This window comes from Equus asinus, chromosome X (genome assembly GCF_041296235.1).
Source record: "Equus asinus isolate D_3611 breed Donkey chromosome X, EquAss-T2T_v2, whole genome shotgun sequence".
NCBI classification, from domain to species: Eukaryota; Metazoa; Chordata; class Mammalia; order Perissodactyla; family Equidae; genus Equus; species Equus asinus.
The window spans coordinates 41,382,640-41,454,728 of record NC_091820.1 but is presented as its reverse complement, the minus strand read 5'-3'; the positions used below and the strand labels follow the sequence as shown (position 1 = coordinate 41,454,728).

At 38.4% G+C, this 72,089-nt stretch overlaps 1 long non-coding RNA gene across 1 annotated transcript; it reads right to left on the bottom strand.

Annotated features, from left to right (window-relative positions):
- Positions 1-40,536: 40,536 nt before the first annotated feature.
- On the bottom strand, positions 40,537-65,071 carry LOC139042710 (uncharacterized). The gene is made up of 2 exons (XR_011499769.1): positions 64,936-65,071; positions 40,537-64,805 (listed from the first exon to the last, which is right to left on the bottom strand). It is a non-coding gene; the product is annotated as an uncharacterized lncRNA (long non-coding RNA).
- Between the last annotated feature and the right edge of the window lie 7,018 nt (positions 65,072-72,089).

Sequence of the window (72,089 nt, the reverse complement as noted above, 5' to 3'; positions counted from 1 at the left end):
AGTTCCCTACGGCCAAAGCCGGAACAATTTGAGCAATATATAATATAGTATTGGAATATAAACCAGATTATGAAACAAATATACATTAGTCCATACTGATATAAGTAAATGACTGAATAAATCAATGGAGAAGATACAAATCTCCTGCACAGAAGAACTCCCAGTAATTTAGGTAGATATACCCTTGTCAAGGAGGTAGAATTTAACTCCCCATCTCTTGAATACGGGCTGTGCCTAGTGACATTTCCAAACCTTGACAGACACTATCTCAGATGATTAAAGTCAACATCAACAGTGATAAATCTTGTTAGTATGTACCCTTGATATGATGTGATGAGAAGGGCACTTCACGTCTATGTCCTTCCTCCCCCAAACCCATAATCCCAATTGAATCATGGGAAAAATTTCAGGCAAACTGAAATTGAGGGGCATTCTACAAAACACCTAACCAGCACTCCTCAAAACTGTCAAGGTCGTCAAAAACAAAGAAAGTCTGAGAAACTCTACAGATTAGAAGAAGCTAAGGAGACATGACCGAATGCCATGTGGTACCCTGGATGAGATCCTGGAACAGAAAAGGGACATTAGGCAAAAGTTAAGGAAATGTGCATAAAGTATGGCATTTAGTTAACAGTAGTATATCAATGTGGTTCCTCAGTTGTGACAAATCTACCAAAGCAACGTAAGATCTAAAAGCAAGGGAAACTGGGTAAGGGAAGTATAGAAATTCTCTGTACTATTTTTGCAACTTTTCTGTAAATCTAAGAGTATTCTAAAATAAAAAGTTTATTTACATAAAAATAACCAAATAATTATAGAAGTTTATTATAAGTCCTGTGGAAAAAATAAAACAGGGTAAGGGAGATGAGGTATGAGGTAGGGCTGGGTGCTATTTTACACAGGGTGGTAGAGGAAGGCCTTTCTGAGGAGCTGACATTTGAACAGCCATAGAGGAGCAGCAAGCCATGTGGGCATCCAGGGGAAGAGCATGCCAGGAAGTGGAAACAGCAAGAGCAAAGGATTGAGGTGGGAGCTGTCAGGGAGGAGCCTACTGAAAACAGTTCAAGTGCAACAAGAGGAAGGTCTGAACCACAGCAGTGGTGGAAAGGAAGGAGGGCAGGGGACAGACTTAAGAAATACTTATTTTATGGGCCAGGAAGAAGAAAAGAAGAATGGTCTAGAAGGAGAAGGGCCCCCTCACCGTGTACAGTTACCACACCATTGTATGGCAATGCTCAAGGTGCTATGGCTTTACCACTACCACTACCAGTACTTACTGCATTGAGTCCTCACTGCAACCCTGGTGTGCCAATTACCACTTCCAAAAATCAGGACACTGAAGTCCGGACTGAGAGTTTCCCAGCTCACAGACTTGCAAGGACAAACTGGAAAATTGGAAATAGGCCTTCTGACCATACATCCTACAATTTTCCATTTTGCCTCTGTCCACCATACTTCCTGTGACAGTACCAAGGCATCTTGACGGAGGCAACGATCATGTAATGTGCTGAATTCTAGGAAGTTTGATGGAACAAAAAGCCACCTCCAAAACCCTAGGGGCAGGTCCTGGCTCAGTTTAAGCCTGACTCAGAGAGAAATGGTATAAAGGTCTTATAAGTCACGATATTAATAACATCTCTTTACAACCTATATATAGAAAGTTGAACATCAGGAGGACAGGTTTTTTGCTACTATCAAGTCTAGAGTTCTTGCCATCCTTTGATATCCCAAATGGATCTCGGGGCCTCATTCCTCATATTGTCTCTGTGTGTGTATCCTAAATTTCTAGATTGCACAGCATATGTCCCTCAAGCAAATTTTCCCAGGCCTTCCAGCAGCTGGCTCCCCCTAAGTGGTTAGCTGAGAGTGAAACTAGCCACAGGAAACTATCATGCTAAAGTAATGCCCTTCACAGCTCTCAGGCCTTGAGGAGATAATGGTGGAGATTAGGAGCAGGGCAGAATCCGAAGTCATCTATCAGAATTCACTCCCAATCTATTTGATTATCACACTGTGTTATAATTCATATTATTCAGCCTCTGAATCATCAGGCCCCCGAAACTGTAACATATCAAGATTTTTCTGTGCTCTTTGCCTCTAATTTAAAAACATCCTCAACCTTTTTTACTCCAAACCTCTTAGTAACGGCACCAAACCAATCTTGGAAAGGCATTCTATCTTGCTATCCCTGCACTTCTTCCCCTGCTTGCTGCCACCCCAACCCAGTGCCACCCCTCTCCCAGTCCCAAAGAGCAGCATTCCTTCTCATCCCCTGAACCCCAATCATGATCATCTTCCCCTGAATGGTTATATGGAGTGTTCCTTAGAATTCTGGAACTTTTCTGGGTATTGAGCCTTTAAAAAAGAGGACAGAATCTTGTACCAAGAAGAAATTTGAGTGCGTGGAAAGATATTTTTCTCAAGTGCATTTTGGCCTTCCAGAGGAAAAGGATGTTTGTTGAAATGTTTAGCTGTCCATAATAAATTAATTTTCTAACAATATAATTTAACTTGACCATTCTTCATTTATTAATAGATTTTAGAGCAGTGTCCTCCCTCCCTTTCTTGCCCACTCTCTCTTTGCCTTTCTAAAAGATATATATTAATTATAATCTCCGGGCCTGGTTGCCTCAGAAGTGGATGAGGGGACTTCTTCAACTGTTAAATTACTCTCTGTTCCTGAAGGGAAATAATTGGAACATCTATGTCTGCAGCCATCTTGGAGAAAGATAAGGTATTGAAGGCGTTAAATTAAATTACATTGTGGTTCTAAGTTAAACTGTCTGAGAACTGACTTCCTCGACAGCTCTGATTCAGGCCTCCCAAAATGTCACACACTATGACTCATGCTTCCTTCTGGAAATGACAAAACTTCCTCACCACCCTGATCTGAGCCGCCTGCTTTGAGTCCCCCGTGCTCTCAGGAAGGGATTGAGTCGTATGTTACATTTTTTCCATGGTGGGCAAGGAAACCCATCTTTTGTTTTTCCAAAGGGAGAAACACACACATACACACACGCGCACACACACATACACACACAAAGAATGACACACTAAAAATTCTGAAAATTAATACCAGGCAGAGAATCAACACCATCATCCTCACACTCTGCAACCCTGAAAGATAAATAAATGATTTAAGAATTGTAAAAACAAGAGGGAGCTGACTTTTTAACCATTTATGTCCCAAAGCTTTTTTCTACGGAAAGAAATGTATAGTAACTTTGCAAAGCTAATGTTTTTATTATTCAAAGTGGTATTAAAGAGTTTGGATTTTGTAGGTGCTGAAAATCAGAGCTGAGCAGTGCTGATATATTTTCCAGGGAGACTGTGTTCCCTGTGTCTCTGAAGAGATGTTTTGGGGAAGAGCAAATTTGGGGCATAGAAGAGAGAACAGGAGAAGGAGGAAAGAGGAGAGTGAGGGGTACAATTGCCAACAATATTTTACCCTTCTGAAGTCTGCTCTAGACTGTCCCATAGCAGCCCCAAGTATAAATGTGTGCCAATCTGTATATTATAATGTATAACCCAGGACTCATTAAAAAATACTGTTTATTGGAGTGAAAAAGCATCTAGAAGATTAAATCAGCACAAACATTTGCCATATGGTGAATAAGGATTTATTTTGAGGGTAAGAATTTTCAGACCAGAAACTTTATATTATTTACAACTTTATATAACTGTATTATTTATACAACTTTATATTAAGTTGAAATTTTGAAGAATAATTTAGAGACAGATATATATATGTGTAATGTATATGAAATAAAGAAAAGCATGCATTTCTATTTACATAGCCTTACATTTGTTCTCTGAGAGTCTTCATACAAGGAAAAAATTGCCTTACATACTCTCTTTCTTCACAACAAGGCAATGGGTGTCAGTCCTGAGTTCTGTTCTCAGCTCACCACTGGGTTGTTGTGGGCTGGCAATTTAATCAAAATGGGAGGATGAATCAGATGACTCCCAAAAACCATTCCAATTTTGAAATTCTATGGTCCTGAGATTTTTGTCTATAGCCATGGGATTTGTTTTCCTCTTTTCAAAGTAGACGCTAAGATGTATTGCCTCTTCTTGATGACAGCTCTTGACTGTGACCTGGGGATTCCAATGGCTCTGTCAAGCCCCAAGTCCTAGGAGATAGGGCCTAGGAACAGGGCACTCTTCCACCCCATCCCTTCTGGACCCCTTCTCCACTGGCAGGTCAACTGGCCCCTGGTCTAATTCTGAGAGAGGTGAGGAGGTCTGCCAGGACCTAAGGCAGGATTCTTATGTTCTTCCATGATCACTACTGATTTGCATTTCTTGTAAATGATTTTATGAGTAGGTAGGAGAAGCCCCCACTCATGTCACACACATTTATGAGTGCTTGTTGTATGCTTAAATCGCTGTGCCAAGTGCTGGGAATTAGACAGAGTTGAGCAAGTCCTTGACCTTCATGAGCCTATGAGCAATTGTGCAACTGTGCTTTAGATCAGGGAGGCAAAGGGACCAAATATAGTTCCCTATCAACCAACAATGGCCTACGAAGTTTCACCAGTAATGATTCATTCTTTGAGTCTTGTAAGTTTCCTGGACTTTGAGAGTGCTCTATTATAATTTTTTTTTTAATTTCTTGGAAGGTGGGAGGAGTACACCTTATGGCCCTGAAGGAATGGGATGAAGAGCTAGGGGGGCGTGAAGAGACTTCAGAGAGAGAATGGTATAATTAATGAGGGTATGGGGAATGGGTCCCAAGAGGCCAATGCTTATGGAAAACAAAAATTTCAAATTAATACATTAAACTAAGATCTGTGTTCTGATGGTAGTCTATTATCGGTTGGTCAGCCGGCTGGCAAACATTGAGCTCCTGTCGTGTTCCAGGCACTATTCTGGATGCTGGAGATACATCAATGAACATGATAATACTGCTGAATGAAAGGAGCTTCAAGTCTATATAGAAAAGGAGAAAGATAGAGAGGGAGAGAGGGAAGAAGGTAATTTCAGAGCTTAATAGAGACCAACCACTAAGGGAATAAAAGAAAAAGATAGTACAGGACGTGACAGGGGAGGGTGGGAGTGACTACTCTAGTTGGGGTGGTCAGAGAAGGATTTTCTAGGGGATAATATTTGAGCTAAGACCTAAGTAATGAGATACAGGTAGCCTCATAAATATTTGGGGGAAGAATTCCAAGTTAAAAGAACAGCAAACGCAAAGACTCTCACAGCCTACTTGAGGGTCAGAAAGAAGGCTGGTGTGATTGGAGCACAGTGGACAAGGGGAGAGAATGGTAGGCAATAAGGCCAGAGAGATGGGCAGGGGCCAGATCATGCCGGGCCAGCTGATGTCCTAATAATAATAACAAGAATAGTAGTAGTAGCAGTCAGCATTTATTGTACCCTTGCACCATGCTAACCACTTTCTGTGGATTATCTTCTTTACTTACCACACCTAGTCCACAAGGTGGGTGCTATTTCCACTGGTCACCAGCCAACAGTACATGCTAGAGCTGGGGCAAGAGCTCCCCAGGGTCTAACCCCCAAACTGATCTAGTTCTCAAATATTTTATTCTATTGCTATACCAAGGAAATAGGTGGCCTCAAATACCTTGTTGTGCACACATAAAATGAAGCATGCCCAGTATCATCCAACTTAAAGTCTAGAAGGCCCTACGGAAGGAACCCTCTTTAAAAGTCTGTGTGAGAGAAAAGAGCAGTGCCTGGGAGCACAGCCACTGTGTGGCTGCTTTGCCTACTTCCTATGGGTAGAATGTTGTTTCCTTTCCTTTATCTACCCTCAACCCAAACCCTGTCCAACGCTACCCAATATGGTGCTGTACTCACTCTGACATCTCTTTAGAACACACTTCCTGGAGAGGAGGCACTGGAGAAAGGTGAGAAACATGCTGGCAGCCTATCAAGGGTCCATGTTCCAGACTTACACCTGCCTTCATCACACTGGAGGGTTGCTGGAGATGATCATTTAGCTCTTTGGGCTTCTGTTTCCTCATCTGTAAAACAAGATTGGCCCTATGTGGGGAAAAGTAACAGTAGGCAAAAGTAACTCAGGAGCCCCCAGGAGGTGCCATAAACTTGATACTTTAAAAGAAATCATAACGTTTACTTGCTAAACTGCCATCCCTACAGTCCATTGAAACTCGCAGTGTGGCTGGTGTGGTAGGCAGAATAATGGCTCCCAAAGATGTCCATGTCCCAATGCCAGGAACCTACGAATGAATATGTTACCTTACATGGCAAAAGAGGCTTTGCAGATGTGATTCAATTAAAGATCTTAAGATGGGGAGATTATCCTGGATTATCCAGGTGGGTCCAATGTAATCATAACAGGCTTTATAAGAGAAAGGCAGGGGAGTTAGTGTCAGCGTAATTTGATGTGAGAAGAACTCAATCCGTCATTGCTGGCTTTGAAGATGGAGGAAGAGGCCATGAGCCAAGGAATGCAGGCAGCCTCTAGAATCACTCAAAAAGGGAAGGGAATGGATTCTGTCCTCAGAGCCTCCAAAAGGAACCATCCCTGCTGACACCTCGACTTTAGTCCAGTTAGACTGATTTTGGACTTCTGACCTCCAGAACTGTAACATAATAAATTAGTATTGTTTTGGGTCACTAAATTTGTGGTAATTTCTTACGGCAGCAACAGGAAACTCATACAGTTGGCCTAATCTTTGGCAATGCATGCTAGTGTTAACTCTCCACCATAAAGTCTCATAACAAAAACTCTAAGGAGAATTTCCAGTTTGTGCCTCATGACCTGGTTCCTTAAATTTGTGAGCAGTGTTCTGCATTAATTCATTCAGACATTGTAGAAAATCTTTCTCCTCACACACGCATCCCTCTTATCTTGATTTCTTCTGCACCACCAGGTTGGTATTTGTCACTTCCTATCTCACAGGACACTGTTCTGCAAAGAAAAAAAATAATAAAACAAAAACCAAATCCATCTGTACACAAAGATATTGGAGTTCTGTTTTAGAGAAATGTGCCATATACCAGTACCATATCTGTATGGTATGACACAAGATGGCCACTTTTCTCTTTACCCCATGAATGAAAGTCTGTGAAGGTACAAAATATTCTTTGGATTCCAGAGCTACATGCCATGTATACCAACGTTATCTCACAACACTCACTTATTGATTAAACACAATGGGAGATGTGAGGATTTTAAAGGTGGAATTGTAGCCTTCTAGCTTTGGGGGGGATCTTAAAGATCATGTAATTCTACCTGTCATCAGAGCAAACAACTCAGAAACAAGATACGGTGGGGATAAGTCCTTTGATAGTTAAACTGGATCCTCTCTGGTCCCTGTAAATTCTCAGAGGTCCCTAAAATAAAAATAGAAAGCTTGTCCTTTCCTGGAGCTATTCTGGAGAAGTGAGAAATAGGGCTCTTGGTCTATCCCTGTAAGAGGAGCCGGGCTGCCCAACTTCTGAAGCTGGGCATGTGGTCCATTTCCCTTTAGCTTGAGCTATGCCAACATTTATTGAAGCTCTGAAGCTACTGTTGCTACTGAAGCCAACTAAGCAGATGAAATGTTGATATTCTTAGAAGAGATAATTAAATAATTTGAGAGTAATTATCTACATCAAATGAAGATTCTGGGAGAAATACACACTGCAGATTTCTTTCTAACCTAATACCGAGTAACAGACACTGCGGTTTAAGGTACTGTAAGAAAGTTCTTCTTCAGCTTTTTTTGAGTTTAGAAGAGTAACAATCATGGGGATTTTTTTAAGGTATGAAACTTTGTTTTCAAGTTAAATAATTGACTAAATTGCCTTCATAAGTCAAAGAAAAATCTTTTAAAAGGCTGACCCTGAAAGAGTGATAGAATTTTCCCTTCTCTCATAACATAACCTCAAATTACAAAATCCCATTTAAACTTCTCTTTTCTTTGAAACAAATGAGAAGCAGGAAAGTGAAACTAAAACACTGGTATAAATATGGAACTTTTCTAGGAGTGCAAAAAAATCTGCATGTATATAATTTCTAAGTATTATAGGTATTTCAATAGATCTTTTTGGAAACTTCAACATACAGAAAATCTACTTAACCATTAATCAAAATGCTCTCTGTATTTGCTTTGCTCTTCTTCGTTCTCTACAATTAAAATGCAGCAAGCATAAGATTTTTAGTGAATTCTTGCTTTGTAAATCAATGATATTGGTGATGTTTCTTACTTTTTGTATCAAGTTGCTTAATGAAGATACTATATCTTTTAAGGGTTTGTAGCATGTTGAGAAAACAATGGATACTTAGGTGCTAAATGACAATGTCTGCCCAATCCAGAATTTTCTGCCAAATCCAGAAGCCTTTTTTAAAAGGCATTCTAAGTGGTCAAGGTACATTAAACCTGGAATTGAAAGGTCGCTAAAAGGTTCCAAGCCACCGAGATTTTCAATTAAGTATAATTCCCTTCTGGAAGACATGTGGATGGGAGAAAGATAACAGTTCTGATTCTCTGCATGAATATTCTTAGGGAATGGTGGAGGGGTGTTGGATGGGCAAGGCCCTTTAAGATCAGAAATAACATAAAGGCCAAAGACACATATACATATTGCCTGTATCATGTGTTAAACATTTTAAGTTACTGTCACTACTCAAAAAGGGTTGTAGCACAACCAGAAGGACCTACAACCAGAATATACAACTATATACTGGGGGGGCTTTGGGGAGAAGAAGAAGAAGAAAAAAAGGACTGTAATCTGGATTTCCTGCTTCTCTTGAAGATCTGCTCCCCTGGGGCCACATTTCCTCATAGTAATAGCTAGCAGGAGCTGTTAACGGCTATCCTTTTTAGGCAGGGCATGAGCTCTCAACTCACCAGTCTTCCTGGGCCAGCTTCACTGATGTGTACTCCCCACCCACCCGTGGGCTTGCGGGTTTATGAACCTGGCTTGGTATGTGGTGTAATCTGGCTTCTGCTTCTTTGGAAATTCGGGAGCACTCATGCCCACTGATGGCTCTGCTGACTAGGAACCCTCAGTCTTCCACGCCCTAGGTGAGAAGAGTCTTGTCTTGAAAATCTCTTGGGAAAATTCCAGGAGGCTCCTAGTGAAACTGAAAGAGTTGAGAGGCCTCCTTGGTACACAAGGAATGCTTAATAAAACCATGAGTAGGTCCCAGTCTCCAGAAGTCTTTTATTCTCTCTTCAATTTCAAGCCATGACTGGCCATTAGATAAATTTTGAAGTAGGTGAAGTTAATCTGAAGTGTACTACTAAAGTATCCTCACTCCCACCTTTTCTCTCCTTAGAGGAACTCACCCGTAACCAATCAGATGCCCTAACACAACGTCACTCTCAGCTCTTCAGTGGTTTCCCATTACTTTAGAATAAAATCCAAAGTGCATACTATGGCCAACATGGCCTTACATGATCTGACCCTTGCCTACCTTTCCATCTTTATCTGCTACCACTCTCCCCCTCCATCACTGTGCTCTAGCCACACTGAGATTTTTGCTATTTCCCAAACAGGCCAAGCAGGCTCCCATTGGAGGGCATTTGCTCTTGCTATTCCCCAAACCAGGAAAGTTCTTCCCATAGGCAGCGATACGGCTGGCTTCCTCACTCCATTTAGACCTCTACTAAAATTTCACTTTCCCAGAGTGGCATTTTCTGACAACCCACATAAATAGCCCATTCTCCCATCATAGTCCATCACTCTCTATCCACTCATCTTGATTTATTTTCATATCCCTTATCACTAATCTAACACTCTAAAGGAAATCTTCACTTTGCATGGTAGTGGAGGACCATAAAAATGGCCATGCAAGCTGAAACTGAACACAGCTTTTCTTTTTTTCAAGAGGATTAGCCCTGAACTAATATCCACTGCCAATCCTCCTATTTTTGCTGAGGAAGATTTGCCCTGAGCTAACATCCATGCCTATCTTCCTCTACTTTATATGTGGGATACCTGCCACAGCATGGCTTGATAAGTGGTGCATAGGTCTGCACCCAGGATCCAAGCCAGCGAACCCCGGCCGCCGAAGCGGAGTGCACAAACTTAACTGCTATGCCACCGGGCTGGCCTGAACAAAGCATTTGTAACAATAAGTGAAGAAAATTACAATTGCTCCATGAATGACCATTAAAATTTTCTGTCAAAACATTAAAAACTCTCCTATTTGTGGTTATAAATGTATAGGAAAACGAAAATACTTGTAAAATGAATACTTATTTACTACAATGTAATTTAAAACATTAGGTATAGTGAGAATTAAAATGTTTTCTTTCTTTGTAGAAAACTTATCAATTGAATGGACAATTCTCAGAAGAAGATATACAGATTGCCAAAAGGTACATGAAAAGATACTCAACATCACTAATCACTACGGAAATGCAAATGAAAACACAATGAGATACCACTTTAAATCCATTAGGATGGCTATTATAAAAAAAACAGAAAATAACAAGTGCTGTCAAGGATGTGGAGAAATTGGAACCCTTGTGCATTGCTGGTGAGATGTAAAATGGTACAGCCACTATGCCACTGGTAGACAGCTACTGGTAGACAGTACGGCAGTTCCTCAAAAAATTAAACACAGAATTATCCTATGATCCAACAATTCCACTTCCACTTCTAGGTATATACCTGAAAGAATTAAAAGCAGAGACCTGAACACCAGTATTCATAGCAGCACTATTCATAATAGCCAAAAGGTGAAAACAATCCAAACGGGATAAGCAAAATATGGTATACACACAATGGAATATTATTCAGACTTAAAAAGGAATGAAATTCTGACACATGCTACAACATGACTGAACCTGAAAGACATTATGCTAAGTGAAATAAGCCAAACACAAAAGAACAAATATTGTATGATTCCACTTATACGAGGTACCTAGAATAGTCAAATTCAGAGAGACAGAAAGTAGAATAGAGGTAACTGGGGCTGGAGGGGGAGGGCATGGGGAGTTATTGCTTAGTGAGTACAGAGTTTCAGTTTGGGATGATGAAACAGTTCTGGAGATGGATGGTGGTGATGGTTGCACAATAATGTGAATAAACTCAATGACACAACTGTACACTTAAAAATGGTTAAAATGGTAAATTTTATGTTATACATATTTTGCCACAATTAAAAAAACTTAAGAGTGGTTTGAGCAGTGCTTGCCTCTTTCTTCTCATTGTAAAACTTATGACATGGAGAGAACATTATTTATATTCTTTGGTGAACAGTCATACTCCTTTCTAAGTTTGGACCAGCTTCCAACATTTTGTCCTTTGCATTTTCAATGTCACGAAGAATCTCTGAGAGTTCCTTTACTGTGAAGTTTTTCACTGGTGTCCCTTCCTCTGGGACATTTCATCCTTTTCATCACAAGTCATAATCACTTTCTTCATTTATACCCATAAATTTGCCTTTGTTAAGTTGCTCTGGCTGCAAATCTAGATCCTCTTAAACAGCAGCAGTTTCCACATTCCCACAGACACCTATTTCTTCTATAACTCCATTTACCTTCGATTAGAAACTTGTAAACTTACACATGCAGTAAAAGTTCCCAACATGCTGCATGCGTACTACTCGCTGTATACTTGAATATTTTCAATTGCATGGTTTATGCCATATTTCTTTCCAAATTCAGCTAAAGAAATTGCATGAAATTGTATCTCTATCTCCAGTTGTAGCACCCATAGCTTGTCTGAAAGTCCATCTAACAGGCTTTAAAAGTTGAAATAACTCTACGGTCCATTGGATGGACTAATGAAGATGTGTTTGGCGGTATAAAGCAAACTTTCACATTTCCAGTCAAGAGGATCAGGGTAACCTGCAGCATTTTCTAACAGTAGTAGTGCTTTAAAAACTAAATTAGAAGGCAACACAACTACATGCTTTGCTGCCCTTGTGTGAGCTGAACAACAGATGAGCAGTGACCAGTCACTGACTGACTTTGAAAAGAAGGAATGTGATTGGCCACTGACCATAATGTGCACCTGTCATTTACATAGCGATTTGTGGACTGGAGACCTAACAGTGAAATTTGTACTTTATGCAATTACTCATAATTAATAAACGGTGGTAACAAATTTGAATTGTGTGATTGGGGACTGTTGTTAACTGAATCACGGTGACTGAAATTCACGTATATTGGAACAATACAAAGTAGGACTATCTGCATTATATATCTATTTATTTTCTTGTTATGTTTCCCCCGCTAGAATGTAAGCTACGTGGGATGGAGACTTAGCCTATTTTGTTTACAGTTATATTCCCAATGCCTAGAACAAAGTCATAGTAGGGGCTCAACAAATACTTGTAGTAAAGAAGGAAGGGAAAGAGAATGGAAGAAAGGAGGAAAGAAAGGGGAGAGGGAGCAAAGATCATCGACTTAGATCAAGTGTCATGCACAAATGGTGCTCAGAAAAGTAAAATAACTTTCCCAAAGGCACCCAGCTCTCCAAGGTTCTCATTTGGGATCTGACATGTCTCCCTAACCTACATTGTTCCTCTTGCTCTCTCTCTTCTTCTCTCCAAACCTTCTTTCAGGTTATGCATTCACATGAAGATGTGACTAACAACATTGCAGGGACCTTAATTGCTTGACCTTTGAGGAGGAATTAGAGTCTTATCTCAAAAGGCAACAGCCCTATGGGAGGAGGTGACATTAGGGTCTTCCCAGACTCCCTAGTATCAGACCACAGAGGCTATTAATTCTTAGTCTCTGTCAGACTATTTGCATTTTCTTTCCTAAATGTCCTCGTGTGGTGCTACAATCAGAGTGTACAGGATGCTGGGGTTTTTCTCTGAGAATCTCACTCCCCTGAAGTTAGGTTTCTAATTTACTCATGGGGCTCCAGTGTCCCAGAGCAGATGGGCAGCCTGGCCAACTCGGAGGGGAAAAGACTGACTTCAGATGAAAAACTTCTGTTTCTGTGACTAAGGACTTAGTCAGCTACCTGGTTTGGGATGTACTATTTGTCAGAAAGTAGATCTGGAGGAAATATCAATCATTCTGGATAGAGTAATGGTTTTCAGTGCATTTTTTACTCATGAAATTCAAAAAGAACAGGGTGCCAGTTTAACTTTGTGGTTGAGGTTATGAGTGAGAAAGGAAGTTTAAATTACCCAGGGAGGCCGTCTCCTTAGTCAGAGTTTCAGAGCATTCCAGACTCTTGTGTCAGTTAAAGCATATTGAACGTCAATAAAATACCAAAAAGGCAAACAGTGGTCTATTTGTAGATTCCCCGTCCCCCTACCATTTTGCTCCTTCTCTCTCTCTACCTCTTTCTTTCTTTCTTTCCTTCTCTTTCTTTTCTTTTTTTTTTTTCCTTCTTTTCTCTTTTCTCTTTTCTTTTCTCCCTTCCTTCTTTCCTTCCATCCTTCCTTCTTTTCTTTCTTTCTTTCCTTTCTTTTCTTTCTCTCTCTTTCTTTCTGTTCCTTCCTTCCTTTCTTCCATGAAAAAAGTAGCTGTTCTTTACAAGAAAAAAATTACTTAAGTAATTAATTGGAAATGACCTTAGCTGATCTCTTCTAAGGCCCTAAATCCAAGATCTATATTAACAATTAATGAAATGTTTTCTTTAACTTTCAGATGTTTTGTTTCTTCCCTTTCCTTCTCCATCTTCCTCCTTTCCTCTTGTATCCTCAGATCACCACACTTTGGACTGCCCACTAATGGTCTGAACCTGAGAAAGAACAAGCTTGGCTCCCTCAAGAGAGAGTTGTGAGAGGTCAATAGTGTCTGAGCCTCTTCTTGTTGGATGCTCTTGCAGAAAATTTGGTGAAAAGAATTAGTTGGCTAGAATCAGTCTTGGGTTTGGTACATTTCCAACATCTGTGCTTTTCCTGGTTGTCATTAGCATAAATATTTGAGAGTCAACAACTGAAAGAATTTGAAAAACGTATTGACTGAAGATTTTTGTCACAGACACTCCATTTCAACTGGCATCTTTCACTCTTTAAAAGGTCTCTCATTTTAAATAGCACTTTCTTCTTTTGTCCTATTGAATTTCAATTATGTGCAGGCCTTGTAGGGAGACACAAAGATGGATAGGACACAGTTCCTACTCTTACAGCTGGAAACCATGCAAGGAGATAAGATTCAGGCTGGCCGAAAGCTAAATAAGAACACAGGGCTAAAATAATTGTAAAAGAAACCATTGAACAAGAAAGGGTCTGTGCATTCCAGACTCTGTTTAAATTTCAAGGTTACCATTACAGACAGAATATGTCAAAGGAGGTCTGAGGAAAGAGGAACGCCTTGGGGGTTGTAGTCAGGAGAGAATGTGAGGATGGAGAGAGGAGTTCAGATCAGAGATGCATCTGGAAGGAGTTGGGAGGTAGAGTTGCAGGGGAAGGTATTTTAGGTGAAGAACATGTGGGCAAGCAGGGCTGCCATGTGAGATTGTGCAATGCACCTCTCAAGGGGTTGCCGTTTACATCATATTCTCTGTGCAGAACGCAACACGTGTGGCCATTGGTGGCAATCCTGGGGCGAAAGTCTAAGAGATATCCAGTACAAAACCTCTTATGGACATAAGGAGTAGACTTGCTATCATGATGTAAGTCCTCAGAGGGCAGAGACTGGGTCTTATCTTTGGATTCTCAGAGTTTTGCACAGTGTCTGGCACATATTAGGTATTTGATACATATTTCCCAGATGAATGAATTATAACTCAATCTTGTCCAAACCCCATCAGCTGGTTGGTATTAATGAGGGTGAGGTCACAGAATGGGGATAATTCATATTTCTTTGATAACTCTGGATAATGTTTGGCCTCAGCCCCAGAAGTGTCACCCTCCCAAGTCATTTCAGTTATTTCCAGGATCTTAAGGGGTGTTTTACATGTGCTCATGCACTGTCCTCTGTTATTCTTCCATTCTAGCCCTTATCAAATGTTTTGAAAGGGACAGCACCCTAGTCATGCCCACTCTGCAGAGCCACCACCCCCTCTGTGAGTATGGTGTAACTGCCCAGGTGTTTATCTCCAGTGCACCCAAAACTGCTATAGTGGAGGCCATGATGGCATCACGGTCCCTTCTGACTCCTGGGATTGAAGCCTTATTAATCCTGTGGAGAAATGGGGAGAACAGCCTTTTGCCCTCCAGGGTCATACACATAGACACGAAGCTACATCACATGTCTCATGTCTGACACAGCCATCCGTAAAACAATGTCTTCAGCTTCTGCTTGTCTTAACACTGAGCAGAAGATGGACACCACGGAGTTCTTTCTACCCACAGTCCGCATCTTCCTGCTCTGGCAAAAGAATACACATTGGAAGGTGTGAGGGGTATGTGAGAACATGAAATATTGTAGTTTGGCTGGAACAAAGGGTATACCCAGGTGAATGGGGGCAAAAGTTGGTTCCAAAGACTGAATTAAACAGGGAACCCGTAAACACTAGCGGAAAAACATTTAGAAGTTATTTGAGTAGAAGCCATAGTTTTATACTTAAGCGTGGAGAAAAATACTGTTATTACTGGCTAAAGATGTAACAAAAGTCTATGCAAAATAGGACAGCAGAGTTACAGAGACCTAGGTTGGAGTCTCAGTAAGCTTGGTTAAGTCACTTAGCCTCAGGGACTCTTGGTTTCCTTATCTGTAAAATAGGCATACTACCCACTTCTCAGGATCTTTTGTAAGAATCATGTTCATAAAATGCTTAGCACAAAACCTGGCACATAGTAAATACCTAATAAAATGGCCGCAAAAAGTAGTGTATTATAAGGTATTCTCACTTCTTGGCTAATCTCTCATCAGGGATCTCCAAAGATAGCCATATAATAAGTAAGCAAAACTGTAGAGGAGAGAGAGTTTTATTTGGGCTCCTCACCTCCTTTTTCAACCAACGGCCCAGATATTAACTAGGGAACCAGTTTGGTTAATGAATTCACACACTGGAAGTAGCACCTGTTTTTCTTCCAAAAATCCCAAGAGGATGGAGGGTGGGGTGTGACTGGTGGTAGAAGTTCATGGATCAGGAGCAGTCTGGGACAAAGGTGGTGGTCTTTTGAGTGTAAACTCCTTGTCCCTAACCTTTTGCACCACATCCTTAAGGTGACTCATCATTACCCACAGTTTATTTTGGATATAAACGACTCAAGGCTTTTTTCTCCATTGAGTGTTCTGTGCATTTCAGTCAAAGAGTTCATTGTGGAAGTCTTGCACTGGACATCTGTAGATGTGGCCTATAGCTGCCCATCCACCTCATTTTTAAGGCCTCTTTTCCCGGAAGCTGGAATGCCCTAGATTCCAGGACAGGCTCCACTTACCAAGAATTTCTAAGCTCTTTGAAGATCAGCTTCTACCTTATCAAATACCTTCCAATTATTCTGGAATGGGTGACAACACTCTCCTCTCAGGATTGTGTTTGCAAGTCTAGAGGTTACTGAAGAGAGTGTACTATTGAATATTTTATTTTCGTTGACATAACTTCAAGTATCATGAAGAAGAAAACTTTTAAAGTGTGTGATTGCAAATCCTGGCCATTTTGTAATCTATTCATGTATTTAAGAATCATTCATACTATGTGGCACTAGAGCAAGAAGTTTCTTGATGTCACCTACTTCCCTGAAAGACACAAAAAGTATAAAATCTTGTCTCATTCTGAAAACTGGGTGATCATGGTGTGGGATTTTTGATTCTGGAATAGAGGAATAGGGCCATGCCATGTCTGGGGGACTGGATTAGAATTTAGAAAACCTGGATTCTTCATTCTCTCTTCCCACATCTTGTAGCCTTGGAAAAGGGAGTTTCTGGGAGCCTCCTCACAATATATGACACTGACTACTCACCTTGGACCATGAGAGTTAAGAAAGGAAAGAACTTGCTAAGAGTTTTGGACTAACTGGCACTAATAAAGTTGTCCACCAATAATGCTCAAACATGCAGTCTTCACGAATACAAATCTTGTAGCCAATTTTTCTGACATTTCAGGAGCCTGGGAAATGCCAGTGGGTTTCTACTGTCTGAGGCAGAGCTTCCTCTGAGGAAGTCCTCCTGAAATGGCAAGTGTTTTCTTTTCCACTGCTTGAAGGTCAAACCAAATCACTTCTTCCTCAAATAGATCTCACTTTCACGGGCTCATAAAATGGCTGAGTTAGAATGTGTCTTGGTTGATGAAGTCAGATGAGGGTGTGAGGCTGACTCAAGCTTACCCAAGTTCCCCTGGTTATTCAGTACCAGGAATATTTAAATCAGAGCTGACCTTAAAATAGCAAGCCTTTGCAAAAGGGCTCAGCACTGACTCCTGAGAATCTCCTATAGCCACCCCACTTACTTTTCTGTTCCAGTGGTCGCTGCTTAGAAAGGCTATGACGATATACGCCTCATGTCTGATATTTTCATTTTCACTGGTGAATATCATTATACTGCATAAAATTCTAGAATTCATGAGGGCTGGTGAGAATACCCTAAATCCTTTTGTTCACTGAGAGGATGTTATGGCAGAATTCTATCTCCTGCACTGGAATACTTAGAAATTGGCCTGTGTGAATATCTTTGCTTGATAGATATTTGAAGTCCAAAAGTCTACAGTAAAGTTTTTTGGATAACAAGAATGCCATATTATTTTTTTCTCATTTTATGTACTATGATCAAACCAATTTTGATCATTCTAACTACAACATTATGCCCTTGACTCCCAAACCTCTCTGGAGGTCCAGTTGGTTGCCACATAAAACTCTCCACCTGAATGGTTCATAGAAACTCCAAACTCACTATGACTAAAAGATAATCCAAACCTGTTCTGCCTTCTGTCTCCATTTTAGTTAATGACATGACATCTGCCAACTCTCTCAAATTGGAAAACCTAGAGGCATTATCTTCAAGCCTCCCTCTGATTCATTCTTAGTATGTAACTGGTCACTGTACACTGCAGATTCTCTTGTAGAAATGTCTCTCCAATTAGTCCACATCCTCCCTGTCTGCAGTGAAGGATTCATATCCTTTCTTGGATGGCTTCACCAGCCTCCAGCAGTGCCCCCTTGCTACCTTCCTCTCCTAGAGAGTCCAGGACCCACATCTGATCATGTCACTTCCCGGCTCTGAAACTTCAAGCTGTTGGAAGATTAAAATCCAGGCTCCTTGGCTTGGCACTCACAGTTCTTCTTAGCCCGGCCCCAACCACCTTTACAGATTAATTTCCTGCCAAGTCACCACCCCGCCCCGGCCCCAATCCCCTAGACTCTAGCCACGGTCAGCATTTCACCACTCTAGAAATAGAACTGACCTTTTTCCCCCACAATCACCTTGGCCTAGCTCATTCCCTCTCTCTCAAATGTCTCCTCCCTCCCATCTCAGCCTAGCCAAATGCTACTTACTCTTTAATACCCATTTGAAATGTATCCTCCCAGGAGAGGCCTTCCTTGATGTTCCCCAGCCCCAACCCAAGTTACTGACTCCACCCTCCACATTGCCTCAGCATTTTATTCACACCTCTGCAATAATACAACTCTCACCCACCATATGTGAGCACCTTGCAGGATGTTCCCCGTCTTATAATCTTATCCCTAGCACTCAGTAGCATTTGATAAATGGCTCAGTGGATAGATGGATAGATTGAGTGGTAAAGTTTAAATTTAGGAGAGTGGGCAGACATGGAAGAGAAGCACAGTAAGAAAATGGAGAAAAGGAAAGAGAAATCGGAAATTATGTCTCCTCATTCATTCACTTCTAATCTTTTATTCAGTTCATCTTTTTTCCTTCAAACACAGTTATAACGGATATTGATCTTCTTAATAGTCCCACGCGACTGTATTTAAGAAGTCGGGAAATTAAATTTACCCTCCAAATCTGCTTACTGAATTTATTAAAAACATTTTCCTACAGTTTAGTAGTGGAAATTTTATTGCCCTTTAAAAATTTCATGGTAAACAAAAGTACTATGAGCAGCTTCCTCTTTCTAGCCAAGATGAAACAACAGGGAGAAGATTTACCCTCCCATCTTAAACAGCTAAGGAATCGGACAAAATATATGAAACAATGGTTTTCAAAACATTAGACAGCAGGCAAATAAAGACAGTGATCTCTGAGGGACAGGAAACAAAGGAGGTAAGCCCTACGATTGCCCCTGCTTACTGCCTGGAGAAGGTGTCCAGGTCACAGTATGTGGAGGGGGAACTCAGGGAGGGGGCAGAAGACTCCTTAAGTTGAAGAAATGGAACTGGGAGTCTGGAAATATCAAGGCAACTAGAGTTCACAGTGTACAGAGAAGAGAGCCATACGGAGAAAAATTTCAGTAGAACTGCAGAGGGTCCCCCTTGAGTATTTAGCAGAGTACTGATCAGCACGTGCATGTGAGGAAACTACACGAGGCTGGGGAAAGAACCACCCAAAGATTTAGGAGGAACAGTGTCCAGAGCTCACAGAGCCAGAAATAGTGAATAGTAGCTGATCCTATCTGTCTGGGGAATGGACGTGGGGGGGGGGGGGGTGGGCAGGGATAGAAGGAGCGAGTGGGAGAGATTATAAAAGGTCATGAGGAAACTTTTGGAGGTGATGAATATGTTTATTATCTTGATTGTGAGGATGGTTTCACAGGTATATACAAATATGAAAACTTATCAAATTGTATACTTTAAATACGTACAGCATATTTTGTGTGAATTATATCTCGATAAAGCTATTAAAAATATAGCAATTATATGGTAGAAGTACGGAGTTTCTGTAGATAATTCTTGTGTTTTGCAGTGGACAATGACTTACTGTTTTGCTATTTATCAATGATTTATGATAAATGGTTCACATAGATGGCCATTCATTCATTGATTTTAAAGGTTTTTAATTCAAATGCAAATAATTCACTACATTAAAAAATTAAACATCCAACTGCTAAGAAAAAGAATAACAAAAAATTACATAGCAAAGTAAAACATGGGCAGTGAGACAAGAATAAGTGGAAGGAGGATAGAAGGGGGGCTGTTTCTGTCCCAGAGAGAACCTTGGGGTGGAGAGAGCTACCCTTCCACGAGCATCTCTCAGCTCGTGGGAATGGGTGAGGCCTAAAATCTGACTCAAGCTGGGTCACCTCCGAAAAAAAAATATCCCAGTGTTTTTTTTTTTACAGATTTTCTCTTTTATGTGAATGCATAGTCCAACTTTATAGACAAGAAGATTGAGAAGCCTGGCTAATTCCCCAAATCACAAGTAGGGTTGGAAAAAGGGAGAAATTAAAACTGCATGAATATCCAATTTAATTTGGTGGGTGAAATACTCAAAGTCATTTGAAGATGCCTTGTCTTGGAATGAGCAGGTGCTCACCAGAGTGGAGGAGAGGGTCTGTGAGTACATCTAAAGCACAAAGACTGTATTAGAATTAGTGGTGAGTATACTGACACACATTTTTTGGCTGATGGGGTTATGAGACAGCTCTGGAACCAAGTAGAACATAATCTGAATTGCTATAATTTTCCTAATGGTTTTGCCATAATCTATAGTCACTTCAGGCTGGGGTAGGGGGACAGAAGTATGTGTGGTTGGGCAATGCTATGCAAGCTATTTCTTCTTTCATTGTTTTGGGATGGTGTTTTCCCACACAGGGCTCATAGCTCTTTACAATATTTAGGCTCCATTCCTTTGTGTTTTTTGAAAAACCAGTTGTGGAAAGTTTTGACTCCGATTCTTTCTGTTGCTCTATCCAGTACCCACTAAGTATTTGGCCTTCCATGGGCTGCTCTTAGAAGCCTGACCGCAGGCATAGATACCAGATGAAGGATAGTATTTGCCTGTGAGAAACAGTGTGGCTAGAAACAAAGGATAGTTTTTAGGCATTCTCTAGGAGATCTCAGTATTGTTTCATTTGCTTTCTTGAACGATAATCAGAAATAATTCTCTATCAGGGCAGATCATGCAGAAAAGGTTGATCCAAATTAGGGTGGTCAATTTAAATCAACACTTACTGAAGCCTGGTATGCGCAAAGCTGTGCTTGGCACTGTTGGAGATATACAGGCAGGTAAGACCCAGGCCTTGCTTTCAAGAAGTGAGTAGCTTGTTAAAGAGGAAATGACCGGTAGACAAATGGCAGGAACACAAAACAGAGTAAAAGTTGAGACCTAAGACTAGGTCTGCAGATTTAAGCTGGGGAAGAATTTTGGATTCTTTCCAGGTCTTGCAGGCACGATGCAAATTACTTTAAAGTGAACTCGCGGGCCACCATCACACATAGCCAAAGTCACAAAAGAATAGAGGGCAGGTTGGGTTGCCGGGACCCTGCTGGTAGGGTGCTGTGGCAGATTATTAAAAATCACGCCTTCCTGTGTCCATGCCCCTTTGCAATGTGACTTCACCACTTTTTCCACCAAGAGGTGACTTTTCTTTCTCCTCCTCTTTAATATGGGCTGACTTTGTTACTTGTTTTGATCAAAAGAATGGTCAGATTTATATTGCATGAGCAGGGCTTGTTCAACATAATGAGTACTTCCTAAATGCAGATCTTCCTGCATCCAGAAAAAAACCATGTGCTCAGCCCTTCAATCGTTTTAAGGTGTCCCTTCGTCTGCTACCTTCCACCATCAAGCATTTGCTGTCTCTCTTGCATCTAGGTGGGGCCTTGTGATCAGTTCTCATTACTGGAAGTGCATGCACGTGAAGTGTCACTCGGGTTGAAGCATTAAGAGGTGGTGGGCCTACTCTGTGTTCTCTCCACCCATCCCCTGTCTATAAGTGGATTTCCCAGGGTAACTATGAAGCCACATGAAGATAGTAGAGCCCCACAATGAAAGGACTTGGATCTCTTGGTTATTGCCTGGAATGGGGTCCCATGTCAGCTGGCATTACACAGTGATGTGAAAGAGAAATAAAAATTTATTGCATCAAGTCATTGAGATACTGGGATTGTTTGTAACAGTAGCTCATATAAGCAGTTGTGTGCTGGTAAATGTTTAGCAACTGGATCTCCAAATGACACAAAATAAAACAAAAAACCCTGATTGTAGAGTTTGCTGATTTCCATGTATAAATACTCCCACCATGGCCGATTTCAAGCTACCAAAGTGATGTCACTGAACAGAGAGTTAGGAAGAGATGCTAACCATTGGCTCTTGTGAACTTGTATAAACTAACTCCAGCACACGACTGTGCATAGCATACCCTGACTAATTTACTCTGCCATCTTCAACATCTTCAACAAAGGCTGGGTTTAGTGAGAATCCAGTCTGTCACATGGAGCCACAGACTGGATAAAGCCTAGATCACCCCACCATCCTGCCAACACTTGCTGACTACATCAGCCTGTGACTCGAGGGTTTAGTTACTGAGATTTGAGGATTGTTTGTTAAAGGAAATTCAATACCTCCTTAGCATCTGGCACAATGCCTTGCACATGGCAGGCATCAATAAATGTCTGCAGAATCAAAATCTCAAAGCTAATTCTTTACAAAATTTGCATAGCATTCAAGCCTCATATCCATTTTTTGGTGTTATTCTTAAGAATGCAGACTAGGAATGTTCAGAGTCCAAATAGTCAAATTAGTCTCTTCTGATATCTATCTATACATAAATATAGATAAAATATAAAATATATTTATTTTCTTCACATTCATTACGTACTAACAAAATATTCAAAATTAGAAATATATAGCCATATCAGTTTGATACATTCATGCTTATGATTACTATTCGTTAAAGTCATTTTGCCAAAAGCAGACACATATTTTGCCAAAAGCAGCTGGATCTCAGTACGTTCATCTGTAAAATGAGGGTGATGATCTCTATCTGTAAATTGTCAGCATCACTGGATCTAAAGGAGTTTAAAAAGGTAATATTTTGTAAAAGGAACTTATATAATATGCTCTAGAGTTAGTTTTCTAATTTTTTAGTTTCTTCCCAGCTATGAGGTTGTTTTGAAAATGGGACCTTAAAATAAACAGAGAAACCAACAAAACTGGGTCATTGTAATATTGGAAAGTAGCCCAAAGACTTTAAACATATCTTAAGCATGCACAATGCAGAACAGAGGGCAAGCTGGTTGTCAAGTTCCTGTAGAGGGATTTTTTAGCTATAAATCTTCCAGCAAATGGTATCAGGATTTAGATTAGAAACACTCCATATTTGCCCTTTCATTCAAGAGTTTTTCTTAATGTAATGTACAACTTTGGAAATGCATACTGTCAACTGAAATATATATGGTACAGGTTAAAAATTTTCTTCAATTCTATGTTTAGTCTTGGAACTAATTAAAATGTGAATACTGATGAACCATGGACTGTGCATAGATTTAGTCATTGAAAAAGAAGAGAAGGACATTTCCACAAGAGAGTAAACATAAGCCCAAATGGTAACTTTGACCAGAGGCCACGTAAGCCACATAATAGACATAAGAAGTTACCAAAAATCCTCTTACAGTGCAAGGCAGCAGAAAATGCAGTTTGTGCAGTTTGTTCAAAAATGTCATCTTGAAATTAGAGTCTGTGTTCTCTTTAAAAAGTCCAAAACACAAGGATTTGAGGGTATTTTTACATTCCTGATTCAAAGTCCTAAAACATATAATACTAGTTGCTAAAGAAAAAATTATATTAATTTAATAACAGCCACTCTGTAGGAAAGAACAAAATGGAAATTAACTTTGCTTACTCCTTAATATGAGAGCACAGACTTCAACCAAACTCTTTGCATTTGAGCTGAGTCCAAATGAGAAAAATCCAATTTCCCAAAAGGACTAGATGTCTCAAGTACTCATAACACTATTGATTATTTAACTTTGACTCAACTGCCAAACATGCAGGACACTTAAACTTGCTAAAGGAAGTTTCAGGGCAAGGAATAAAGTTCGGGGCATGTGAGTTCAGCCTTCCTTGTCTTATGGGAGAAATCAATCCTCTTTGATGGCTGCTTTCATAATGGCCATGGCTCATCAAGCTCTGCTGGGGTAAAAGCTTCTGGGTTTATCATCTCTGTACCAAAAAAAACCCCAAACCAGATAGTCTTGTTTAAACAGCAATTTGGAGTGGCAATTTAAAAAAATGGAGAATATTCAGCTTACTCCTTTTGGTCACACATTATATTCTTTTATTTTATGAATGAAAATGAATAATCTAGCTATTTATACCTTGGTGAAACGCTCTCACTCTGTTTCCAATTATTGGTCTTTTTGAGCTCACTTATGTTTTCCATTTAGATGCTAAAAAAAGTGTTCTTTGCAAATAGACTTGCACAGAACTCTTGTAGCACCCACCATAAGGCTGCATGAAGGTCTTCAGCGCTCTTTGAAGCTTCTATAACTAAACCAACCCATACTAAACAGAGTCTTCCTGTGCTCCATTACAAAAAAGCAGAACAAAACGTATTACATATGCAAAGTGAGAGGGCAAACTCCTTAAAACTGCAAGTTTCTGTATCACTTACTTGAGTCAGTAGTTGGTTAGAACTAAAAAAGTGTGATGTCAAAAATAATATTAGTGATTGCATGGCTTCTATAACAAGACTCATTTGTACATCAACATTGCCATATTCCATCAACAGTAAAGTCAAACATTTGGGAGACTGTTTTAAAATTTAATGCTAGATGATCTTTTTACCAAACATAGGATCAGAACCACTCCAGCAAAAGGGGTATTCTATTGAAGCCTGTGGCCAGACTACAGGGAAACAGGTATTTCAGGACACTGGGAAGATGGATGCAGAGAATGTCCAGGGACACCTGTGCACTCCCTCTGATTTTTCCTTTAAATGAGCATGGGGTCTTGCAGATGCTGAGTTCAACTCAAGAATCACTTGTCCATCTGCCCTCCAGCTTGCGTCTAATGCTCTAGCTATTCCCCTCTAAGGGCATATATTATTTGTGCAAATTCTTCTTCAGTGGTACTATGGTGTAGTTTAAAAATGAGTTTCTCAGATCAAAAAGGAAAACTAACTAAACAATTCAACTTTGCATGTTCAGTGTCACCTGCAGTGGCCAAGGGATGCTGGGGCAGAGGCTGGAAGGATAGCTTCACAAGATTTGCTGAACCTGCCCTTATTCTGTTTGGCCACCTTGCTTCCAAGATGACTCTATGTTCTTCCCTAAATAAACTAGGCATCTAATCTAATCATATTTTTTGTGTGTGCATATGCAGGCATGCGCACTCACACACATATGGTTTCTTCCAACAGTTGCACTGAAATCTGCCACTGTCATTCAGAACCTTATGTGTGTATCATGAATGAGATTTAACATTTGAACATATGGCTAAATTGAGGGGAGAAAGGGATGGTTGGAGCAAAGGGAGGAAATAAATGTATCAGAAAATCACAAGAATATTATGAATTTAAAAGGAGGGCACCATTCTGGATAATAATGACCATCTGAACACACATATTACATCTGCCATAGAGGCACAAGAACAAAGAGAAGAGAGATGACAACAGCAATAAAATTATGGAAGCTGGAAAACAGATGGATAAATGGTAATTGACTTAAGAAGCTCAACTCAGCTGAATTCTAAGCCAGCAGCAGGAAAGCCAAGAAACAACCCATTTTGCACTTTAGTATTTCCTAAAAGCTCAGGGATTGGTGGCAGCTACAGAAATGGCAATTAAGGTAAGTCTGAAAACAGAAGGTTTCATTGAAAATCTGTGTAAGACATTAGGTCCCAAATTGTCTCCTCCACTCCAAACAGCCAAGACATAGAGCCTACCTCGCCCTAGCAGAAGACTGAAGTTTTATTCATTATACTGAATGAGAAGGACAGCAAGTCTCCAGACTAGGGGAAACCAGGTACAGCAGGTGGTAGAGATACTATAATGAACATAAGGAGAATAAGGGAGATTTTACATACTAAATGTTGACATGGTCAGCTTTCTTTTCCCAGTCAGCTTCCCAAATGCTGGCAAGTGATAAGGGTCCTTTCTTGGGAATCTGACCAGTTCAAGGGGAAAAATACATTATCACTGGGGATTTCCTAATGAAATAGATCAGGCAGATCACCTATAGTGCTTCCCACAGTTGAAAAACCTACTCATGTGCACAAAGCTTCACAATGTATTTAGACAGTCAAGGGTACCAGATACAAGAAATATGAAACAAAGTGCACAAAACAACCAAACAGAAAAAAAGCAGGAAACAACTTTGCAGAGGAGAAAACTTTTTTTTTAAAGTATTATTTATATCCTTAGAGAGATAAGATATTACACCCATGAAACAAGAACAAGATGGTATGAGAAAAGAACATTCAGAATACACAAAGAGTTGAAGAACTGTTGGAAATAAAATAAAAATTCAATAAAAGATTAGGAAGATCAAGCAGAGAAAATCTCTCAGAAAATAAAGCAAAAAGTATGAGATTAAAAATAGGAGAAAAAAGACAAGTAAAGGACCAATTCAGAAGATCCAAATTTGAATAACCTGGGTTAATTTTGCAGAATAAAGCTGAAGTACCTTAAATCATTTGCTGAGGTAGTCTTATGAATTCTTAAGTTTTACAAATTGTTCCTTTTAAAAAGTTTTAGTTGTTTTTCTTATTTATAGTTTAGTTTTCTGAAAGTTGTGAGGGGATGTACACAGTTTAAGATGCAAATAAGTCTATAAGACTTATAGAGAAGAGCAATAGCCATCCCTCTTTCCTATTCCTGTGTTCCACAAACACAGGGCAGAGAAAACCAGAAGGGAAGACATTATCAACAAAACAATTCCAGAAAATTTCCCAAAATTGAAAGATTTGATTTTCCAGTTGGAAAGAGCTCATCCCAAGGGGGAAAAATAGATCCACATGAAGGCAAAATTTTAAATCACTTGGGACTAAGAAAAGATCTTTCCAGAGAGAAAGAGATTTAAAAAAAACTAGCTTTCATATAAAGGATCATGAATCATATGGCACTGTATTTTCCCACAGCCATGCTGGACGCTAGAAAACAATGGAACAATGCCATCAAAACTTGGAGGAAAAATAATTTTCAAGATACAATTCTACATCCAGTGAAACTACGAATTAAGTATGAGGGCAAAATAAAACACCTATAGTCTCAAAAATTTTACCTCCCATGCCCTCTTTCTTGGGAAACTCCTGGAGGATGTGCTCACAAGAAAAGACAGTAAGCCACAAAAGAGGAAGATACAAGAAAAGGCAATAGGAGAAACAAGTCTAGAAGAAGGCAAAAAAATACCTAAGATGGTAGTGAAGGGAGACAGTGTTTGGCAGACCTAGGAAGCAAGTTGTCCATATTTAAGCAGATCAGAAGTCTCGGGAGAGCTTTCTCTGAAAAAAGAAGAAACTGATGGAATATCTAATATATCCAAACTTATTGAGAGGAAGGATGAAGAAGAGTCTGGAGGTGAAGTATTTGTAGGTACATAGAAAACTAAACAAACAAAAGAAACAAGAAAATTATTTATTCCAGGGAAAACAAAAAGTTATTCAGTAAAGAAAAAATAGTCATAGTATACTTCCTGGCTTAGTTGTGACTAGCTTTTATTACATAGCCATAATAATTAAACACTGAATATTGTTCCAGTTGAGATTTCTATATGGCTACTTGGGATAATAGGGGATGAAAAGTGTACTTGTATGGGATAGAAGGCGGACACCTTTTAGCATTGAAAAATCAAGAAGTAGCAGGGTAAGGACGTCATTTAGAAATATAGAGACCAAAAGAAAGAAGGAAAGGAGTTGAAGGTGGTTGTCTCTGGGGAGGGGGAAATGCTGGGGGAGAGGAGAGTCAAGGGGGAGAGGCCAGAGATGGCTGTTGTTCATCTCTATAAATCTTACAGACCTACTTGCCTCTTAACCTATGTATATTCACCCAGAACTTTTAGAAAATTAAACCATAAATAAGAAAAGAACCCTAAAACTTTTTAAAAAGGGACAATTTGCAAAACTTAAGAATTTATATGAATACCTCAGCAAATGACTTAAGGTACTTCAGTTTCCTTCTACAAAATTAACACAGGCTATTGATTAGAATGTTTGCAAGTTAGGTGATAAAAATGCCACAGTTTAAGAAGAGTATATGTGAATCGCAGCACACGAGAATAAATAAGATTACGTTTCTTGGTTATTTGTCCACTAGATCAACTTTCTAAATGAGAGGTTAGTTTTAAGATTAATAAGACCCAACAGAAGTAAACTGTTAAAAACAACTTATCCTTAATTTCAAAATTTGTGTGAGGTTAACAAAAATGATATACAGGAAACTGGCTTTCTAGAATACAAACTATGAAAAAAATCTGTCTCTCAACAAATGACAACAAGTTGATTTCAAGAAGAGAAGAGGATTACTAAACATTGAACCTAATCCTTCTATAACACTATACAAAGAAGGTTAATGGTCATATACATTACTAAGGAACTTCATAATCCTGATGTCTTCTAAATTAAAAGTGGAAATAATTTAAATCTAGTGATAAGTACATTTTGTTGAATTTTAAAACTTTGAAACCCCATGCTCCAATTGGGGTGAAATACTATTCAATTAACCAAAATAATCCTCTCCTAATCATTGTGGATTAATTACAATTTACAGTCTCTATCAACAGTTAACAGACGATGGTTATCGATTAATAACCTTTTTATAACTGCACATTCCTGGTAATTTGGCAATAACTAGTCACAAATGATGAATTGTTTCAAGAGTCAAGCATATTTTATGTAGGATCTCTAATTCCAGTTATTATATATGTTCTGGGTTACTTAAGTACACAGGTGTTAAAATCTGAAATTGTATGTAAACTATTATTTACCAGATTTGCTTGTGGAAGGCAGGCAAGCTAAAAGTCATCAACCAAAACAGCAGATTTCCAGGAGACAAAAATATACTGCATCTACCGTAAAATCTTGTGCCCTTGCGAGTTAATTCAATCTCAATTTCTACAATTTGTGTATAACAAAGAAGTTAGTTAAAATGTGTGCCCTTGGGAATGTTTTAGAATACAGAATCATTTGAACTTAAATTAAGATTGTCATCATTACATGTGGAGCTTTTATAAAACTGTGCCTTTAAAACTGTTACTAAAAGAGCTAATGTTTTTATTTATCTAGAACACCTTTATTAGAGCAGGAAAAAAAGAGGCAGAGTTCTGAGATAGAAAAATTTACAGCAAGAGAGTACATATTAAATCTAGATGTCCAAGACATGCTTTTAAAAAAGAAAATTTCACTAGTACAATCAGTTCATCAACCAGTACTTTTTGAGTTATTCAGAGAGTATCTGCCACATTGTCACATGCTCAGGAATACAATCAAAGACAAGGTAGTAGCTCACGTACATCAAAATAAGTTCAGCCTCACTAGAAATCAAATAAATCTAAATCAAACCAAAACACCATTTCTACCTGCCAAATTGATAAAGATGTAAAAAATGATGTTACAGTGGTAATGTAGAAAGGAAATTGGACTTATACGGCTTGTAAGACTGTTAATTGGTACAACTTTCCCAGAAATCAGTTTCTACTAAAAGACTAGAAATATTTATATCCTTTGAACTCACAGTCATACCTCTCAGAATCTTAAATAAAAGCAAGACAAACAAATCATTTTTATGTATGTTTGTTTGTATAATTTACAGTACTAAAAATTGTGATTATATAACATCTAATAATAGCAGATTGATTAAATAAATTATAGAGTCGCCATATTAAATAGCCAAAAATGTTTTAGAAGAATATTGAGTGTTATGGGAAAAGGTGTGTGATAGATTGTAAGCAAATCTTGACACAAACCAATATGTAAAATACGAAAATATATATTCATAGCTAAAGAGAGTGGGAAGATATCAAACTGTAGTTAGTGGTTGAATTTTTATTTTCTTTGTTGTGCTTTTCCTACATTGAATGTTATTACTTTTATCACTACAGAGAAAAAAGTTTGCTTTCACTGGGATTATGATCGCTAACATTTTTCCATCACGTCAATGAAACCAAAATCAAACTGAACGAAAATAGCCTAACAAAATAAATGACAAGCAAGGGGTAATAAAGTATTTGTATGCGCTGTCCTGTCTATGTAAACTTGATAAGGAATCCATCATCAGGCGCATTCAAGTTAGAGTTTCTTCATAGGGGTGGTGGGTCTGACTAGCTCATCTACTGCACGCCAGCCACACCACCATGGAGAGGAAGCTCAGTGTCAGAGCTGCAATTTGCAGTCCTGGGGTAGGTACTGCCATTGTGAGATTATGACTGATTTTCAATGGGTCTTGACCTTGTTATAGATCTCATCCATGTAAACCTGTCCTGATAAACGCAGTGTTTAACTCTAGATGCAGCATCATTACTCTCTTTCCCAGCATAAAAAAAGAACTCTCAAATATTAGGAGGATGAATAGGTTGGTATATCTGAGGTACACATATGAAAGACATTTGTAAATTATATCTGGGGAGTTTATATTTCATTTGATTTATATAAACCACAGGATTAAAAAACTTCAAACACGACAAGAGGATATAACATGAAAAGCAAGTCATCCTCCTTCCTCCTCAGCCCTCTTCCCAGAGGTAATCACTTTAACATTTTGTTGGGTATGTTTCCAGATAATTTTCATGCATACATACAAATATCAAATGAGGTCATATTACACATATACCCTATACCATGCTCTTCTCACTTAGTAATAGGTCTTGGGTGCTCTTCCATATTAGTGCATTTAGATCTACCTTATTCTTTTGAACAGCTGCATGGATGTATTATTATTCACTTAAGGAATCCTACTGAGTAACTTTAAATATGTACACTTAAACGTTAGCTCAACACTGGACCCTTAAACTGAAACCTGGTCAGATGAATACGAAGTGGGCTGGGCTATGAGGCTGCCTCACTAAGGGGTCACCTGTTTCCATGGCTGATGAGAAATCAGACGTTTTGTGGAATCTCAAAGAGCTCAGAAGTCACTTTCTCCTATTTTTTTTCACCTAGGTACTTGGATTTTTAAAAATTACATAAGCTTCATATTGAAGATTTCTAAGGAAAATATTAGCCAAATTAATATAAAAATGTAACAACAACAACAAAAACAGATCATGTTTACACCAGGAATTAAAGGATAGTTTACAACAGACTAAAGGAGAGAAATCATGTTATCCTAATGGATGTAGAAAGGTAAGTTTTACATAGTTCAATATTTATTTATGATTAAAAAAAACCTTAGCAATCTAGGAATAGAAGTCACTTCTCTTACTTAATAAAACTTACCACCATTATTTTTATTATAAAAAATTTAAACACACTCCTCTTAAGATTCAGAATAAGACAAATACGCCCACTAAAACTGCCACAAATTAATATGGTACTATGCTAGTCAGAGGCATAAGAAAAGAAAAAGAAATAAGAAGTTAAGTATTAGAAGAAAATATACAATACTGTCATTATTTTCAGATAAGTTTATTTCCCTAGAAAAGCCAACAGAATATAAACTGTTAAATCTAATAAGCAAGTTGAGCACAGTTGTCAGATACAAGAACAACCTACAAAAGTCAATGCATTCCTCTATATCAGAAATAAATTATACCATTGATAAAATTTTTTAAAAACACATAATTTATCTAGGAATTATTTTATCCATGAATATATTCTTCAAGACTTCTATGGAGAAAACTTGAAAGTCTTCCTAGTGACTGTAAAAGACGACCTGTATAAGAGATGAGAAATTTCATTTTCTTTGATGGGAAGACAATATTATAGCGTTCTCAATTTAATCTAAATTCATTTATAAATTCAATGCAACTCCAATCAAAACCCAAGGTAGATTTTTTAAATAGAAATGCAATATATTTACTGTAACATTTATACAGAAAACAAAAATCATAAGGAGCTAAGTCAACCTCAAAAAGAAAAGTTTATTGATGCATCCTATTCAATAGTAAGATCTTAACATTTATAGGATCTGCAGTGATGTCCCCTTTCATTTCTCATATAATTTGTAGCTTCTTCTTCCTGCTTAATCAATCTAGCTGGAGGATTTTCAATTTTATTGATCTTCTCAAAAGCCCAGTTTTGGCTTATTTGATTTTTTCTATTGGTATCCATTTTCTATTCTATTAGTTTCTATTCTTTTTTAAATTTTTCCTTCTACTTACTATGAGTTTACTTTGCTCTTCTTTTTCTAGCTTCTTAGGTAGAATTTTAGATAAGTGATTTTGAAGCATTCATTTTTTTCTAATATAAATATTTAAAGCTGTGGGGCCTGCCCCGTGGTGCAGCAGTTAAGTTTGCATGTTCCAATTTGGCAGCCCGGGGTTTGCCGGTTCGGATCTGGGGTGCAGACATGGCACCGCTGGGCAAGCCATGCTGTGGCAGGTGTCCCACATATAAAGTAGAGGAAGATGGGCACAGATGTTAGCTCAGGGCCAGTCTTCCTCAGCAAAAAGAGGAGGATTGGCAGCAGATGCCTTCCTCAAAAAAAAAAAAAAAAAAGAATTTAACGCTGTACACTTCCATCTAAGCATTGCTTTTAACTGTACCCCACAAACTTTGATATATTATATTTTTATTTACATTCAGTTCAAATATTTTCTACTTTCTCTTTTTACCCATGGATTACTTAGGTGAGTGTTGTTTAATTTCCAAATATTTAGAGGTTTTCCAAATATCTGTTATTTCCAATTTAATTTTGTTATATCAGAAAACATACCCTATATGCTTTTAATCCTTTAAAATATATACAAACATGTTTTATGGCCCAGAATATGGTTTATCTTGGTGAATGTTCCATGTGCACTTGGAAAGAATATGCATTATGTTGCTGTCGAGTGGAATGTTTCTAAATGTCAGTTAGGTTAAGTTGGTTGATAGAGTTATCCAAGTTTTATATATCCTCATTGATTTTCTGTATTCTTTCTCTATCAATTAATGAAAGAAAAATGTTGAAAACACTGATCAAGAATAAAAGTAAAAAGACACAAATTCCTTGAAAGACACAAACATGAAAAGTGGCTCAAGAAGAAACAGAAAATCTCAAGACTGGTACCCACTAAAGAAATTGAATTCTTAATTTAAAATCTTCCCATAAAGAAAAATCCAGGCTCTGATTACTTCACTAGTGAATTATATCAAACATTTAAAAGAAGAAATACTACCAATCTGATACAAACTCTTTCCAAAATTAAAGGAGAAAGACTACTTCCCAACTCATTTTATGAGGCCAGCATAACCTGGGTACCAAAACCAGAAAAAAAGAAAACATTACAAAAGAGGAAAACTATAAATCAATATCCCTCATGAATGCAACTGCAGATATCGTCAACAAAATATTAGCAAGTCACATCTATTGATACATAAAAAGGATTATACACCTTGACTAAGTAGAGTCTAGTCTAGTAATGTAAGCTTGGTTTAACATTTGAAAGATCATTCAATTTAATTCACCTTATCAACTAAAAAAGATATGCCATATAATCATCTTAATGCATGAAAAAAAGAGAAAAGGAAAGTATGTCTGTTCTCACAACTTCTCTTAAACATTGTACTTGAAGTCTTACCCACAGTAATAAGCCAAGAAATAAAGATATATACATATATATATATATGAATGTAAAACTGTCTTCATGCAATGATGACATGACTGTGTTTGTAAAAAAAAAAAAAATCATGAGGCATCACTAAAAACTATAAGAATACTGCAATGGACTGAATGTTTGTGTCCCTCTCCCAAAATTCGTGTTGGAATCTTAACCCCTAAAGTGATGGTAATAGGAGGTGGGACTTCAGGAGGTGATTAGGTCATGTGGGTGGAGTGCTTATGAATGGGATTAGTGTTCTTGTAAAATGGGCCCTAGAGAGCTCCCCTATCCCCTTCTGCCATGTGAGGACACAGTGAACAAGGGAGCGAATCCTCACCAGACACCAAATCTGCCAATGCAATGATCTTGAATTTCCCAGCCTCTAGAAATGTAAGAAACATATTTCTGTTGCTTATAAACCACCCAGTCTATGGTATTCTGTTATAGCAACCCAAATGGACTAGAACAAATGTGTAAGTTCAGCAATGTCACAAGATACAAAGTCAATATACAAAAATCGATTGTATTTCTATATATTAGCAATGTAGAATTGGAAACTGATATGAAAAAGACCAGTTGCATAGCATTGAAAAAACCAAAATGTTTAGGAATGAACTTAATGAAATATGGACAAGATCACTGCTCTGTAAAATGTACACTATTGCTGAGAAAAATGTAAAAGGCCCTAAATAAATATATATCCCATTTTCATGGATCAAAAGACTCAATATTGTTAATATAACAATTCTTCCCAAATATATCTACAGATTCTATGTAATCTCAATCAAAATCCCACTAGGTCGTTTTGTAGAAATTAAAAAGATGCTTCTAAAACTTACATGGAAATACAAAGGATCTAAAATAACCAAGGAAGTTTTGAAAAAGAAGAATAAAGTTGATGGACATACACTACTAACTTCAAGTGTTACAATAAAGCTTCATTAATCAAGACATTGTGTTATTGACAGGAAGATAGATATACCTATCAACAGAATAGAATAGAAAACATAGAAATAGACCCACACATATACAGTTAATTGATTTTTTAAAAAGAGGGCAAAGTGATTAAGTAGGAATAGGATCGTCTTTTCAGCAATTAGTGCTTAAAAAATTTAGAAATCTACATAAAAAAAGAACTTTGACCCTTACTTCACACTATACACAAAGATTAATTAGAAATGGATCATAAACCTAAACATAATAGCTAAAATTATAAATATTCTGTAAGGAAACACAAGAAAAACTCTTCCTGACTATGGGGTAGGTGAGGATTTCTTCAATAGGACATAAAAAGCATAATAATCTTAAAAGAAAAATGCATACATTGAACGTCAAAATTAAAAACTTTTGTCCTTTGAACAATACTCTTAAGAAAATGAAAAGGCATGCAACAGACTGGGAAAAAATATTAGCAAAGCAGGTATCTAATAAAAGATATATATCCAGAATACATAAAGAACTCTTAAAACCCAATAAGAGAGGACAAATAATCCAATTACAAGTGAGCAAAAGATAAAGAAACATTTAACCAAAGAAGATATATGAGTGGTAGATAAACACATGGAAAGTCAACATCTTTAGTCATTAGGAAAGTGCAACTTTAAACCATAATGAAACACTTCTTACGTCCACAAGTGTAGCTAAAATTAAAAAGGACTGCCAATACAAAGGGTTAGTGAAGATATAGAGTTAATGGAAGTCTCATAAATTGTAGGCGAGAACATAAATGACACAATCACTTTGGAAAACAGTTTAGCAGTTTCTTATAAAATTAAAAATACAACTACCTATGACTTACAGGTATTTTCCCAAGAGAAAAGGAAATATATGTCCATACAAAGATTGAATACTCATAAAAGTTTTATTTGTAAAAGTCAAAAATTGATAAGAACCCCAATGTCCATCCTAGATAAACGGATAAACAAATTGTGTTATATCTATATAATAGACTACTGCTCAGCAATAACAAGGAACAAATTACCAATACAGACAACATGGATAAATCTCAAAAACATCATGCCAAGTGAAAGAAGCTTAACTCAAAAGGCTACATATTGTACAATTCCATTTACATAACTCTAGAACAGGCAACCCAATCTACCGTGATAGAAAGCAGAGCGGTGCATGCCTTGTATGTGCAGCAAGAATGGGAACTGACTTAAAAGAAGCACCAGAGAGATTTAGGGGGTAATAGAATGCTTTATATCTTGATTGTAATGATTGTTAATGGGTACGTACATTTATCAAAACTCTTCAAACTACATACTTAAAATGGTTTCATTTTAATATATGTACATTATACCTCATTAAAGATGACTTTAAAAAATCAATTAACTACATTAACAAATGAGACAAAAATTATATGATCATCTCAATAAATGTAGAAAAAGCATTTGATAAAATTTACTATCTACTCATGATAAAAAACTCTTAACAACCTCGGAAAAGGAGTAAACTGCCTTAAAAGGTGTCCACTCTACAGAGAAATTAGAGAAAACATTGTGCTTACTGATGAAATGTTGAAAGCTTTCCCTTTGAAACTGAGAATAAGACAAGGATGCCCTCTATCTACTCTTCTATTCAATACTGTACTACAAGTCCTAGCCACTACAATTAGTAAACAAAAACAAATGAGTATAAAGATTAGAAAGAAAGAAAACTTATTCAAAGATATATTTTTATACATAGAAAAGTCCAAAAGAATCTATAGCTAGGGCCGGCCCAGTGGCGCAGTAGTTGTTTGCATGTTCCGCTTCGGCAGCCCAGGGTTCGCTGGTTCGGATCCTGGGTGCGGACCTATGTACCGCTTGGCAAGCCATGCCATGGCAGGTGTCCCACATACAAAGTAGAGGAAGATGGGCACAGATGTTAGCTCAGCACCAGTCTTCCTCAGCAAAAAGAGGAGGATTGGCAGCAGATGTTATCTAATCTTAGAATGAATGAATAGGTTTAGTAAAGTTGCTGGATACAAAGTAAAAAAAAACAAAAAACAATCGCATTTTAATGTACCAGTAACAATCCATTACAAAGTAAAATTTTAAGAAGATACCATTTATAATAGCATCACAAAAGATCAGATACCTAGGAATAAATCCAATCTACATGGAAAACTATGAAGAATTGTAACAAAATAAAGAAGACCTAAACCAACAGAGATCCCAATATTCATGCATCAGAAGACTCAATAAAGTATAAATGTTAAATCTCCCGAAATTGATTAACTACCATTCCAATTAAAATTCTAAAATTTTTTGTCAAAATTGACAATGAATTCTGAAATTTATAACACAAATACAAAGTGCCTAAAATATCCCAATACCAAAGAACAACAACTCTAGTGAACATCAAAATTGATATAGCTATAGTAATAAAGACAATGTGGCATTGGCACAAGAATACTCAAATAGACAATAAATTAGAATAGATACCTACACACATACATATATGGACATTTGACTTAAAACAAAAGTGGCGCTGCAGAGCAGTGGGGAAAGTCTTTTCCACAACGTTTAGTAAATTGTATAGCCCTATATTAACAAGTGAAACCTGAGGTCTAATATACCCAATTTACAAAATTCAATTCCAAGAATTATAGATTTAAATGTGAAAGGCAAAACTTTTGGAGTAGGGAGAGTTTAACAGGATACACAAAAAACAGCAGTTATGAAAGAAAAGATTGATAGATTGGATTACATTAAAAAGTTCTGAACATTGAAACCATTGAGAAAATGAAAAGGAAATCAGAGTAAAAGATATTTGCAATAAAATAACAAAAGGCTTATATCCAGGATATATGAAGAATTCCTACAAGTCAACAAGTAACCCAACCCAATATAAAAATGAGCAAGAGATCTCAACAGGCACTTCACTAAAGTGGATATCTAAATGGCCAATAAACATATGAAAATGTGCTCAATCTCATTAGTCATCAAATTAAATGCACCACAAGATATCACTACATACCTAACAGTGGTTAAAATTAAGAAAACGTACAATACTGTGTTGGTGAGGACGTGGAACAACAGAAATTCCCATACATGATTGGTGGAAGTATAAAGTATTAACAATCACCATGTAACATTGGCATTATCTACTGAAGCCGTCTTATCCATACCCTATGACCTACCACCTCTTCTCCTAGGTATACTGCAACAGAATGAGTGCACATGTGCCATCAGGCTACAAGTGAAAGAATATTCATAGCAAGACTACTCACAAAAGCATACAACTGGAAACATCCAAATGTTTACTAACATGGATTAAAATGCAGCAATGAACGCCTACACCTAACATGGATAAATCTCACATTTTCTGAGCAAAATAACTCAAACACAAAAGATTATGTATTACACAATTTATATATAAACTTCCTTAAGTAAAACTAAGCTATAATTTTAGAAGTCAGGATAGGAGTTACCTTTGGGAACGGGCGGGATAGTGACTGGGATGGACACACAGGGGCAGGGTTTCTGAGGTACCAGCAATACTTCATTTCTTGATCTGGGTGGTGGTTACATAAATCTATTCAGTGAGTTGTTCATTTATTTTACATGCTTTTCCCCATATACATGCTATGTTTCATAATTTTAAAAGTTAAAAAATGGGAAAGAACAGGGAAGTTACAGAAAACTAAAGCTCAAATGCATATGTAAAGATGTTCCTATCATTAGTCACCAGAGAAATGCAAATTAAAACAAGAAGATATCACTTTACACCTTTTACACTGGCAAAAATGGCTTCATTGTCTCAATTATTGCCAGGGATGTGCACAGGAAGTCTCCTTCACTGATGTTGGCAGCATAGACTGATCAGGCCATTCTGAGGGGTATGTTGTGTGTGTGCATCTCCTATGACCCCACTACTCCACTCCTCATTATATATTCCAAATAATTTCTTACACAGATCCAGAAGGAGTCACGTAGTAGAATGTTTACTACAGTGTTATTTGTGGTGGCAAGGAATTGGTTCCCATTTGGGGTCCATTACTGAAAATGGCATAGATGCAATGTGGTAGTCGTACTCCATGGAGTACTATGCAGAATTAGAAGCAACAAATTAGATAGCAGCACGAACTGATCTTAAAAACATAGTGCTTTATAAAAAAAGACACAGAAGGAGACATAACACAATACCACTCATGTAAATTAAAAATAACTGATACCAAAATGAGATATATTTTTCAAGAACATATAAAAATTAAATGATATATATTAAAGATAGTTAAATTTGGGTGGGGAGGGAAAATGGGAGTAAAGGATGGTGATCAAAGAAAATTTTTTTTAAAGATTTTATTTTTTTCCTTTTTCTCTCCAAAGCCCCCTGGTACACAGTTGTCTATTTTTAGTTGTGGGTCCTTCTAGTTGTGGCATGTGGGATGCTGTCTCAGCATGGCTTGATGAGCGGTGCCATGTCCACGCCCAGGATCTGAACTGGCGAAACCCTGGGCCGCACAAACTTAACCACTCAGCCAGGGGGCCTGCCCCTCAAAGAAAATTTTTTAAAAGCAAGCAAGAAAAAAATAGCTAGGATCAGACACTAACTTAACCAGATGTAGGACAAACCTACATAATGTGCATCCTGATATGATGCACTAAAAAGGACACAATGTCACTTGTGTGGTATTCTTGCCAAACGTGCAAAACCGAATTTAAGCAGAAGGAATCCTCAGAGAAATCCAAATTGAGGGCTATTTTATGAAATAACTGGCTTGTACTCTTCAAAAATGTCAGTCACAAAAGACAAAGGGGGACTGAGGAACTGTTCCAGGTTAAAGGAGTCTAGAGACATGACAACTAAACATGGGATCTGAGATCGGATCTTGAACTAGAAATAGGACAACAGTGAGACAAATGGTGAAATCCGAATAGTGTCTAGATTATAGTAGCACGTTGATGTTAATTTCCTGAGTTAATAACTGTAGTTACATAAGATGTTAACATCTGGGATACCGACAGAGCATGCAAACACTCTCCGTATAATTTTTAAGATATAATTCACATATCATAAAGTTCACCCCTTTAAAGTGTACAATTCAGTGGTCTTTAGTATATTCACAAAGTTATACAAACTTCACTGGAATGTTAAATTCCAGAATATTTTCATCACCCCAAAGAGAAACTCTATACCCATTAGCAGTCACTCCCCACTCCCTCCTTCCTCCAGCCCCTGGCAACCATTCACCTACTATCTCTCTCTAGACTTGCCTATTCTGGACATTTCACACAACTGAAATCATACTGATCTGTTGTATCTGGCTTCTTTCACTTAGTGTAACGTTTTGAAGGTTCGTCCATGTTGTAACAGGCATCAGTACCTTCATCTCTTTTTATGGCTGAATAATATTCCATTGTATGGATATACCATTTTTTGTTTATCCATTCATCAGTTGGTGGGCATTTGGGTTGTTTCCACCTTTTGGCTACTATGAATAGGAACAGTGATGCTGTGAACATGTGTGTATGTATATTTGTTTAAGTACTTGTTTTCAGTTCTTTTGGGTGTATACCTCAGAGTAGAAGTGCTCGGTCATATGGTAACTCCATTTAACTTTTTGAGGAACTGCCAAACTTCTAAAACAGCTGCCCCGTTTTAAACTCCTGCCAGCACTGTCTTTATATTATTTTTGTAATTTTTTTAAACTCTGAAATTGTATCAAAATGTAAAGTTAAAAACAAAGAATATAGCCAGGTTGCTGTGCCTCTTCTAGGAAGAGCCAACACACCAATGTCCATCTCTTCCTGGGTCCCACAAAGTGAGAGAAAAAGTTAAGAGAAAGTGAGCAAACAAGCCCATAGTCATTTGCACCTTCAATCTTGCTTTGGGGATCAATTCAATACTGGCACATCAGACTTGAGAGGGAAATGAAAACCTGACCATGTAACTAGGGAGTTCTTCATCCCAGGGCTCACTGTAGACATCGTCTTGTTTAACGACAGTCAAAGGGACTCAAAGAACATCACAAGTATGGAAGTGGAGATGGGAGAAAATTGTCCCTTTGATAATTATGATTTATTAAAAATAACCATGCTGCCCAGAGACCTTTATCACTCTTTAAAGGCTGTCAAATACCTCAAGTGGAATAATTTTCTCTTCCCAGAGCCAGTGGCTTAGGTACAAAACAGATGATGGAACTCATTGGTGGACAAGAAGCCAAAAGACACACGTACAAAAAAAGCACAATCTTTTAAAAGCTCCAAGCCATTAACTTTATTTTTACTGAATTCAGCATGGGGTGACAAAAATGCATTATATCATTACAATCAACTTTTACATGCAGACATTTATCTTTGCATTCCTTAAATTCATTTTCTATTTTATATCTGGTAATTCATATTAATTTAAAATACATGATTTCTTACTAAAAATCTCCAGTTCATAAAACCAAGGGTTTATAACTTCTCCTTAAAATGTTATATTCCTTTATTATTGAAAATTCAATGGTTTAAATTGCTAGGCTTTTTTAAATGTTTAAAGGATTAAGTTTATTTACCAGGAGCAGACAAACAAAACATAATATAAAAATAGCTTTCCAGAAGCTATTCCCATTCTTTTCTTCCCTTTCTCCTGAAAACTGGTGTTTTATCTTTACAAGTTCTCTGTCATTCCATCGGAAAGCTGCTCTTCTTCCGGTTTCCTAAGAGATGGTGAACAGTGCCAAAAAACCCGCTTTACCTAAATTCCAGAGCTCATTTCAGAGAGCAAATGATGGGGTGGGATGTTGGGGCAGAGTAAGAGATACAGATTCTGGTGAGACTGAGAGTCATTCACAAAAGTTACAGGGCTGTGGTGAAGGGAGAACAAAAACAAACTGGGTTCTCACAAGTGGGCAACAAGTCAAAATGACAGGAATGGTGAGGTAGCAGGGCAGTGTGATTAGGCCCACTGGTGCTATGCCTTCTGATAGTAGTTCTGAACAGAAACCAGACTATAATTAACAATAACATGTAGGTAATTAATCTTTGAAAGTTGAGGCAAAGAAGGAAGGATGGCATTAGACCTTGTCGCTGGTTTATTCAGTTTCTTAGGCTGATGTGTGAGACCATCTTGGGTGAAATCTTAAAATCATTCTTTGCTAAGATGATCAGCTCTCATAGGGTTCTTTCTCTGCACTCTCCAATGATAGAGCCCACTGGTTCATGCCTCCTGGAAAACAGTTATTCTAAAACAGTGTAGGTAAAGCACTGATGAGACAGCCTTGGAGAACATGTTTCCAGGTAGCCTGAAACCCAGCAGACAATGTAGCTGTTGCCCAAGAAACACAGAAATCTACATTGTATGCCAGGTTCATGCCCCAGACCTGGATGTTGGGCCTGCAAGTTCTCCCCACATAAGACTTCAACACAATTGCCTGCTGCATTCAAGATTTCTTGTATTTATCCTCTTTACCACAGGACAAGACAACCACAAGTCAGAAGGCACTGTTAGGACTTATCTGCTACAAGTGAAATTTCCTTAAAGTGTCATACCAACAAGTCGTCATTATTTAATCACATTATTTTGAGAATGCCATCTAAAAGTCGAGAGATGAAAAGAGACAGATGGATGGATGGATGGATGGATAGATGGACAGATGAGAGAGACAAGGTAAGATAGATGGGTCGGTAGATAGATAAACAAATAGGTAGATAATGTTGTGACCAAGTGATTGATTTATAGATAGATAGATAAACAGACGGGTGGGTAGGTAGGTAGATACATAGATAGATGGTTTTGTGACCAAATGATACCTTCCACAGGGAGAAGAGAGAGAGAGAAAAAAGAAAATCCATGGATAAAATATCCACATTCCTCCCTCTTGTGGTTGAAATCAAATACATCTCACCATTTATAAAACCTTGATGGTTCCCATACTCCAGCTAATGGTGGAAGACTTACCACCCAGAGCTTAACTCTGTATGTGTATATGTCTGTGTAAATCAAGGTAAACCTTTCATTATTAAGGACGTCCCAGTAATCTTGCTCAGGACACTGTAACAGAAGCTAGAAGATGCCATCAGAGACCCAGTAGCCAGATGTAGCTGCTGATTACAAAAGACAGGATCTACACTGGCTACTGAGCCATTGAGGGTACCTACACTTTCCAGCAGCTAGATGATCCACAGCCTTCTGGGGAGGGGCTCTGTGGAAGGAAAGAGAAGACATCAGTCCTGGAAACTTATGTGGAAATGGTATCCAGAGATTTCAATTGCATATTTTCTTTATTGACGTTCTGACAATAATCCCATGTATGCAGTTTAAAACAACCTCTAGATTTGCTCACTTACTCAACAGATATTGAGTGATAGTGAGTAAAGTGTCAGATACTTTCTCAGGTGCTAGAGATCCAGCAGCGAACAAAAAAGATGAAAATCCTTGCCCTTCTGGAGTGTACATGATTGTGAGAAAATCTACAATTGATTATTTGGCATGCTTTTGCAGTAAAATGTAATATATATACAAATACGAAAAACAAATAAGTAAGCAAACAAAAAACCCAATCCATCATTTTATCGTGGCCTTGAAGCATTTTTGTTTGCTTCATTCTACTTTAACTTGGGTAATCTAGCAATGATGCACATATGTAAAATAAATTGCGGTAAAAAAATATTGTTTCCTGCTATAAAATTGAGGATGATACAGTTATTTCCACCAAATGTCTAAAATACCAAAGAAAACTGCAGAAAAAAGTTACAAAGTATTCAAAACAGCAGCTTACCAGCATGTCAGTTCCAAGCTTTCCTTCCATAATACAATGTAGATATTAAAAATGTTAGAGGATGGGTGTCCTCCCCATAGATTCATTCATTCATTCATTCAGCCCAGAAATGTCTACTGAGTGCCTCCTCCATACTTTATGCGAGGCACTAGGGATGTGACACTGAACAAAGTCCCTGCACTCATGGAACTGGGAGTCTAAAATTTAAGGTGCAGGAAAGACAAAATAGAAACTCGACAGATATGTATGGTCATTTCATAGAATAATGCAATGAAGAGGAATGCTATTTTCCATAAGGTAGTCAGGGAAAGCCTCATTCTGGGTGTGACATTTGAGCAGATCGCTGAAGTAAGAGGAGGAGAATGGTGCAAGCACCTGGAGAGAAAGAACATCACGGAGAGAGGCAAGAGTCAGAACAAGAGCCCCAAAGCAGGAAAAAGCCTGGTGTCTTGGAGAAGGCATTCTTACATTAGCACATGACCGCTGTGCCAGTTATTGTTTTTGACTTTTAGGATTATTCTAGAACGTAAATAACTATGCAACTTTGTTCCAAGTAGATGCATTTTAGAATTCTGCCTTCTTATGAATTTAAAACGCTTTGGCTATTACTTTAAAAAGATTTAGGAAAGCTATCATCAATTGGAAGAAAGGCTGTATTTAAGAACTTTAAATTAGTACAATTTGACTGGACATGCAGCTGGACCACAGAATGACATTCAAATATTTATTGCCAAGAAAGTGGCTTTTTGAAAAAAATGTGTTAGCTATAAGAAAAGATGACCAGCTTTCTGGGAGCTCTAAATATATAAATTTTAAGGGAATGACAACTATTTAATCACTGACATCTAATTTTAAGAGGGAACTCACTTGCCAAGTTATGGTGTTTCACCAGGTGGTTAGCTCTTAGGGGAGGAGAAGGGTGGAATTTATATGGTGAAGTAGGTTTTTGTTTGATTGCTTTTTTTTCTTTTTAAGTAAATTAAAACCATCTCTATCTATGAAGTCTATTTTGGCATTGCCTAGAAGGCGCGGCATACATACCAAAGTGGGGGAAAAAATCTGCTTGTACAGGTTTGGTTGAATCTTACCCTCAATGTAAAACAAAGCATTTATAGAACACACAAATTTACATTTCATAAACCCCTAAAACCAAATGTTCACAACTCTACTTTTATGAATAAGACTGACAATTAAAGTGGGGCAAGGGTTTAGCCAAAATCCAAAGGATCATCTTCTATAAATTTTGGTCTATATTTAGATTAGAAGAATGGTATTTTTTAATTCTCAAAGCTTGCCCTATCTATCCTCCAAATCTTCCTAAATCTAAAGAACTGTAAAGTTAGTATTTCTTCTACTTTTAAATTCATCTAGGCAATATGAAAAGGAAAAACTGTAAATGAATTTTATTAAAGGCCACTCTATGGATTAGTGTCGACCACCAACCAATAATACACATTGTTAAGGCTTATTAAAGTATAGAGAATAGAATATATAAGGAATAAAAGTCAAAGAAAAGAAATAGGGTCTAACTAAAAATGTCACTTTACATAATTCTATTATCTATCAATTAAGAGGACAACTAGGCCCCGGGGAGGGGTGACAGAACTATAACCAAGGTCCTCGCTACTCAAGACCCAATCAGAATGCAAACAAACAAAACAAAGACAATACTTAAAAAACTCCCATTCATTCTAGCTAAAGACCATTTATTTGAGGTACTCATAATGGGACAGAGGTTTTAAAGGGAGGAAAAGACTGATTAAAAGTTAAGCCTGCCACCTGCTGTTGGAAAGCCTGCTTGGAACTGGGATAAAGACCATTTCTTGAAATGGTAACCTAGAATTTGAAGAGCTTACCCTCCAGAATTAGAACAGAGGTGACCTATAAATCAAACCAAGAAGTAAAGAAAGTCATTGATGTTTAAAGCCAAGATGACAGATATAAAATGACATTCTCATCAAAGTTTCACTAGAAATGAAAGAAACGCTGCTTTGTGGGTCATTCAACTAAAGGAAGAGTGGACTTACCCTGTCTTTTTAAGGGATCATACTGATAATTCTATTTTGCCCACCAAAAGTATCCCAACCTTTAGAAATTGTAGTTTTTAGAAAGAAATTTTGACCCCAAACACTAAATGTGGAAGTAAATGAAGAGGGATGAACAATTTCATAGCACTGCCAGAACGTTAACATTACCAGGTCAAAGTTGTAAAGTTTGGCTCTGGATGTCCGCCTCCAACCTCTATCCATGATATTTCATATACTTTAGTGCACATACCAGAAGACTTCTGCAAATAGGAATACAGTCAACTTCTAAAACATATTTATGGCAACAAAGTCAGAGTTTACTTTAGAAACAAACAAAAACTGCCTCCCATGGGGTAGACCTCATACTAAGTGTTCTCACCACACACACACACACACACACCCCCCACACACAGGTACAAGGAAATCCTGAGAGGTGTTGGATATGTCCATTATACCTTGATTGTGGCGATAGTATCACGGGTGTTTGCATATACCCAAACTCATCAAATTATACACATTAAATATATATACTTCTTTGTATATCAATTATACCTCAATAAAGTTGTTTATAAAAACAATGTACCTCCCACGTGGTTAAGAACAAAAAGCTTAATTAACTCTAACTATAGCCCAGGAAAGAAATGCACACATATACACACAGTGTGCCGTGGGGTGAAATTATGCCAGAGGAAAAACCAACCTTTTAAATACAGGTGTCTAATTAAAGTACATTCTTGTGAACTTGGATTCCTTTTGTGTTATGCTAGACTATTTGAGCCACGGTCTCACCATAACCAGCACGTGGTCGCAGCCCATCCAGCTCTTGCATACCTGAGATCCTGTGACCACACCAACCAAAAACATTTGCACCAGCTGATGGTCACTTGATTCGCACATAACTCTATTTAGTAAATTGTTCTGCGAGTCAACTTGAAGACTGAGGTGAACATTTTCTGAGGCGTTCCTGCTCAAGACATTTTTTTAAAAAGATATTCCCTGCCAGAGAATTCTAGTCTGAACAGGCCTGGGAAGGGATGGGGCTGGCACAAGATACTAAAACAAACTTCTAAAGGCGAAACCACTCACAGCCCATAAAGGCAGACTCAGACTAGTTTTTTAAAAATAATATTCAGCAATTAGGCGTATGCCTTTAATCCTTCTCAACCAAAATCAAATTTTTTAAAAGAATCATCGGATGAAAACATGAATCATTTAACTCATTAAAAAACAGAGAAAAAGGATAGTTTCTACCTAAGTAAAAGCCTTTTTATGGACAAGTTCCAGAAATTAACTGCACTAAATCCACATGCAAAGATATCTCTCTCTGTCACTCTCCCCTTCTCTGAAAGAAACCCCTAAGACATTCTGTTCATACAATGTCGGTGGTGTGCAACAGTGGTGAGGAATTCTTATCATTGAAAAAGAAGAAGTAAAATAATTTGCATTCTATCAATGCTTAGTAAACAAAAAAAAGAATATCAAAATAAGGTAAATGCTTTCTAAACCTGTAAATGATAGAAAAACCAGTCAGTTCCCCCAAGAACTCCTGACTTAGACTTTTATTTAATAACAATTAATCCATTATTGTTCTACGCTATTACTGGGTCATTCTAAATTTGGTCTCATTTCTAATCCTTGTGCTGTTTTCTAAAGGCATCGACATCACATACACCTAATATTGCAGGTTTCATTTATAATCAAATCTCCTGCAAGTTTCTGCTTTTGCCACTGTACAAAACTCCTTTTGTCATTGAATGTTCCCATGAGACAATATTCTTTGTTTGGTCTTCCTTGACTCTTCCCATCAAGTTTCACTGAGCTCAGATGGACTGAAGGAGGAGCAAATATTTGGCCTCTGCACAATGCTGACCCAGCTCCTCTTCTCCCTCTGCCGAGTCCAGCTCAGAGACTCTTCTGGAATTCTAAAGGGCCTTCCCGGAGTCCTCCAGAAAGTTAGCTGCATGCTACTACTCAAGGCTGGCTCCTGATCACTCAGTCTGTGTCTCAGCCAGAAACACAAGGCAAATTGCTCTTTAAATATTTGTTTAGAAATGTGTCTCCCATGAGAACAGGAGCTCTTTGAGGGTAAGAATTGAGTTTTTTTCTCTTGAGATTCTCCAGGTACTAGCACAGTACATTGGATCATAGTAATCTTTTCGCAAATATTTGTCAAATAAAGAAATCTGAGTGAAGTACCTGACACCTGTACTGATACACTTCAAAAACACCAAAACACAGTGGCCGAGTTTCTCAATTTCAGGAAAATTCTTATATTTCCTTATTCTTTAAACATGACTCACTTCCCATCTTAGTTTTATGGTATCTTTCTTTAAGATATATGGGTATTTATAGGATCAAGCTATTTGCAGAGGAGTGTATTTTCCTAACAGAAGTGTGGGCTAGTGAAAGCACTGTCTTCAAGTGAACGTTTCTATACAATCCCAGTCTGTAGCACAGAAGAATCTTTGGGGTTCAGGAAGGCTATTCTAACTGCCTTCATCAGTGCATGTACTAAGGAAACACGACCTACTCTAGTGAAATGAAAAACATCAAGACAATTGAACAGGTAATGGTAGGGGAAGAGGAGAGGAGAATAGAAGAAAGAAAAGAACAAGGGGAACATCCATATGTTGCAATTTCTTTAGCTTGTGATGGTTATAAAATGAATTATATTGTAATTAAATGAAGCCTCTTCCAAAAACCATAGATGTCTACCAGAAGCTAACATTGGGCATCAACTATTATGAGGTTTATGGTAGTATGCTGCTGTCAAAATTATGCGATTTGTGTAAATGGCTCATATCACAAAGGAGAGAAGGAGAGAGAGCTAACAGATGAAGAGTGAAAATTTGGAGGGGCTAAGAAAAATGATTTGAAAATGACAGAGGGCTAAGTGTATATCCCATACTTAGTGACACTATCTGATGACCTAGCGGCTACAACACCCACAAGATATCCAGCAAAGAGGAGCAGGATGAAAAGGTGGATTCTACTTGTGTAACAAAGATAAAATGGAAAAGTTAATTGAGATTTATAAAGAAAGACTGTTCTGATATGTGTTAAATGAAGGAAAAAGGGGGAAATGGCTATTTTTTACCTTCTAGAGAATGGAAGAAAGACAGTAGTATAAAGTTCTAACGTACACATCAAGTATTTGCTCCCAGAGTGGTCACCACCCAGCTGGTAGTAAGGAAACCAAGTGTTACGGTGGTAACAACTCAGTACAAACCAAGGGCCACGAAGTCTTGATGACAACATTTTTCTCCCCCTTATTCTCTCCTTATTGATGCTGGATTACATCTATGTTCACAGTGGAGGGTTTTTGACAGTGTATGGATGGTTCTGTAGAGCAAATATAGGTGTTCAGAGAAACAAAATGTCAGATTCAAAAAACCGTCAAAACATCAAGCTCTCAGCTTACGATTAGAGATGATTTTTGAGATGGTCTACAAAAGTAGTCTGGAATGTAAAAAGGAAAAGGGATAATAAAGAGAGAAGGCCATTGAAAGTGACAAAGAGCAAGGAAGAGAGAAGTCGGTCAATATAGCCAAGGAGAAAAGGGATGCAAGAGAAGCCCAACACCCAGCCACAACACTGAGGCATTCAGAAATGAGGCAACAGCTTCATGGGCATCCTCTACCAACTAGGTCTAAGTGGGAAGGTTATCAGTTGGAGAAAACCAGAAGGTTGGGAGGGGAAGGATACAGGAGGAGTGTTTCTCAGGAGCATAAAAAAAAAAGTTAGAAAAGGTGAGCATCCGGAGTCCAAGAGAAAGGGAAGATTATTCATAGGCCTGGGCAAAGTCAAGAGATGAAGGAAGGAAGTCTTTCTTCCTGTGCGGGGTGCAGGGAGCAGCAGTGGCCAACTTTATCGCTAGGTTGAAAGGGGAAATAACAGAAACAAAACTGCTGTTTATATTGATGGTAAGTAACACAGGGGAAATCTGGTTCCTCTTTCTATGAGTGGAGAAAAGAGGTCAGGAGAGGTACTTGGCACTAAAGGATAGTATAACCTTGAAAGGACTGGCTCAAAGAGGACAAGAGAATGTGTACATGCGAGTGTATGTGTGTCGGGGGGTGTTATTCTAGGGGAGTGTGAATGGCATTGTGCTGTAGGAGTAACTTGCAGTCAGAAAAGAACAACAAAACCCTCTCATTTAGAGAAAATGGCAGGGCATAAGGAGCTCAAAAATGAAGCGTAATCCTCAACTTCTACTGAGAACACACTAGACCTAAGCTGGCAATGCTGGAAGAGTTGTGAACCTCGGAGCCTGATGAGCAACCCCAATATGACAAGCCAGGAATGATCTCAACTCACCTAAGTCCAGAATTGTCTAGTCCTCTTCCTGACTCAGCATCCCTAACCCTGCCTGTTCGTTCTCCTGCCTCCCATTCCCAGCTGGTGGGCAATGGCATCGAAACTGTTCAAATTTCTCACTGACAACTAGTATTCATTCTGACATTATCTCTCCTATAAGTCTTACTCTGATTATTAAACTTTCTGGAGTCTGGGGAATGAACTGTGAAAGAAAAAACATCTATACAATGCTAATTGTTTTCACGCTAAGAGGTCCAACTCATCCTACTACTGGGATCACTAACAGTTAACACAAACCCTACGCTGACGGGAGAAAGCTGTTGTGTACATTACTTTTCTTTCATATCTGCCCCTATGGAAGCCAGGATGGGCCACGGAATTAGGGATGGAATAAATGGAAGTACTTAAAAGGGTAGAATCTAGAGGATTTGGTGAAAAAATAAAAACAAAAAAAACAGGGACTCCCTCAATTGAGATTCATCCTTAGACAAAACCTTACAATCTTTGTGCTCTCATATTATTATATCACCTGATTTTCTAAGGTTAATATAAACCTGACTGAATTGTAAAATCATGAATAAAAAGTTTAGAGACTGGAACTCTCAAGATCAAATCAAGAAAACAAGTCACATTTTGTTTTAGACGTGCCAGTATGGACAGACAGAAAACTCTGAGGAAAACTGTCATTTTACCAATACATCAAATAACAGGTTACCAAACAGCACTTCTCAAAGTGTATTCTTTGGAGTAGTAGACCCAAGAGATGATTCACAAAAAAACAGTTCTTTGAATCCATTAAATTGGGGAAATGCTGTAGATGTACCATAAGTTCTTCTTGAAGTTTCAAAATAAATATAAAAGGTTCTGAGAAGTCCTGCAGGAAATAAACCTGTTTAATGTTAGTCAACTCAGCTTTTCCTGAACTCATTTGACCACAGAATTTTTTTCCCGTCTCCTGAAAATGTGTTTTGTGACCTGCCATCCTAGAGAGTACTAAAGGCTGTAGCTGGTCCCCACGTGGTTTATCACATAGGCAGGGCAGAAGGATGGGTGGCAACAGACCCACCGAGAATTCTCCCAAGGCAGGTGCCTCAAACCAGGATTGTAAAAGGGAAGAGGGATACTGAAGAGAAAGGGCCACTAAAAGTGACAAAGAGTGAGAGATGTCAGTCAACACAGGGAAAGAGGAGAGGGGTGCCAGACATGGGCCAATCTTCTTGGCTAAGTACACCTTAATGTCACCTGCTTTTCATTCTGTTTTGTCTCCTTTTAAAGCGACCAGTTTCAGTCACCGGGACCCAACTAATGACTGCTTAATATCTTTCAAAGAAGAATTAAAATTGTCCAGTACACAAGATAGCATTTATTATAAAACTTTTCAATCTTGATGGAAGCAATGGTACAACTAATGGAATTAAGTTCTCATGTTTCCCTGTTGGTTTTACAAAGCCACTCACTCAGTACCATGCCATCAGTAATCAGGCCTGATGAGGACAATTACATGGTAAATATCAACACCCGCTGTGTATACAGTGCTGTTCAGCTACCATGGCTCTTTCACATATGAGTCTTTGACCCTTACAACAACCTTGTGAAGACTATGGTTGTGTTATTATCCATTTACAGATGGGGAAACAGGATTAGAGGGGATCATTGCCATGAACACTTCATACACAAATAGAAGGGACTCTAATAACTGCCTGACAAATTGAGGAGCAAAGAGTCCTGGGCAGATACTCAATGACCTGAGTTTGGGGAAGCAGCAAGGTATAGTAGGGAGAATGGTGATCTCTGCCCAAGAAGACAAGGACTCTGTGATCCAGGCAAACAGCTTGGCTTCTCTGGGTCTCAGTTTGCTCCCCAAGCAAATGAGGATAATGTTGATTCTACCTATAATGGGATCATTGAAATGATCACACAAAATGAGATTTATTAAAGTACTTCATCAATTTTCATGCACTCTGCAAACAAAAGAGTTTTATTTCTCTCACAATGGTGGAATCTGAAGGTGGTATTTTCATGTCTTAACTTTGCAATCTGAACCTCGCCTCAGATCCTTTAGCCCTCACTGTACAGTAAGTGCTACAGTAGTTGTGTTTAAGTGCAAATGCTTATAACCCAGGCAGGCAGCTGGCCCCACAGTGCTGGACAAGATACTTCCTGAACCACTTATTTCAATGCCTTGTAAACAGGAGGAACCAAAGCCATCACATTTATTACGTACACAGTTTAACTTTGGCTTCTCATCTATGCTAGAAGGTTATATTTCTATCCTTAAACCATTAAAACTTTGTCTTTTTTTCCCCAAGAGATGCTAAGTTTTTACTTTGCCAAATAAGGGCATTTTTAAAGCCTCCATCTACTACAACAGTGATGGCTCATTTTTTTTTTAAATTGAAGAATAACTAACACAATAAAATGCACATACTTAAAGTGTACAATTTGATAAGTTTTGACATATGTACACACTCATGAAATCACCACCACAATCAAGATAGTGAAATTATCCACCAGCCCCAAAGTTTCCTTGTGGCCCTTTTGTAATCCCTCCTACTTGCCATCCCTACCTCCCCCACCCCAAGCAACCACTGATCTGCTGTGTGTCATTAGAGATTTCTTTGCGTTTTCTAGAATGTTATACAAATGGAGTCATACAGTACATACTCTTTCTGTTTTTTGTCTGACTTCTTTCACTTAGTGCAGGGTCATCCATGCTGTTGACTGTATCAATAGCTTACTCCTCATTACTGAGTAGTACATCATATGGATACCCCATGATTTGTCGATCCATTCACTTATTGATGGACACTAGGGTTGTTTCCAGTTTTCAGCTATTATTTTAAAACTGCTGTAAACATCCATGTACAAGTCTTTGTATAGACATATGCTTTCTTTTCTCTAGAAGTGGAATATCTGGATCATACGGTGGGTGTATGTTTAACATTTTAAGAAACTGCCCAACTGTCTTCCAAAATGTTTGTACCGTTTTACATTTCTACCTAAATGTATTATGAGAGTTCTAGATCCTCCACAAACTTGTCAACACTTGGTAAGGTTGGCTTTTTTCATTGTAGCCATTCAAGTAGGGGTGTAGTGGTATCTCACTGTCATTTTGATTTGCATTTCCCTAATGATTAATGATGTTGAGTATCTTTTCATGTACTTGTCATTTGTGTATCTTCTTTGATGAACTGTCTGTTCAAACCATTTGCTCATTTTTTTCTATGTTGTTTTCTTACTACTGAGAACTCCATCAGTTTTAATGAGCGGTGCAAGACTGATAACTAAGGAATTCAATTGAACTTTTACATAATTCATGAGTAGATAAGAGGATAAAAAATTCATAGTGATTATTTTCTAAAACCTATGCTGAACTAAAACATTCTCTAAATATTATGACAAACTTGAAATTATTTTAAAGCTTGAAAAAGATTTAATTATTTTTATCAGTATTGCTTCTAAGTCTACGCAGGTTCAGAACTTAATTAGTAAATAAAATAATCATATTTCCATGTACTCTAGTGGTACCTAAACCCATCATAGTTATTCCTCAGTGCATTAGCTAAAATCACCAAAGTTTCTGTCCCTAAGCCATATTTCATGCTTTGTACTAATTATAGTCTAATCCCAGAAGATTCCACTTTACAAAAATAATTTATGTCAAACTTGTGCCCACATTCAAAACCTGATGAAGACTAAAACCTTTATCACATTGTTTGTACAAACAGCAACAGCTAAAATGTGATTTGCAAGCACAAAGATGAATTCTCCTTTAAGATCTGTAGAGTAGGCTAGATTCAAGGGCAGCTACAGGCTTTCCTTTGAGGAAAAGCAGGCCCGGTTCTGCTGTGCAGAGCCATCGGTTCGTAGCTCAATTGTTACAGTTGATGTGGGTTTCCTTTTAGATGCCTGGAAAATGACTCTGCTGACCACATCCACATTCTGAAATACTTTTTGAGAACTCGTAACCAAACTGCAGGAACTGACTCATTTTGCAGTGCCCAGCCACCACAATCGTTCCAGAATAGACTCTAGTCAAAGGCAGAAATATCAAGGTCTTAGAAGACAGGCAGCAAATTGTCTATTTATAAGGGGGAAGAAGAGGGGGAAATCCCAGGACACATGGGGCAAAACGGCTCAAGCCCCAGGAGACCACCAGACTTGACCGGCCTTAGAGGAAGCACCAAACAGAACACACCATTTCATGGGCAACATGTGCGTTTCCCTCCAAGCTAGACGTTAGAAGCTGGTGGAAAAGGTACCTTAATGTCCAGCTCTCTGTATTACACCTAGAAAGTAGATTCAGTTGAGAGATGTATGCAGGAGAATTTGGGAAAGATGGTGCCTTGAACACCCATTCCTGAATTTCTTGCTTAGTAAGTCAGGAGCATGCCCCTTGTCTCCCAGGAGATAAGCAGAAATGGACATCCTGTTGGGGATGCCAGAAAGAAGTGATGGAAGGGTCTAAGGACACCTAGGCTTAGGATCAGAAATTTGCTAGTACCCTGGGGCTCCCCTGCATCCTCCCTTATCCATTTCTACATCTTTGTCTCTTAGCTCCCAACGCAGCTCATCCAAGGCGCTCAGCTTCCTCACGATGTGCCAACTCTCACTCCCTCTCTCAGTGCAGAGTTCCTATCTTAGTTCAGGATGGAAAGGAGCAAACTAGGCCCTCCTCCACAAAACACTCTGTGTTCCCAAATTACTAATTTCTCCTCCCCACAAGTGAAACTCTCATTCTCTCAGTCAGTTTCAACCAGAGGCAGTGAGGAAATCCGGTCCAGTTGAACAAAACTATAAATGACAAAACCAATTAACTCTTTTCTGCAGGTGGGGCCCTGGCTAAAAGAATATGAGTGTTAACCCAAATGCATAACTAACTAGTGGAAAGTCAGGCTAGGGGATACAAATTAGGTATAAAGTCTCAGGTGGTGTGAAATAAGATAAATCTGGACAATACCTACAAAGAGCTATCAAGCCCCCGCTAAGCCCTGTATGCTGCCAGGCCTGTTACACAGTCCAATATCAATAAAATGACCTGTATATATATTTTATGTCTGTTCTCACTGACGCCATGTCTCTTAACGTGTAAAATCCCAGATGACAGAAATTGTATATACTTTACACAAAGGCAGGACCTTTAGTATCAGATGATGACAGTAAAAGAATGATAAGGGGCTACAATCCATTTACAGCAACCAACTCTATCTTTAAGAAATCGCAAAAATGTTTTTAGCACAAATTTAAAAGAGAAAAAGTAGATATAATCCCACTCCTCCAAACTAGAAAACTGCTTTTATTTTCCCAGGCTCCCTTACGTCCTCCAATTGTAAAATGAGTACCATGTAACACAACTTTTTAACCTGTATCAAACAGTAAATTTTCATACAGAATTATAAGAGGGAACCTATCAATTGACTGAATATAAAAGTAAGGACTACAATAAAGAAAACATTTTTAACACAGAGTTACTTAAAAACCATGCAGTTCAAAAATTCTAAACTATCACTGAGCGTAAAATCAGCAAAGACATGCCCCATGGAAAGCAAGTTTTTGGTAAGTACCAATGGAATCGACACATCCCACTGCTAGATATTTGAGTACCCCACACCTCTCTGAGGGATAGATGTGACAGAATTACCCAATTTGGGCTCCTTAGTTAATAAGGAGTTGATAGCTGAGCTTTATCTTTCTTTATCGAGGTTTTCATATCCTAACAATGTAAGTTACAAGAGTAGCATTTTATCAAAAGAGCCCTACGCACTCTGGTTGTGAGGCATAATGGGCTGGACTCTGATCCCTACATAAATCACTCATACTCTAGGAAAACCATCCTCTTTCTCTTTAGTTATCATCTCTTACATTCTAGCAGCTTCTTGCTATGGCCAACAGGGCCCTCTGTGATCTGCTATTCACTACCTCCCAGATCTCATCTCCTCCTTTCCCCCTTGCTCACTGTTCCACACCAGCCTCTCTTCTGTCCCTTGGACACACCAAGCTTGTTCCCACCTCCACTACAGTGCTTTTGTTTACTCTGCCTGGAATCCTCTTCCTCCAGATACCCTCATGCTTGGCTCCTTACTTCCCACGGGTAAGTCTCTGCACAAATATCACAACATCAGAGAGGCCTTTCCCATCATCCCTGTATAAAGCAGCTCTTCCCCAGACCTGTCCAACCTGGTTTTATTTTTCTCCATAGCACCTACTAACGCCTGGCATATAGTCATTTGTCCAATCACTGTCAGTCTTCCTCCTCCAGGCAAGCAAGAACCTTGTTCACTGCTATATTCCCAGGCCAAGAACACCATCTGGCATGTGGTAGGTGCACAATACAGGTTTGTAAAATGAACATTTCCTATATGATGTCTTCATCAATCATTCTACCACAAGCTTATGAGGTCTAGTTGGCAGCCTGGGAACTGTTTGTTAACACCTTACCAAAACACCCCATACTTCATGGGCCAGGTGGACAAGAGCTATAGGAGAGTGATGATTTCCCCAGCCTTAAGAGAATTGTGCAGGGGTTGGGGAGAAAGAACAGTTTCTTTACACTCTCCCTGCTATCCATGGGTAGAAGATAAGGGATGGTCTTTTAGAGTAAGGAAATCAAACAGAACAGGGAAAAATGGTTGAAATTTACTGTCTCTACCAACCTAACTTGTCCCAAACAGTCATTTGATCTTGTTCAGAAAGAAGAGCCCTGAGATAATGAGCCATCCTTTTAGATTGTGAGTGATTGTGTTTTTAAATCTACATTAACATTTCCTTCCATTGGGCCATATATACCTACTATTGATGTAGACTTCACATTTCATGCTGAAAGATATAAAACATTTTCATTGCCTTTGCTGCTGTGGTCAAACCTGTATCAGAAAACACACAAAGTCTGTGCCATTACAAAGAACTTGAATGGTTATGTGTTCTTCAAAAACTATGAGAAATGACACCCATCTTTAAATCACTACTAAATCACAAGTAAAGATAACAACTCTATCTGCCTTAAGGAAGAGTACTCCTAACTGTGGCCTGGTGCCAAGTAACACTTTCTGAAGTGTGAGTAGTATAAACCCTCCTCCCTATCCTCATGTCCTCAAAAGACAGGGCCTCCCTCATTTTTCACATCTTTACTTAGAGATATTTTCAAAAACTCATAATAAATTTAAATGAGAGCAGAGTAGGACTTTTAACCCCCAAATTGATTTAAACTTCATTTACAAATTATTTTCCAAGGCAACATCGTGGAAGTCTCTGTTGTCTCTTAATGTTCTTTAAACAGGAAAATGAGTTGAAAGCTTTGGGGAGGTCTTAGATTGTATTTACTGACACATTCTCTACTAAGAACCTTTCTTCTACCACCATTAAAAAAAAGAAAGAAAACCCATTTCTCTGCATTATTTTCCTGTCACAAGCCTTTTCTTTCCCTTACTTTAAAAAAGAAGCCTGGCTGCCAAAGGAAGATGCTTAAAGACTTTTATGAATGTCAGTCTGTGAAATGTGCTTTGTCTCAAAAATGGCAAAGGATCAAATAAAAGATGTAGTCATTGAGGTGAAAGGAACAAAGAGTGAGTTTGTAGCTACTCCTCTTCCTTCCCCTAACGGACCCTCACCCTGTCCCTTCTTTCGTCTGCCTGCAGGTAGACATTGAACGAGTTACATGAGAATACGGACAAATGAACGAACGAATGAACAAATGAAAGAATGAAGGCAGGGGTAATTAGTATATCCTCCTACAGGCTCAGTCCAAGGCCAGGAGATTTTTAAAAGAGATTTCCAGCACTCTGAATCCATAGGCTAGGGTAGCCTGCTCTCACCCTTTGAGATCAATTCTCAACCTACATTTCAAAGAGGAGGAAATTCTCAAGGTAAAACCCCTTTTCCTATATACTGAAAATTAACTATTCATGCAAACATAGGGTTTTATGCACATGGATGGTTTCTTGTAATTCTTTACTTAGAAGTTTTGCCCCTCTAGAAAGCATTCAGAACTAGATGGAGATAAAGGAGCAAAATATTAGTAATTACAGATTCTTACTCATTTTATTTGTCTGTGGATTAATTCTATATCGAATAGAATCACCTCCAGAAAGGGGATGAAAGTGCATCCCTAGGGCCCAAATGCTCGCATTCTTCTCCCTTCCACCCCCACTTTCAAGTGAAAACATTAGAGAAAAAAAGAGGGGAAGTTACATGAGTAAATTTGTTAGTGCATGAGATCAACTGAAAACCAGGAATTCCCCTCCTGGACTTTAGTGGCCTAATTAAAACTCATAAAACACAAATGACTAAAACTGCTCCCATTGATTTGTGAAATAAGCAGCAGAAAAAGTCAACTATGTATTTCACTATTGAGAGGGCCAGGCCTGAAAGATGTGACACTTTGCAGAATAGAAATGAGAAGACCATTTCTGAGACTTTCGGGTTCAGTCAACTTTTATTCTGCTTTTCTGCCAGAAATACTCACCATGTGTACTGGCAACAGCCTATCTGGATTTAGATTCTGGTTCCACAACTTATCAGCTGAGTGCCCATAAGTACATTCCTTTCTCTCTCTGTGCCTCAGTGTCCTCATCTCTGAAATGGGCATCATAATTGCACCAATGGGTTGTCAAGAGGATTAAACAGGTTAACGCAGGTAGAATACTTATAACAGTGCCTATCTAGAACATGGTAAGTGAACAATAAATGGCAGCCACCATCGTCATCACTGTTTTGCTTAATCTGATGCGAAAAAAGACATATAATTTAGAACAGACCCACAGGCTTTGAAACTAAACTGAAGTCTGTTCCTGAAAGGATTTGGGAAGGGAACTCAAGTGTGGGAACTCAAGTACCATTATTACTCCAGGGACCATAGCATATGATTTACACGTGTTATTTCATCCAACAGCCCTGTGAGCTGGTACTGATGCTACACTCTCTCTGGGGCTCAGGGAAATAAATGGAGTAGCTTACTCAGCTAGCAAGGGGCAAATTTAAGCACAAGTCTACTTGTTTCCAAAGCCTGGGCCTCTCATGGAGCAAATACTTCAATGGATGCTGTGAAGAGGCACCTTCTTGGGGTCACGGTAACCACTGTCACATCCTTGATACTCATCGCAAGATGTCTGGAGGTTTGGAGATTTTTTTCAGGTAATCAGAACTTTGAAAGCACCCTGCAATGTTTTGCTGGGCCCGTACAGATGTACTCAGTTTCTCTCATTTTTAAGAACTCTAGTCTCACATTATATATATCACACAAATCCTAATTGAAAGAAATCAATCAGTTTTTATTTAAAAAGTCTTTATCCATCTACTTTTAGGAAAAGTGTGAAAACTAAGCTTTCTTCCAATACCACCACTAATAGGCTTTCAACAGAACAGGTGCTTCAGGAGAATTAAACTCTTTCTAAGCAGAAAGGGAGGATCCTTTAAAATAAAACTTTAGGGGCCGGCCGGGTGGCACAGCAGTTAAGTGCGCATGTTCCCCTTTGGCAACCCGGGGTTCGCCAGTTCGGATCCCGGGTGTGGACATGGCACCGCTTATCAAGCCATGCTGTGGTAGGCATCCCACATATAAAGTAGAGGAAGATGGGCACAGATGTTAGCTCAGGGCCAGTCTTCCTCAGCAAAAAGAGGAGGAGTGGCAGTAGTTAGCTCAGGGCTAATCTCCCTCAAAAAAAAAAAGAAATAAAATAAAATAAAACTTTAGCTTGCTTTTCATAATCAATGACTCCCTCTTCCACCTTAAAGTAACCACTTACACTTCCTTTTTAAGCAAGTTATTACTTTATTAGATTGACCATTTAAAAGAAAGCAGCTAGAAACTATTTTACCATTAAAATATGGCTAAGAAAAACAAAATGTCTCAATTATTATAATGACTTAAAAAGCATATTATATTCAACTTTTATATGGATCTGTTCCTTTAAGAATTAGAGAAAGAAAATCAACTACATAAATGCTCTAATGATGTATTTACATGACTTTATTTATAGTTAATAATACATATGTGTTTTTTATGTTTTAGATTATCCTAAATACTTTGGAATATATAAACTAGAATAAATATAGGATTGAAAGACAATAGGCTACAGTTGAGAATTTAAGAACTTGAGCCAGGAAATATCCAAGATTAAATCATTTACATTCTTTAGTGTAATATATGGAACAATTGTTTTATATTGATTTTTTTAAATTTTTCAAAGGAAAAGGGTAGCAAGTAGGTGCGTTTAAGATGTTTTCACTGGAATAAATGTTATGTATAGTTCCCCGGTTCCCTATCTAAATTGAAGGTAGTTCGTAAAATATAAAAGTATGTTACTTTGCACGTTCTCCTTAGTAATTTAAAATCTTCTTGATTTTTAAAATAGTCAAGGATTATGTTAAACTTTGGTTCAGTTTCCTCTCCTGAACAAAGACATCAGTTCTCCAAATTCTGATGGCACAATCAAAACAGTTTAAGGAAAAAATTCTCAAGACTGTGAATACAAAGATGACAACTAATAGTAAGAAAAATCCAATGGGCAGAAAAAATTTCATTATTTATAGCAATCTGAGATTGATAGGAGGGAATGAGTTTGAAGATGGAGGTCAAAGAGAAATAAATCTAGGACCTTTAAATTTGTTCAAAGATAACATTACTGCTAGTGTTTGACTGAATGCCAAATGAATAAGTAAAACATACCATATGTCAGATAGAAGTTCTAAGAGAAAAAAGTTAAGCAGGGTAGAGGGATAGGAAATTTGGGAAGTAGAATGGGGAGGTTGCTATCAGCTTGGACCGAATTTTTTATCCCTAGGAAGATACCAGTACTGGAGAGACACCTTAGATATTTTTTTGAGAAAAACTGTTAAAACTATCCTTTCATGAATTCAGAGAGTCACACAGTTCAAGTTCCATAGGCTGCCTGATTTGCCCCAAGGGGCCCTTGCTTTGTCCCAGTGTGGCTCCCCTGCCAGGGAGTTCACCCCTTCCAAGGTGACCCGTGCCCTCCCCAGAGCCCAGGCCTCCTGCTGGGTTAATGGCCCAGAAAATGTCTGCGAAAAGACTTTTTCCACTATTCAAGATAATTTCCTTGGGGCTAAGGAAAGAGTTATTTCACGTGTCTCAATTTTTCAAGATAAAGAAGTCAGGCTGACTGCTGATGAAGATCAATGCTGGGAAGCCTGTGAAGAGATTAAGAGCCTCTCAGACCCCTGGAACTCCCTGGTTCCCAGGGAACCCGTTATTAGCATTCTATAGTAGACCCCTGGTAATGACCATGGCGGTGATGTCACCAGCTTTTGATGACACCAGGCACAGAGTGACTAGGAACAAAGTAAACAGCTGAAACGCCCCTCTGACTCAGTCAAGAGTTCCAGTGCCTGTTTCCAGGCCTCTCTCATACCTGAAGTGGACTCATTAAAAGCAGACTGCAGCTAGACAGCTTGTCTTGGCTCTACTATTTCCTGGCTGTGTTACTTTGGGCAAGTTGCTTCACCTCTCTGTGCATTAGTTTCCCCGTGTAAAATAGGGATAACAATCATATTAGCCACATACCGTCTTTGTGAGGATTAAATAAGTTAATATATATAAAGCACTTTACACCCAAACACATCTACTGAGTACCTACTATGTGTCAGGCACTGTTCTAGAGGCCAGTGATTCATTTAGAGCAGTGCCTGGCACATAATTCAAGCTCAGTGTATATCAGTAATTAAAGGTCCACAAACCCTTATCTGATACTCAGATTATTATTCTGATGATTTTATAAAGGTAATAGGGTGACTAGTCTATATAAAACTTTATGGGGGTGTGGGACAGCACTCCATGATCAAACACATTAATATTTCTAGAGTAAAACATACAAACATTCATAGTAAGTGGGATAAATAAAGACTACAATAGCCTCACATCAGTTCAGGTCAGGATTTGCTGACAAATTTTTTACATTAAAATCTTTTGGTTTTCTGAGCTTTTTAGATTTCAGAAGAGATGGTGGACCTATATATTAAGTAAGGGGCAAAACCCACTAAAGTTTTCTTTTCCTTTCTAACTTCTGGATGTGCTAAGGACCAAATGAATAGTCAAAAGCATTTAGGAGCAGAAAATAGGAAGCCCTTCAGGCATGGAAAATCCACAACTGCATAATTAATCTATGTCAAATATTCTGTAAACAATCCCTCCCCTCAAAGACAGTGTGCCATTAGATCCTCAGTCAACCAATTCATTTCCACAAAAAAACAGGTTTCAACCAATCCGTAAGGGTTTGTAATCTTAATTTTTGAATATAGGATGAAATACTTAAGTTTTTTGTAATACAACTATTTTAACAGCACAACCTGATCTTTCCCATAGAAAAAAGACAAGCTATTAAATGACAAATAATTGACTTAAAAACACGCACTTTAAAAGAACACAGTATTCTCTGAAGTCAGCCTAGGGAGATGAAAACATGTTACACCAGAGTGGTAAACTATCCTGCTACCAAAGGAATTTTCTCCACATTGCATTTTAGGGAAATATTCGGAGCTCTTGAAGAGCTATACAATAACTGGTTCAAGATGTTCTCACTGCTGCTCACCACTGGAGAAAGGAGTTGCACAAACCTGTGGAAGTCGCCTTCTCCCACCTCTTTATTACCCCCATATGTTGTTATTTATCTTCCCCAACTTTTTTAGCCCCTTTCATTTATTTTATACCGAAGTATTGCTTTGTTCAAGACCTATGTTTACCACTCCCATGGCGATCCGTACACAAAGGCAAGTCAGGAAGACATGAAACGAACGGAGATACTTATGTCGCTTCATGGTTTTTTCCCCTTCTCATTATCCTCCTACTCAATGAGACTGTAGTGGGAGGTCTGAATGACATTTCCAAACCGAGAACTTAAAGCTACATTTCAACACCCAACCCCCTCAGTTGTCATAGGAACAACAGTATGAGGCTTATCTAGGTTCTAACAAACAGCCACTTGTTTCGCTAGCAAGTAAAGCTCCCCCTTCCAATCAAATATATACACACATACATATACATATCTCAAAAACATTTAATTGGGAAAAACTGTATACCATACCCAAAACTTAAGAAACAAGCCCAAAGGGAAGGTGTTTATATTCCTGAATATGCAAATATCAAATAGGATTTGAGAGAAATTATTTTGAGGTCTGTTACTTGACTCGATTCCTTTCAGTTTGTAGCTTGACATACCCACAAAGACTGTGTGTACTGTTAATATCTTTCAACAGAGTATACAAAAATATTAATACTCTCAATAACCCCAGCAGAGAATTCAGGGCAACACGATGTTATTTGTTTTACATCTATTTTTAAAAATTTAATAACAGAAGAGCAAATAGAATTGAAAACATGAAAATCTAAAGGAATTCTTCTGGAATATACTTTCTAGCATTTATTGTTTCAACCTGCTTCTATCATATTTTTGTCATTCAAAACAATAGCTTCTAAACGGATGAGTAAAACCTAAAAATTATATAAAGGCTTTTTTCCATTAAGCATGGCAGTGTTTAGCCAGATTATTAAATCATCATATTTCACCCAAGGATTTACATGAAATACAGAGCTGAAAATAATTGCGAATCACTGAACACAAGCTAGCAGATATAAATTACCTGTAAATATCTTAATGCTTTGTCACCATTTTTCTGTCTTCAAGACTCTAAAACCTATAAATTCACGTGCTTCAGAGAAACAAGTAGCATTTTTCCATATCCTCAGCCACATCTTAAGTGAAATAAGTTGTAATATTCACAAGTTTGAAGCACCAATCTGATTTATTGGAGGATCTGCCCTTAACGGCCATGCTAACCTTACTTTTTATCTATTTCTTTGAAAATAAATACTTATACAGAAGTCTTGAGAGTTATTAGTCTGAGAAAAATGATCTTAAAAGTTCTTAAAGTATATAAGAAAAAAAAGACCAATGAATAGATCCCACAAGATTCACCTTCCTCCCCTCCACCCTCATGCCACTCTAGTGCCAACAGAAAGAAACTGCAGCATTGCTCTCCTGTTTTTTATTATGCATTTTTCCCTTTTGAGTTGAGGATTTTAAGATTTTGAAAGTAATGGAATGGTAACTAAAAGTCAGAAATGCAGATTCAACTTTCAATTTGACTTAAGGTACTTAAAAAGAAACAAATAATATATCTTATCTTATATAACCCAAAACTTACAACTCTGTCAATAACAGTTTTAATTATATATATATTCACATTCATAAAGGAAGATCACCAAAATTACCTATATAATTACCAGCATTTGAAGAATATTTTTTCCATCTGACTTTATATAAGTAGACATCACATGATTGCTTCTATTGACCAATAAGAAATTGGTAAAATCAGGTAGCCACCCACCATTCTAGTTTTCTTTTCTTATCCTATTCAACTTTTCCTGCACAATCATTCTTAAGAAGCCAAACCAAGAAATCAGACATTCACGTCTAATATAAAATTGTTTCCTTACAGTTCATGAACAAGAATCTACTGTATATAAAACAGGTATTCAAAGATTTACTATTTTTTTCTGGAAATTTCGCACATAGGGGTAGCTCAGAGTCAAGATTAGAAAACGGAATTTAAGATTTCAGAGAAAGACAGACACATACACGCATACCCATAAGAACTGCTAATCACAATCTCTCAAAACGTAATGGATTAATTATATCGAAATAACCACCCCTTTGCTATACTAATGTAATCAAATAGAACAATCTTAAAATTCATGACATAAATGTAAAAAATCTATTACCATCTTAATCTGTCCTTCACAATCAGTAGGAAATGTTTCCAATGCATTACTTAAACTTTCATTTTGTAGAGTTCTAACTAAATACTTGACATCCTTGGGTAGAGGGAGGAAAAGGAGGGCAAGTTGACTAATTCTGAAAGCATCCCTTCAAATATCATAGATACTATTCCGACTAAATGGAAATCTATATCCATGGAAAGTTAATGCTGCAACTCTACCAAAAAGCCCATTTTGATTTTGTTTCCTCCCGCTAAAAAGGAAAAGGAGAAAAAAGCCAAACTAGTTGTATTATATATATTCGGCTAAAGTGGTAACACTCAGCTCATCTTTCTAAATTACCTGGCTTCTTCTCAGCCTTTATGCTATATTCTTAGGCTGCTTCTTTTTAGAATTCCTCACTCTGTTTCTGTGTTCTCTGGTTCAACACAGTTGTTAGGGGTCTGTGAACCATTTTACAATTCCCACACACACCATATGATATCTATTAGGGAGCAATGCCACTTTTTTCACTTACCAATTCTGGATAAAGCAGTATTTCTTGGTGACAGAAGGCTGCTGCTTCCGTTCGCTAAAACTCCCTCTTCACAGCTTGATAAATCTGATTATAAAATGTCTTTGTTCCAGATCACACGAGGTGCTTTTCCTACGAAAGTTTTCTAAAGAGTTATCTGCTTTTCATTCCTGTGACAAAACGAATAAGAACAAGGGGTGGGGGGAGAACAGGGAGTTAAGTCCACACAAGTTCCTGGCAAAGATTTTTAGCTGCATTTTTCTGAGTTTAATCAGTAAGCTATATTAAAGTGACAGTTACCAGTTCAGGAAGCCAGAGTTTGAGCAAGTCAGCCACAACTAGTTTGGGTGTCTTCCACTGATGTGCGGACCCCAAGAAAGCAGTCACTTGGTCATCTATCACATGTGGCTGAATCACTGGACACCCGCCGCCGCCCGTCCCCCCCCCCCCCCCCCCCCCCCGCCCCTGTTGAGCAGCAGCCCAGGCAGGAGAGTGGCTGGACGCCTGAAGTGGGACCTCTTATAGGGACCCGCCAATTAGCTGCTGACCAATCGCAGGCAGCACCTAGTACCTAAGTCACATGATAGGGCTGTCCCTATGACTGCAGGATTTCTGAATTACTGGGGTTACACAAAGGACACTCATTCAGGAAAAGAGAAAAAAAAAAAAAGCCATAAGCCGAAACAGAAAACGCCCTGGCTGTGACAACTCCGGCTTTAAAACAGGGAACACCCGAGCCTCACACAGACGGAGAAAGAGCCACAACCACGCCAGGATGGAAATCAGAGGAATGCCTGGCACATATTAAAACATAGTTCCAAAGCAGAGGCTGAGTTTACAAACTCACTTCAGCTATAAATCTACTCTTCCTCCCCCTTTCTCTATAGTCTCCCCAACAATTTTACATTCTAAACTTCTTTATTTTGAAAAGCTCCAGTAAGCCTCTACAAAGTGGCTGTAGGAAAACGCGTGAGACACACAAGACCCTCTCTTCTCATCCCCTCCAAATACCCCTAAAGGAGATTCAAAGTTTGCCATGAAAAAGTTTCTTAAGCGAAATGCATTTCCTTCACAATGGCTGGATAAATCAGGCAAAATTAAACACTGTCAGGACAAACTTGTACAGTAACTACCCAATCATACGTCTCTTCCCCTCTCTCAATCCCTCTCTTTCTCTCTCATGTAATCATTTTGGACTCTTCACATCAAGAACATTCTTGTTAAGTAAATGAGCCCCCCTTAGCGAACCAGTTACCAATTTATTGACTTTTATTTTAACAGCCTCAATTTATTTCTTAAATATTTTTTACGTTCTAGGAAAAATTCAACTGTGAACACCCCTACCACTTCTTTGACCCCCCAAAATAGTACTTACAAATGTTCTTTGTTTGGGTCTGTAGCTTTCTCCCCCTCCCCCAGACATCTGAAGCCAAAATATGGGCTCAGCTTCATCCTTCAAACCTAAAGGCCCTATTTTGCTCGTGTAAGGCTGCAACAGCTCCTTCTCTGAGGCAAGCCCGGAACACTGTGCTGCTTGCCATTCCCAATTTATGGAAGGAAGCGTATGTCAAACAAACCAGGTGATGACTCAGACTGCCTCCCCCAAGCCACGTTTTCCCTAGAATGGGAGGGTAGCGTAAGTGCAGCCCATTTGGATGTGACTCAGTTTTATTAGACTGGTGATTGTAGTTAATCTGACAAGCTCACATTTTACTTCCATAACTTGTACATTTCAGGATCAGAATGCACGTTCTAAGTGGTTTCAAAGAATTGGATCATGTAAATGAAAAAGTTGCAAGATTATTTTTAAGGTATGGCAAGGTTCCGGTTCTATTCCCAAATATTGAAAACTTCATGATTATCGATTGAAAATTTTACAACCGAGGCAACCAAACGTTTGAGCTCACATGACAGCAGTAAACAGGTTTTATAAGTTTAGGTTTACTGGAGGGTTTTACCAGGGAAGACTCAGATTTTTTCTGCCCTGAGGACCCATGTTTAAGTCTCTAAGTCTGGGGCCCACGTGGCAGGTTCTTCAGGAAGTGGTCGGGAGCCTGAGAGCCATGTTGAAGCTTTCACTTTTGCATTTACTGCAACTCACATTCTAACCTGAGCTATTCACACACAAGCACACGTGTAATACAATCACATCACACACACACAAAATCTGTACAGTCCTTTAATCTCAACCTGACTAAAAGCTGCAAAATGGAAACTTACAAATCATCAAATGTCAACTGTGAAAATTCCTATTAAATAAATTGCCACGCCTAAAAGTCTTCCTCTTTAGCAAAAAGTTCACTACCAAGATGGAGGTGGCATTACATGGAGTAAATTTTTCCCAGGTATTATGCAGACAGGAAGAATGCAGTAATAAGAGGTGCAAATCCCCCACACAAAAAAATCTGGAAGGCTCGGTCTGAGCAGTTCAACTATAGTTACGTCTTCCCACCCTACTTCCTTTAACCTTGAGCAAAGTCAGGAACTGCTCGGACTGAGGCTTGACATTTATTGTTGATTATGCCTTGATGGATAACTAATTTTGTTATAATATAGAAAATACATTCTATTTCTATGATATATAAAAGTGTTGAAATGTCTAATTTTCAAATTGGTGGATGAGGGCAGAGAAAAAGTATATACACTGAAACAGTGAAAAACAGTGAATTCAGGAGTCGACTATTCACTTTACGAAAGGACTGCCTTTAGGGCTTTACTGGATAAACCTCACGCTACATTTACAGATAGAATTGACTTGCAGAAATTAAATTCACACAGAACAATTTAGAAGTGCATTTCCAAATTACACTTTTGAAGTCTTTCTATTTTAACTACGTGTACATATTTTTCATTCAGTTATTAAAACATTCATACTTCAACAAGGATGTATTAATCTAGCCACTGACTTACTTGAGTAAAATTTCATTGGCTCAAAGAAAGTTACCTTCCTATGATACCTAGAGAACACAAAATGTATAATTTCATAGCTTTCAATGGAAATAAACAGAGACTATGAAAACAATGTTAATAAAATAAAAAACCTAAAACTTTGGCATCTAAAAGAATCTCTAACATATTTTAAAACTCTGGAGCCAGATTTGCTAGGGTATGAATCCTGGTTCTGCCATTCTGAGCTGTGGCACCTGGTTTAAAAACATAATTTATGTATGTGCTGAGGACAGTGTCTGCCTGACAGATAGTAAGCACTACGTAAGGGCTGGCTGTTCTATTATCATCATCCAACCTCTACTCTTTAGCTGCTCTTTGCACCATCGTTTTGGAGTAACACATACCTTAGTCATTCCCTAAATAACATTTCTGAGTGAGAAAAAGACAATTCTGTGACTTTTTAAAAAGAATCACTTGTAACTATTTCACTAATGATGACAAACACTTAGCCAATCCACATTTTCCTCCCAAGGTCTCAGTGGTTTAAATACTCGTCTGGTTTTACATTTGACTTCTGTTTGGACCTTTCTGTCCAAACTTCTCAGAGTTTCCAAAAACCAGTGCAGAATTGGGCCAGGCCAGTCAGGGAGGACACTCAAGAACTTCCATTCCAGTCAGCTCAGATGCGTAAAGACATGGAAACTCATCAGCCAGGAAGGAAGGTGAATGGGTCAAAGACTGGGGGAAACACTACAGCCCTGTCTGTGGCACAGCACTGCCCTTGACATCCATAAGGGACCCCCAAACAGAGCTGTAAGGAGATGGTTTCAGACTCAGAAAAAAGTACCTGAGATTCACTGTTTATTGTCTCTACAGGGTCATGACACAAAACCCTCCCACAGTTACCCTAAGGAAAAACCAGGGAGGGGAGGGTGTTGGGGGGGACACAAGAGGAAACCTCAGCATGCATTCTCTTCTATGCTGTCTTTCATTAAGAAATTTCATTTCTTAAAGGAGAAAACTATATGGATTTCCATCTGAAAACTACATGAAGAAATTCAAGCATCCCACAAACCCTTTTGTAACAAAAGCTAATCGTTTCCAGCCAGCACATAACATATTTGAAGAATGATAAAAAGGACAGCAACCAGACATCTCTGAGGCGCAGGCAAGCTTTATAAATATGGAACTCCTCAAATATGGTGCTCGGCACTGCTCTGGGGGATAAGAGAAGTAATTCTATGTTTTGTTTGAGGGCGAGCAACTGCTCCAACTTGTCTTTATCCAGGCAATGTTTCTGAGACAGATGGCAACATAATGGGGGGAAAGCCAGCAAAACGGAGAGAAGGTGGTTAGGATTACAAATGAGCATTTGGGGGAAGGCTTGATTCCGCTCCCCTCCATGTGGGAGCTCGGTTCGAAGACGCATAGAGACCTGGTTCAACAGTTCAGTTCAAGTCAGGTTTAGAGAACCAGCATAGAGTTTCCTCTCGGCTACCACTGCTGTCCCCAGGCAATCTCTAAAATACCAAATGATCCAACTGTGTCAGGTTCCCACAAACCAGAACTACAGGTCAGGATGCAGACAGGCAGCCTGGGTGCCAATAATAGCTCTGGAACTACTACCTGTGGAGACTTGGGAAAGTCACTTCATTCCACCAAGTCTTTTGTTTCATCTGGAGAATGAGAATAAATAAGAAAATACAAAGAAGGAACAGAAATTGCTGCTTCAACGTTTGCTACCACCATCAGCTCACTAAGGGTGAGTTCTCACTCCCGGTATCAATCTTCCAACTCCTCAGGGAGCAGGGGGCGGACAACCTTAGGCTTCCAAGTCACATTGGTCATTTGAAGGCTGACAAAGTGACTTTATCGCTTGTGTTTTACAATAATCAAAAATCTCTGGATAGCTGCTAAATTCACTTTTTGATTATAGGAAAGTATCCCACTTTGAGATCAGATTAGCTTTGCATACAGTACATGTAAGATTCCCAACATTAGAAAATTTTCATAGAAACCTGCCTACGTAGCTATGTGTATGCCTCTACAGACATGCACACAAACTATGTCTAGACTTATGTAAGGAAATCTGAATTTCTTTACGGGAGCTTGCCTCTGTGCCATGCTTTTCACATTATATAAGCAGCCACTTTGCCTGTCTTCCTGCCATGATTTCAGATCTAAGCAGTATACCTCACACAGAAAAGTTTTTATTAGTTGTCTTCTTTCTCCACCCATTTTAAAGAACGAACTGACTCAGTTTTTGATGGCAACGCACTGGGTGGGAGTGAGTATGGGAGTGGGCAGGGTGGGAGAAAGGGAGGATGAGGAGGACGAGGAGGTGGTGGGAGCCAAAAGCTGAATCACAGCCATGTGAGTAATCTTAGGCTTTTTTTTTTCTTCCTAAGGGTATGAATCAAATTAAGCTTGTTTTGCTGTGGGTGAAGGAAGAAGAATATAATAGCGTGAATCACAGTAATTATCAAATATGTGGCACTCACTAAAAATTAATTATAATCACTGCCTTCTCTCACATGCCTGCCAGAAGATGCCGGAGAGCTTTTGTTAATCAATATAATCCTTTACAAAAATTCTTAAGAGTTTGAACTTGATTCTCACCCTCTTCCCTTTAAAAATTTCCTTTTACACATGAATTTCAGAAACAGGAATTATTTCAGAGCTTCTGTGAGATAATCTTTGGCCCTTGGAGATAAGTGTGAAAACAACGTGGCTAATACGGAATAGAGACCAGGTTACACACTATCTAGCCATGAGTGCTAGAAACAAAATACTGAGTTTATGAAAACAATTGCTCAGAAACGAGTTTAACCTCTCAAGAGCATTCCAACAGGAAAACTGCATGCAACCAGAAACCCTCGGGAAGAAGTGGGCATTCCTTTCATAATAGTTTTTGATGGGAATAAAGTTGTCATACAAAAGTCTTGAACTGCTTTACGCTGAAATAAGTGGATCCTCATCAATTTAAGAACTTACTAGGAGTAATATGGAGAAAAAGATGGACCAAAACATACAAAATCAGGGCCAGACTGGTGGCATAGTAAAGTTTGTGCTCCACTTTGGTGGCCCAGGGTTCACAGGTTTGGATCTTGGGCAAAGACCTAGACACTGCTCATCAAGCCACGCTGTGGTGGCATCCCACATACAAAATAGAGGAAGACTGGCACAGATGTTAGCTCAGCGACAATCTTCCTCAAGCAAAAAGAGGAAGATTGGCAGCATATGTTAGCTCAGGGCCAATCTTCCTCACCCTAAAAAAAAAAAAGACCATATAAAATCAGTTTTTTTGTAACTTACATAGAGAATAAGAACATAGCTCAGTTATTTGTAGTCAGGGTGCATAATTAACCAGTCTTATAGAAAAGCACTTCCTTTTCTGCCATATTTTTTAAGCCAACCAATTTAGTAATTTGTGGAATATAAATATTACCATGAGAAAAACACTGGCTATCTAAAGAGAAAGGCTCAAAAGACCAATTATTTTCTTCTCCCCCAAGTTTATGCATTAGGGAGTTGAGAGGGCATATTCTGAACTATATTGATACATTTGCATTTTTTATTACACCAATGAGGCAAAATGCATTGTCCCTTTGGTTATCTACCCAAGGTGTTTTTTCCTTTTAAACATGGGTATGGATATTCTGTAGATAGGCAAATGCTCCCTATGCATTTAGGATCCTTACAGAATATTCCACACATAGGAGCTCAAGGAGAATAGTGTCTTTATTACATCATGAGGTTTTTCAAAGTTCATTTTAATTTATGGGATAGTGTTTTTTGCCTAGCACAACCTTTATTGGGGTCTCCAAATAAACTATTTCAAGACCACTCTGAATAAATGAAAGCTTTTAACTTTTTCATGTCTATATTTTCCTCAACTTGAAAATTTTAATCTATACTGATGTGCTCTTTAGAGATGACAATTCATATGCCCAGGTTTATATATCTCCAAATCTGCCTTTATAACATTAAAATTTCGGAGATTTTAGTCAAGATATATTTACACAATCTACAAAGATATATCAACATTGGGTTCATATGTATAAAGTGAGCCACATCTGTTTTCAGACAAGGTGACTTGGATATCTTTACCTCCAGTCCTCAGGTTCCCGGCCACCCAACCACAGCCAAGTTAATGATATTGTAGTATTTGACCTTCTACCTTTCAAGTCTGTACTCTCCCTACTTAGCATCTCTAGTTTCTTTTGTAGTAGAAATAATATTCCAATAATAGATAGTAATAATAATAGACCCAATTTTGTCACATCCTGACCTGCACCTATTGCAAGGGACTAGGAAAAGTGTCCAGAAATTTTCAATTCATATTTTAGTTCTTTCTCTCTTTTTAAATGTTCTAAATAGTAATTGCAGGGGAAGACACTGGAAAATAGGTCTTATCAATTCTCAGAGTTCAAGTTCTCTGAAAAGAAGAGTCCTTGGGGTACTCTGCAGGGGTTTTTTCCTGCTCTCCAATATACCAACTGTTTTGTGCTGGGAGTTGGGAGTAGGGTGGTTACCATCCCAGTGTTTTACATGAGGAGAATGAG